Below are 59642 nucleotides of genomic sequence, written 5' to 3' on the forward strand. Positions count from 1 at the left end.
ATGTAATGATGTTACTATTAATGAAAATAATAATAGGTTATTCAGTAACCCACTGAATAAAATAGGAATCCATGAGCCTGTTCTGACATAAGTAAACAGGGAGATGAGAATGCTTCTGGAGGAAGAACAGCAGACAGGTGGATGGCAGCGTGACCATCGGGGGCCCTCACAGTAATAAGTAATCCAGGAAATCCCCGTGTACGTGGGAACCGGCTCAGGGTCTGATGAGGGTAGACTCTTACAGTCTCAGAGTGTCCCCTCATAAAATTCTCACTCATTACAAAAGGGCAAAGAATGACCTGGCAGTGGGGAAGTCTGGCTGATACCACCTCCATCACATGATCACAGCGAGTACAAGCCAAGGGATGGGGCACCTGTTCGGGGAAGGCACAGCGTCATCTCTGTGACGCTTCTTCCAGAAATGCATGTCCTGTGTTTGGACACGAGGGAACCCAGAGAAACCCAAACGCAAAATAGTTCTCGACCTGAACTGAAAACTAAGTCATCTGAGCGTCTCGGTGTGGACACAGGGGAACACCAGAGAAACCCAGACCCAGAACAGTCCACAGTCTACAGTCATCTGAGCATCTGTGTGTGGACAGGAGGTAACACCAGAGAAACCCAGACCCAGGAGCAGTCCACAGTCTACAGTCATCTGAGATCTGTGTGTGGACACAAGTGAACACCAGAGAAACCCAGACCCAGGAACAGTCCTCAATCTACAGTCATCTGAGCATCTGTGTGTGGACAGGAGGTAACACCAGAGAAACCCAGACCCAGAACAGTCCTCAATCTACAGTCATCTGAGCATCTGTGTGTGGACAGGAGGTAACACCAGAGAAAACCAGACCCAGGAACAGTCCTCAATCTACAGTCATCTGAGATCTGTGTGTGGACAGGAGGTAACACCAGAGAAACCCAGACCCAGAACAGTCCACAGTCTACAGTCATCTGAGCATCTGTGTGGACACGAGGAAACACCGGAGAAAACCAAACCCAGGAACAGTCCACAATCTACAGTCATCTGAGATCTGTGTGTGGACAGGAGGTAACACCAGAGAAACCCAGACCCAGGAACAGTCCTCAATCTACAGTCATCTGAGCATCTGTGTGGACAGGAGGGAACACCGGAGAAACCCAAACCCAGAACAGTCCACAGTCTACAGTCATCTGAGCATCTGTGTGTGGACAGGAGGTAACACCAGAGAAACCCAGACCCAGGAACAGTCCTCAATCTACAGTCATCTGAGCATCTGTGTGTGGACAGGAGGTAACACCAGAGAAACCCAGACCCAGGAACAGTCCTCAATCTACAGTCATCTGAGATCTGTGTGTGAACACAAGTGAACACCAGAGAAACCCAGACCCAGGAACAGTCCACAGTCTACAGTCATCTGAGCATCTGTGTGTGGACAGGAGGTAACACCAGAGAAACCCAGACCCAGGAACAGTCCTCAATCTACAGTCATCTGAGCATCTGTGTGTGGACAGGAGGTAACACCAGAGAAACCCAGACCCAGGAACAGTCCTCAATCTACAGTCATCTGAGCATCTGTGTGTGGACAGGAGGTAACACCAGAGAAACCCAGACCCAGGAACAGTCCACAGTCTACAGTCATCTGAGCATCTGTGTGGACACGAGGAAACACCGGAGAAAACCAAACCCAGGAACAGTCCACAATCTACAGTCATCTGAGATCTGTGTGTGGACAGGAGGTAACACCAGAGAAACCCAGACCCAGGAACAGTCCAATATCTACAGTCATCTGAGCATCTGTGTGGACACAAGTGAACACCAGAGAAACCCAAACCCAGGAACAGTCCTGAATCTACAGTCATCTGAGCGTCTGTGTGTGGACAGGAGGGAACATCCGAGAAACCCAGACCCAGGAACAGTCCACAGTCTACAGTCATCTGAGCATCTGTGTGGACACGAGGAAACACCGGGGAAAACCAAACCCAGGAACAGTCCTCAATCTACAGTCATCTGAGCGTCTGTGTGTGGACACAAGTGAACACCAGAGAAACCCAGACCCAGGAACAGCCCACAGTCTGCAGTCATCTGAGATCTGTGTGTGGGCAGGAGGGAACACTGGAGAAACCCAGACCCAGGAGCAGTCCTCAACCTGCAGTCATGAGTGTCAAGGGGAAGACTGAGATGCTAACCGAAGGTGGAGGAGACTGGGGACGTGAGCGCGGCCTGTGACTCTGGAGCTGACCCGTTTTGCTCTGAATGACCTTACAGGCAAGTGGTAACACTCGAGGATTAGAAGGTGGGCGTGGATCTGGGTGAAGTGCACAGGTTCTGACTCTCCCTGCCTTGGCATTCCATCCATCCCCGCCACTGCTTCCTAAGAGCGCAAATTGGCCACAGAAAGTTTCTTCACATTTTCTGCCCACTTAGAGAGGTAAGACATGATGATGATAAGGAAAATGGTAAAATAGTATGTTCATAAAGGAGAGAAACATAAAAGAGGGTTTGGAAGAAATTATTTAACAAGAATAGGAGATGAGAGACATATGTTTGTTGGCTGAATGGTACAGCCAGTGGAATCAATATTTTATTTTTATCATCACTGTCTGTTTAATGTCAGACATTACCTTGATTAACCTTTTATTTATTAAAATTTTAATATTTGACATACACTGGTTCTGAAGCACTAACATACAGAAACAAGGAAAACCACTGAAAACCTTGTTCTTGACAGCTCCTATTGAATGCCCTAATGTGACAGCTGCTTAGAAATTTAATTATAAGAAATAATAAGGTCAAGTGTGGGAGTGGTCAGCTTACTCAGAGTCAAGACCTCAAACCGGCACCTTTTCTTAGGAAGGTGGGAGAGAAAGCAAGCGGATGAAAGATTCAGCCCTTCTTTCTAACAATTGAAACTCTGCTTTTAATTAATAATTCTGGCAATCCCATATGTGATATTAGATGCTGACAGGCAATATTTCTAAATAACTAGATCTCGATATGTATTAACAGAAGTAATTGCCATGAATAAATCTTTGTTAGCGTATTCACACTGAATCTCCAAACTCCTGGCATCTGGCTTCACATACTCACCTTCCCAATTCAAATGTACTTTTTTTTTCTATAATAGTTGATGATTCTTATTAAAATATCACCAATTCTACAATATTGTTCTGTTTTGCTCTAGTAGGGAGAAAGTAGATCTACTTTACTCTTTCAGAATAAATGAATTTGTAATTAACATTGGTTTTTCACAACATGCAAGAAGCCTTCTTTCCAAGTAGCTTTTCTGTTTACTGTGCTAGAATCCCACTGGCATCCTTGAAATTGTGTATTTCAACAAACAAGAAGAAAAACATTTAATTGTAAAGTATGTTTCGAAAGTATTAAAAAAATATTTATTAAGGCAGAAGGATACGTTTATCCCAAAATGAAGTTGTGACAATGTTTATGTATTTCATAAGTTCTGTCTTGGTCTGGGGCTCATTAGGAGCACCCTCTGATTCTAGTGGAGGTGTTCTACAGCCTGGTGGGTAGAAGCAGTGAATGTAAAGTAAGTCATCTGGATACAAGAACGTGGGGAAAATCGTGTCACTTGCTACAGCATCTCTTGGTCTTCTGGCTGAATGAATGTTTTATTGGTGATGAAATGTGATTCGTAAATGGACCAGTCTTGCTGTCTTCTTTCAAGCTGAATGTCTTTTTTGGCTCTTACTAATTTTTTTTTCAGCAATGGCAGATATTGTCAAAAGATAATTTACAAGTTTATGATAGTGAAAGATGACCTTGAGACCTCCTTGGAAGGGATATTCCTACGCTGTACAGTTCTCAGTCCTCTTGGAGGGGGTGGAGTGGGAATCAGAACAAAAGGTCTGTTTTTTCTGAATCAGTGTGTGCTCGTCAGTAAAGGAGCACAGTCATGGGGACCTCTCAGGAGGCTGAGCACTAGAGATGAGGTATACACCATGTGCATACAGCAAGCGCCTAATAGATAACCCAGTTACCATCTTTGCAGGCTCTCCCAGTTCCAACATGCATTGTTCTACCCTGATGAAAAATTTCAAAGTTTGAGTGAATTTTGGTTTTAAAGAGGAGGAGACTTGAACATGCATTGACACAGTCTCCCCGCCAGCGGGTTCATCACTGAACCCACGCCGTTACTTCCGGAAGGATACGAGGAATGCGAATGCAGGAACTTCTGAACGTCACGAGTGTCGGGTGTCATGCAGACAGGTGTGTGTCACAGCACGTCTCTACAGAATTGACGCTTCCTGAGAGGAACGTGTCAGCTTGCAGTCTATCTTAGTAGGACTCCCTGCTTCCTGCTTGGTGGGAGGGTTATCGGTTCTCTGGGGAGAGTTTTTAGGAGGTCTGGCTGAAAGACAGATGTGCCATGGGACCTTCACCTGGAGCTGGAGGAGTCCCACAGGGGCACGGGGAAGCACCGCCCTCTCCCTGGGTCCTGACATGGCTCCGAGGCTGACCGACTCCCTTCCAGTGGGTGGGCCCATGGACCTGCCCGGGATGGAGGCAGCCAGGTGAGCGCCCAGGAGCCAGGCAGAGGGTCTCTGAGGGCCCCCTGAGGACGGCTCTGGAGTTAGGAAGTCACTTCTCATAGCAGATTGAGTTCCTACAGCCCTTCAGAGAGCACCCGGGTCCTCTCCATCGGTGCTTTCATGGCCAAGAGCACTCAGAGCGCAGCCAGCTGCATGGCTTTGAAAAGACACGAAGGAGTCGGAGGGTGGGAGGCGAGTCTTCCGCCGTCAGAAGGGCTGTGCTCTTGGCGATGTTCCTGGGCACCCAGGCATCTGGGTTGAAGTTCCTTACCCCAGGGAGGAAGGCCCCACTCTGTCTTGCCTCTCACACATGGCGTAGTGAAAGTGAAAGTCGCTCTATTGTGTCTGACTCTTTGTGACCCCATGGACTGTATATAGTCCATAGAACTCTCCAGGCCAGAATGCTGGACTGGGTAGCCTCTCCCTTCTCCAGTGCATCTTCCCAACCCAGGGATCAAACCCAGGTCTCCCACATTGCAGGCTGATTCTTTACCACCTGAACGATCAGGGACGCTGTTAGAACACAGAAGCCCTTTGAACCTAAGAGGCACACGAGAAGAGTGTGTCGTGATAGAAAAGATAGTGTGGCTTCTCTTGATGGTTGCCAAAATCAATAATTTATTGCCCTGAGATTTGCAGGGGCAAAGTTAGTTTATAAAGAAAAATACAATTTAAATAGGTTTTAGATGTTAAAAACCACCATCAATTTTTAAAGCATACGAGGGTTTTAATTAACCACGCTGTTAAATTTGCACTTGACATCAAGGAGGGCAATTAACATCCCACCGGAATGTCTCCTGGGTACCAATGTCAGAGACACTGAGCACAGAGACCGACGTCAACTGTGTGGTTCAGCAGACCTATGTCTGAAACTCAGTGCTGACCACTATGCTCCATTTCAAGGCATCTGTCTAGGGCCATCCCGGGACCACGTCAGGCTGGAGTGATCTTGGATGGTTAGAAGGCAATGGGACGCTTCTATTGCATAGCCCACTGGCCCTCTGTCTTACTCAGCTGGCTGACCACAGCTCCGGCTGAGCTCGGCTCTCTGCAGCTCTTGTGCCCACACGATGACTGTGCCTAGAAAAGGACGTGTCGTTACTGGTCTCACTTGAAATTCACAGCTGCTCACATGTGCTGTCTGGCGGTCATGCCATTCTCTACCCCGTCTGTTCTCCCTTGCTCCTGGATGGCTGTTCACTCGTCTTCCTCTCTTGTCAAAGCTCTGATGCCTCTTTTTCCATTTTCAGTCTCAGCTGATGACCTGGTTTCCTTTTGTACTGTGAACAAAGGAACAATCAGAAAAGAACTGGCATGAGTGCCCACGGCCACATCGCCTACGTGTGGTGCTCGTGGGCGCTGCTGAGGAAGTCCCTTGCCAGCCCCCAGCCTCCTCTGTCCACACAAAGTGGAGGGGAGTGCTCCTCCCTTCTCCTCCTTGCAGCAATGACATCTCCCTCCTCAGTGGATCATGCCCACCAGTATGTAAAGACCACTCATCTCTCCCATCTTAACAACAGATGTTTGGATTCCAGCGTCATCTCCAGCTCCTGCCCATTTCTCTCGTTCCCCTTGGGCAAGCTCCCTGAAGCGAGGGTTTGCATTCTCTCCTGTCTCCCACTCTCTTCCAGTTAGGCTCCTCTACAGCTCAGAGACCTTACTTTGCCAACAAGGTCCGTCTAGTCAAGGCTATGGTTTTTCCCATGGTCATGTATGGATGTGAGAGTTGGACTATGAAGAAAGCTGAGCACCAAAGAATTGATGCTTTTGAACTATGGTGTTGGAGAAGACTCTTGAGAGTCCCTTGGACTGCAAGGAGATCCAACCAGTCCATTCTGAAGGAGATCAGCCCTGGGATTTCTTTGGAAGGAATGATGCTAAAGCTGAAACTGCAGTACTTTGACCACCTCAAAGCGAAGAGTTGACTCATTGGAAAAGACTCTGATGCTGGGAAGGATTGGGGGCAGGAGGAGAAGGGGACGACAGAGGATGAGATGGCTGGATGGCATCACGGACTCGATGGACGTGAGTCTGAGTGAACTCCGGGAGTTGGTGATGGACAGGGAGGCCTGGCGTGCTGTGATTCATGGGGTCGCGAAGAGTCGGACACAACTGAGCGACTGAACTGAACTGAACTGAACCGCTCAGCAAACACTGTAACGGTTGCAGCGATCGCTGCTGAATCTGGTGCTCACTCCTCTCCGTTCGGGGCTGCTTGGTCTGCTGGCAGGGTTGACACAGTTGATTCATTTCCCCTTCTTGAAATACATATGTGCTTGGCCTCCAGGTCTCAGGCCCCGGACCTCTTCTCTTATCCATCTATGCCCTCTCCCTTGGTGATCTCATCCACCCAAGAGCTCATGGCTCCTAAATTTACTTCTCCAGCCAGCGCTGTCCTCGGAGCTTTATATTCAGGTAAGCAATTATTTGTTGTATTGATGTTTCCGCTGGAATAGTCTAATAGGCATCTCTTACTTCTCAAGCTCCTAATGAGTTTCCTGATATTCTCCTCCACCCTCAACCTGCTTCTTCTGCAATTTTATATAATCAAATCCATCCACGGATGCTTTTGAACTGTGGCATTGGAGAAGACTCTTGAGCGTTCCTTGGACAGAAAGGGGATCAAACCAGTCAACCCTAAAGGAAATCAACTCTGAATATTCACTGGAAGGACTGATGCTGAAGCAGAAGCGCCAGTACTTTGGCCACCTGATGCAAAGAGCCAACTCATTGGAAAAGACCCTGATGCTGGAGAAGATTGAGGGCAGGAGGAGAAGAGGGTGATAGAGGATGAGATGGTTGGATGGTATCACCCACTCAATGGGTATGAGTTTGAGCAAACTCTGGGAGATGGTGAAGGACAGGGAGGCCTGGTGGGCTGCAGTCCATGAGGTCACAAAGAGTTGGACATGACTGAGCGACTGAACAGCAAGAAATCCATAAAGAAGGTTGAGTGCTGAACAATTGATGCTTTCAAATTGTGGTGCTGGGGAAGACTCTTGAGAGTCCCCTGGATAGTGAGGAATCAAACCAGTCAATCCTAAAGGAAATCAACCTGAATATTCATTGGCAGGACTGATGCTGAAGCGGAAACTCCAATACTCTGGCCACCTGATTCGAAGAACTGACCCATTGGAAAAGACCCTGATGCTGGGAGGGATTGGGGGCAGGAGGAGAAGGGGACGACAGAGGATGAGATGGCTGGATGGCATCACCGACTCGATAGACGTGAGTCTGAGCAAGCTCCGGGAGTTGGTGATGGACAGGGAGGCCTGGCATGCTGCAGTCCGTGGGGCTGGACGTGACCTAGTGATGGAAGGGCAGTAATGCTTGACTGTGCGGTCCGTGGGGCTGGACATGGCCTAGTGATGGAAGGGCGTCCGTGGGGCTGGACATGACCTCGTGACGGAAGGGCAGCAATGCCTGACTGTGCCGTCTGTGGGGCTGGACATGACCTAGTGACGGAAGGGTGTCCGTGAGGCTGGATGTGACCGAGTGACGGAAGGGCAGCAATGCCTGACTGCTCAGGTCAGACGCCTGGAGTCACCTTTAGTGCTTCTGTTCCTTTCAAATCCTACATCCAGTCTGTCAGCAAATCTCACTGCCTGTATCTCTGATGTAGGCACATCATATCTTACTGGGATGTTCTTCCTAACTCCACCTAGGTCCCCTTCATCTACATTTCACATTGCCCCCAGAGTCATCTTCTTAAAATGTAAGTCAGACAGCCGTTAACATGCAGTGTCACTCAAAACCTTCCGGAAGTTTCCCATCTCCCCCGAGGAGAAGGTGAAGTCATGGCAGCAGACTGGAAGGTTCCAGAACCTGGCCCCTCAGCCGCTTGGAGCCTAACAGTCCCCCCGTTTCCCAGGCTCACTCCCGCCACACGACCTCCCAGGTTTCCCCTGAATGTGTCGGGTGGGCGTCTGTCTGCGTCGGGGACACCGTGTCCTTAAATGCCCCTCTCCCAGGGACACCTTTCCTGATGGGTGATCGCTGGCTGACCTGTCTGCCTGATTTTCCCCAAGGCACTTATCACCATCTACCGTATTGTACACCGTTTTGTTTATTTATTTTGTTCATGCCCATGTCTCGCGACTGGAATGTAAACCCCATAAAGTGAAGGATTTTATCTGTTTCAGTCACAGCTACAACACTTTGGCCTAGAAAGCTTCTCAGCACATAATGGAGCTCAGTAAGTATTTGCTGAAAGCATAAATGAATTGTGGTTTAATTTTCAAATCCACTGCTCCTGATTTATAGGCTCTGGAGAAAACTACGAAAACATCCTTGTGTGCTTGTTTCTTTCCCTCAGGAAAATGCTTTGCCAAAATCATTTGTCAGCATTAAGCAAAAGGATAAATATGAAAAGTTGCTTCTACTTTTATTAGACATGTTAATTGACATTAACAATACTACATATAGTCATGTGGAAAAGAAAGCAGACGGCTGGACAAACCAAGGAGGAAGCTTCTCTTTTCTTGCCCATCAGGGTCACCGGTGTTTCTCTCAAGGGCCAGTTTAGGACTTTCCACAGAGGGGTTTGTGGCTCGACTCATTCTATTCTAGGTTTCAGAGAAGGTACCCCAGATTCCCCTCAAATTACAGGACTGTCCCCAGACTGAACAGTTGCTCTGGGGGTACAGATGCTCACAGGTCAGGTTACGACGTCACGGCTGCAAACTATAGACCATGGTGACACTCCTCCTTTACGGCTGGGTTACGCCTTCTTTTGGAGCTGACCACTGACCCACATTATTTGCGATGTGCTGATTCTCTATTTATCATTTTTACTTTTAAAGCATAGTCATGTGGTTTTTTTTTTTTTTACGCTTTTTGTTCTTTACAGTCCAGAATGTGAGTAGTTGTCTATAAAGTTCATTAGGTATTATGTGGAACTTTTCAGAGAACTTTATAATCATTCTGATTAATTTGTAATTTCCAAGAAGAATAAAAAATATTCCACAGACCAATAATTCTGAAACAAGAAAAAAAAATTTTCTCTAAAATTGAAATTATTAAGTGACCTAGTTGCATAAGCTTGCCTTCCTTCCCCCGTCTTATTTTCTGCCTTTCTATGACCTGAGGTATGTACTGGAGGAATAAAGTTTGTGGTGAGGCGCTCACCACACCGCCCAGCACGTGGGCACAGAATGAGCGCCAGGACACCCGAGGAGCAGGCACTAAAAATTCAGCCTCTGGGCCACTTCCGTCAGTACAAAGCCCGGGGGTTTACCCTGGAGAAGAGGAGTCTGAAGATTTAAGAGACCCGAGCTTCACGAGGGACAGCTCTGCGGCCCTTCATTTGTGGAATAAGGAGCTACTCCTCTGCCGGTAAGTTTTTATTTCATCTCGGAATTTAGAAAACGTTGTGTCCCTGTTGTGTCGACTGGTTAGTGTGTTGAAGGTAAAATAGTGTTGAGAAGCTCCATATCGTCCCCTCAGACACTGGTCCTCACTTAGACCTCCTAGTCACGCCCTGGGGAGAGGAGGAGAGACACTGGCTGGTTGAGTCCAGGACGTGCTGGCTGCTGTTCCAGAGATGTCACCATTACTGCTTATGTAATCTCACTCCAGTGTTCTTGCCTGGAGAATCCCAGGGACAGGGGAGCCTAATGGGCTGCCATCTATGGGGTCGCACAGAGTCAGACACGACTGAAGCGACTTAGCAGCAGCAGCAATCTTACGTTGTATTCTAACTGCAGTCCTGGGAGCAGGTGTGATTAAAGAGTTAGAAAAAGCCACTCCATCCATGCTAGCGTGGAGGGAGCAGAGTCCCTTCAAGCCTCCAGGACCTGCTGACGCTGACCAGCCCTTGTGAAAAGGCTGTGGAAACACTGGCAAAGAACCTAATAAGCCACCGCCACCTTTGAATGAGCGATCTCACAGTTGAGCCTTGACTGTGAAGGAGAAACAGACTCTACAGACCCAAACCAGATGCGGTCTCCTTAACTTACTCTTTGCACCTGTGCTGGGCTGCATCATGCACAGAACGGGGTGCTGGTGGGTTAAAATGCAGATGGGGCGCAGGCCTGGTGGAGGGGAGGGTGCTGGCCTGGGTGACCCATGGTAGGAACTGCCCTAGAGCACAGGGTGGTGTCTAGGTGAGGGGACGGGGCAGAGCTGCTCCCATGCAGAGGGGGCGCTTAGGGACGGGGCAGGGAGACGGGCAGAAGGCCAGGCGGCCTGGAGCCAGCTCCACAGGAGAGCAGGGCCCGCGGTGGGTGTGCCCCTATGGGTGGACGTGCTCGTGGGTCTGCTTCAAGGGGCTGGACGGTGCTGCCCTTCATGGGAAGACGTTCTTGTGACACAACCATCTTTCAAGTGAAAGTGACAAATAGGTGGTGATGAGTTTCACTCTGCTGTGGGTTCATGCATTTATGTCATTAAAAAATACTGCCATTCCGTTCATATGACAGCACCGAGGCATTTGCCTTAATCTTTGGCTCGGTCTTCTCTTATTAAACACATCAAACCTCCTGAGCCCTCACTTACCTAGAGGTCTCTTATCGAATAGCATCAACCCTCTAAGACAAACTGAGAAAGAGGAAATTAACAAAAAAGAGCCTCTGCAGCTAAAATAGATGCCACAGAGCCCATCCCCCACAGCTTTTCTCCCAGGGGAGACCCTCAGGGGCTCATCGAGATGCACTGACTCTTATTTTAGGTGCTGTTCTGATAAGTAACACTGTTTGGTTTTCCAGGGCAGAGCTCAGAGAAGCAAAACGTTTCCAAGTGGGAAGGTCGCTGCTGAGTGAGACCCCGGGAGGAACGAGGCAGGGGAGAGGATGAGGTTGGGTGGGAACACCCTAGAACACAGAGAGGACAACTCAGTGTGCTAAACTTTGGGGCCATATAGGGCACAGCAGACGGCCCCAGGCATCTGCGTGGCCCCTGCAGAGGAGAAAATCACATCCACAGGGGTGACCACAAAGGAATTCAGAGGCAGGGCTGGAGGACGGAGATTTTACTAGGAGGAGCGTTTGAGCAAGAACCTTATAAATCAGATCTGAAATTTTAGAACACTTAGTCCTGGAGCTGATCGACCTCAGTTGAAAGAGAATTCAGAATTACCTTCCCCCAAGAGCAAGGTGAGTCAGACACCGTCGTGTTCCTTCATTAGGTCCACTCGGCCTGTGGGGCTCACAGCGGCGGACGAGGTCGCAGGATCCAAAGAGGAGGCCTTACTGGGGAGGACCAAGGTCTAGGATGCACAGTCCTTTGTGCTTTTTACAGAAGCTTTGGGAGTCGAGTGAGGAGCTGGAGGCCTGAGAAAGAGACCAGGTAACAAAGAAAAGATGGGGGTGTTGAGGCGGAGGAGGGAGCGGTCTGGGCGGAAGGTGAGGAGGGACACGGCGGAGCAGTGCTGAGACAGGGAGCAGTGGCCGTGGGCCTGGGGGCGCGGGCACAGGGACCGGGGCGGGTCCTGGGCGGGCAGACGCAGGGCAGGGTCCCCCGCCGCCATCGGGGGTCCCCAGGGTGGGGGTGGGGCCAGGCCTCTACACGACCCTCCTCAGCGTCCTTCTCCTGGATGGAATCGCAGGCACTTCCTCCCCGTGCTCTGTCTCCCCTTCATCACACCAAGCGCCAGAAATCCTCGGGTGAAGGGATGACCGGCTGCAGACTGCGGGCACCCTCTGGTTTCTCCTGCCCAGCCGCGCCGGGGCTGTCAGGGGCTGCGGGACCGTCCGGGGTTTGTTCGGTCAGGGTCTGGAGAGGTCATCCGGATACTCAGCCCACGTGCTTGGAAGCCCCTCTCACCGGCAGAGGAGTCCTGTACCCGAAGGCTGGTCATGGCAGAGGAGGCCACGGCGGCCGCCGGCCGTCTCAGTGACTGCTGCTGTGACAGCCGGGGAGCAGCCGGCTTGCTGTCGCATATCACAACCCGGGCCTTTCTCATTTCTGTAGCAGCTTTATAAGTCAGCCTGGAGGTTCCCGTTAGACAAACTGAGAAAGGAGGCTTGAATCTGGGTCACCGAGGAGCGCAATGAATCAGTGGCGGCCCCAGACTCTTCGCTCGGCCCCCACCGCGCCCCAGCGGGCACCGTCGGGAACTAAGGCTGGAGGTCCTTACTAAGGCTGGAGGGCTCAAGGAAGGAGGCTGTCGATGTTACTTGTGGGTTTATCTGACACCAGAATTATTCGCGTGGAGGTCCCCGCACTAAAGGATGTGTGGTTTTCAGGTTTGCTTCTGGCAGATAAACAGAGGTTTAGGAAACGGAAAGTCATGGTCTTGTGTGTGTAATTAAATGAAATGCCATGAAGTGGCTTGGCCTCCTTCGGCCTTTCTGTCGCTTTCCGGACTCTAACACAGGCTGCACCGTTCACACCCCTCCTCCCCTATTTGGCCGGCGGTGGCCTCTGCTCCCCAGCCGTGAGGTGGGGGGCTCCCTGGCCTCGGATGGGGGTCTGCAGGGGCCAGCACTAAGGCTGGCACAGAGCCTTCCCGCTCTGTTTTTCTTTGAGAATGGTATGCAAGTGTCAGCCATCTATTTTTTTAAAAAATTTTATTTCCTTGGCCATCCTGGGTCTTCACTGCCGCTCAGGCTCTCTCTAGCTGTGCTTGAGCGTCTCCTGGCAGTGCCTTCTCTCGCCGTGGGGCTCGGCCTCAGGGGCACTCGGCTTCATCACACAGCACCCAGCCGCGGGAGCCGTGGCTCTTGGACTGAGTTGCGCTGAGTCACCTGCAGTCTCCCTGGATCAGGGATGGAACGCGTGTCCCCTGCACGCACTCGGCTTCATCACGCAGCACCCAGCCGCGGGAGCCGTGGCTCTTGGACTGAGCTGCGCTGAGTCACGTGCGATCTTCCTGGATCAGGGATGGAACGCGTGTCCCCTGCACTGGATTCTTTACCGCTGCACCACCAGGGAAGCCCCCTGCGCCTTCTTGATGTGAAACGGGGGTCTTTCTGTCTTCCCCACTCTGTGACCTAATTCTATCCGTTCTGGTAAAATTAGTCATGCCCTCGATGAAGAGTTTCAAAGTAAGTCTGAGAAAAGCCAGTCCCACTGGAAGGTAGCTTTAATGCTACTTGGAGCGCTTTCCTTGGTCATAATAATCTTGCACAGGTTTCCCTGTTCTGAACTGGGGGTCATATGCAACAACTCCTTTCACCATTTCCTGGATCTGATTTGAAGGAAAACAGCATGTTGACTGCTCAGGAAACCAACGTGAAAGCTGTGACTACAGGGGCACTCAGAGCGAGGAGATTATCAGGAGCTATCTAGCAGGTGTAATTTTCCAGCGGTTCACCTGAATGATATCTGCAACAGTTACTGCAACTAGCCCTTTTCCTGTTCTCAGAGACCGTTTAGTTGTACAACCACGTATCTCCTTACTAAGCACATGGAAAGGCAAAGACGCAGAAACAAAGTTGCTCAAGTTACTCTTCTCGCGTCTCTACCTCCTGAGCCCCCGCTGTTACCATTTCAGTGTATTTCTGCCCCGCCCTGTGTTCCGGGAGGACTGTAGCTTTACAGTTTTGTCCTGTCCCTATTTTTGCTTAGAAGCTTTGGTAAGAATAAGGCTGATCTAGAATATCGTGCTCAGGGTTAGAACTTTAAAAGTTGGGGCACCATATAAAATTTTTGCAAAGAAGTCTCTCTTCTCATGGGGTCAACCCACAACCTTGAAAACCTTCCTCTCCTCCCCCACTTTAGAGACACCAGGCTTTAGAAAGAGAGTGAATATTGGTTCTAGCCATGTCATTTTTAAAATAGTGGCTGTGACCAGCATCTGGGACCCTCGCAGGGCACCAGTGTGTGTGTCTGGGTGATGGGGTCTCTTCCTTCTTGAGGAGCTCCGAAGTCAGCGGCCAGGAGGAGAGGATTCCAGAGGCTCCGGCGTCCCTGAGGAGCCTGCCTCACCTCCCTGCTCCCCCCAGACCCGCCAGCTTTCCTGGAGCCTCGTACAGCCTGCCCCCGCCACCCTAACCCGAACCCCACGCCCCGTCCCTGTCCCCCTCTGCACACCCCTCTCCCACCCCATCACTCTTTCCTCCCAGCTCCCCTCTCCCTCCATCACCTCCCAGGACTCTGCTTTTTAGACCAGGTAGCCCCCTTTCCCTGGGCACGCGAGGCAGCGGAGGCATCCTGTCTGCAGCACATGCGGGGAGTTCAGAGGGAGGGAAGCCCAGACTCCGTGGCCGGGTGGCCGGGGCGTCTGACCCCCTGCCCCTGCCTGTGGAGACTGCCTCCTCCTGCCCTCAGGTCCTCTGGCCCACGGCCTCCCTTCTGGCACGACTGAGAACAAGGCTGCTCCTTTTCCACGCCAGCATCTTCCCCGTGGTCCCCTCTCCAGCCCTGGGGTAGCCGGCCGCCCCCTCCTTCCCGGTGCGTCCTGGTTCCAGGCCCCTCCTGCTCCCTGACTGTGCTCTGCGCTAAGCAGGCCTGCACGTGAAGGCTCCTGCACCCTGCCTGGAGGCCGTTACTGCCGTGGTCATCCAGACCCAGAGCGTCAGAAGTGAGTGAGCTTACTACGAACAAAGAGCAGAGGTGATGAGGGCGCTGGGAGCGCCCCGGCCGACCTCCTTACAGGCAGGGGAGAGTCGCCAGGACGCCGGGTCAGGCCAGCTCAAGGGTGAGCTGATGCTCCTCGTGAGTTAGCAGTCAACTTGTAGAGCCTCAAGACAAGGAAAATTCCTGCCGGAAGGGTGGCATTCGGTGACTGGTGAGGATGAGCCAGGCTGAGCACCAGAGTGGGTGTTTCTGCCTAATTTGGGATCAGAGAGCTGCCTGGGAAGATCAGGGGAGCCTTTGGCAACCGTTACAAAGGGCCTCAGTCAGTTCCGGAGGGGACCTTGGTTCTGGGCTCTGTGTCCGTGGCCTTGGGACAGGACTGTGTGATTACTTCCAATAGATCCTGGCCCGCTCGGGACTGCCCTGCCATTTCCAGGTTCTGGGAAGCCAGGCTGGTTGGCCACCCTAATCCTGACAGCCCATGAGGAGAGGACGGGATGGCGATGCTGGCAGGAACCCTGGACCCCATCTCTGAGGGCTGAGGGCTGGCTCCCATCCCCGCATTTGTCCACCAGGTCCCTAACCCTCTGCTCTCCTGGGCTGTACCCGAGGGCTGAGCAGAAAAGCCTGGAGTCAGGAAATCAGGGCTCTGGGTGTTGAGATGGGGACCGTCTGGGCGGGCAGTCTCTGGCCCCACAGCTGCAGCTGAAATCAGATGTGGGCCAAGGGTGGGTGGGGGGCCACAGGGGGGTCCGCTGACTCCTGGGGTTCAACCAAGTTTCACTTGCTCCTGTTGCCCTCTGCAGTGCCATCTGTCTCTTTGGGTCTTAGTGCCAATTTTTTAGTTTTATTTTCTATTTATTCATTTTTAAATTGAAGTATAGTTGACTTCTAATGTGTTAATTTCTGCTGCACAGCAGTGACTCGTTTATACATACATATATTCGTTTTTATTTTCTTTCCCACTACGCTTTATCACAGAGAATTGAACGTGGTTCCCTGAGCCATGCAGCAGGACTTTGTTGTTTATCACTGCCAATTAAAAAAAAATTTTTTTCTACATCTGTGGTCTCTGTTTCCTGAGACCACACTCTCTTCTTAGAGTCTTGTAATAATGCTTTCACTGAGACATTCATACTGAAAGCTTATCTTCCAAGAGCACTGTAAGCGCCAGTGATTACAGCGAAGGCCAGTCTTCAGCCCTCAGACTCGGCTCTGCAGGGCTTTCTCCAAGCACGTGGCTCCGGGCCTGCTGCACTGACACCGCGCTGACTTCCGAGTGACCGCTGCTTCTGGCCACTGCTTTCCTCCTCACTTCAATTTGTCCTTCTGCTTCCTGGCTTCCCTGACGGCCCAGAGGGTAAAGAGTCTGCCTGCAATGGGGCAGACCCAGGTTCCATCCCTGGGTTGGGAAGTCCGCTGGAGGAGGAAACGGCAATCCCCACCAATACTCTTGCCTGGAGAGTCCCATGGGCAGAGGAGCCTGGCAGGCTACAGTCCATGGGGTCGCAGAGTCATGCACGCCTGAGTGACCAACACTTTCCTGGGCTTCAGTGCAAGCCCCCAAGCTTTCATCAGCACCTCTGAGTTCAGCTGTGGCCTCCTGCCCAGAACTGCCCCTGCTTTGCGTTCTGGAGCTCCTCTGTGGGACGGCAGGGAAGGAGAAGTGGGGAGCAGAGGAGCAGGAGGAAGGGGTGGGGGGCCGGCTGCTGGAGCCGAACGCACAGGAGGACCCACACGGTGTGTGACTAGTCCGCACCTTCATCCTCCACGAGCCTCCTCTTCCCTTTATCAAGGAGGAGACGGACCTCCAGAGACCGATTTGAGGAATGCCCGTCACGTGGCTGACCCAGATCTGAAGTCAAGACTCCCCCGTGACACGAGACCTCAGTCTCCGCACCTCGGATGAGTCTCATTTCCTTCCTCTTCGAGCACTTTCCGTCCTTCTGTGTAGAAATGCGTTAGAAACCTAGAAGTAAGCGTCCAGGTCTGATCCCCCCACGACTGTTGAGGTGGAAAAGCAGTTATCATTTTCATTCCTTGCTCCTCTGGCTTCTTCCTGGCTTTTCAGAGCATCCTTTCTCTCCACGTTTATCCCAGAGGCACGCAGCCTGGGGGCATGGCTGGAAGCTCTGAGGTGTGTGCCCTTGAGGAAGCTGCCACGTCTCTGAGTTTCAGTCTGACGGCATCGGCACCCTCCGGCTTCCCGTTAGGATGAAGAGAGCAGGATGAGGGGAACACCAGGCCGGCTGGCTGCGCCCTCAAGCCTGCCAGCGGCTCTTGGCTCTGGGCCACCTCCCTCCTGCACGGCTCCCTGCCAGGGTCAGTTCTGGGAACTTAGCCCCTGCCCCTCCACAGAGAGGAAGTGGGGGAGATTTCGGGTTGACTTTAGTGCCTGGCAATGGTGTGTGCTGTATTTCTACCATTATTGCTTCAAGGGTACCTCAGATCAGCAGCCACTGGGGGCCAGAGACTGGGGAGCCCCGCCAGAGAGCACAGGGGGTTTTTCTGAGCTAGTGACTGACAGCGGGCGAAGGAGATGGGCGAGCCCCTCACTGCCCCGGAGGACAATGCTCAGGGCGAAGAGAGACAGGACATCGACTCCGCAGCACGTGCCCTAAACGGGGAGGCTGGGCAACTTGGAATCTCGGTCAATTCCAAGACACACGGTGTCAGCACGGCTGGCAATTAATCCCCTCAATGAGATGCTCAGTGAGATGCCTGAAATGCAGGAGCCCCGGGTTCAATCCCTGGATCAGGAAGATCCCCTGGAGGAGGGCGTGGCAACCCACTCCAGCATTCTTGCTTGGAGAATCCCATGGACGGAGGAGCCTGGAGGGCTACAGTCCATGGGGTTGCAAAAAGTCGGACATGACTGAGCGACTTCACTTCTTCACTTCTTCATGAGATGCTCTTTGTCCCTAGCGGGAAATTTGCTGGCAGGATTCAGTGAGGAGGGTTTCCTTATTTCTCTGCAGAGGAAACGACACACCCAGGGCCCAGCCCCAAGGCGCCCCAGTGAGACCCTCTGCTGTCAACCTTGCCCGCTTCACTGCCCCAACAACATCCCTGTTCAGACATCTTATTTCCCCCACCTCTAGCATCCTGCCAGCAAATTTCCCAGTAGGGACAAAGAGCGTCTCATAGAGGCTGGAACGGACTAAGAGCCCAGGTTGCCCAGCCTTCCTGTTGGCGATCTTGGGAGGATGCTTTTTGAACAAAGTCCGGTTTTGCTGTGATTTCTGTGTTTGTGACCCGCCGCTCTACTTCAGGAGGGGCTGCTCCTCCGGGTGGGACGACAGCCCCAGTCACTCAGGGCTGCTCGGCCGGCCACCTCTGGTTGTGGTGCCCCAAACGGTAACCTGTTGCCCCCTCCCTCAGCTCTGGGGCCGGGGGCTCAGTGGAGTGGTTCTCGGGAGCCTGTCATGCAGCTGCAGTCAGGCTGGCGGGGACCCGGGTCAGGGAGGCGCCGTGGCCTGGCTGTCCCCCGGGGTCTCATCGGGACCCTTGCCACCCCCACGTGGCCTCCCCCCGGGGCCTGGGCTCCTCAGTGCAGCACGGGGACTGGGTTCCAAAGGACGCCTGGCCGGGGGGAGCCGCAGGACTTCTGTGACCCAGCCTCCGAAGCCCCAGGTTGTCACGGCCGGTGGAGCGATTGGCCCAGCAAGTCAGGAGACCGCTCCAGACTCCAGAAGAGGGTCAATGTCCCCTCTGACCGCGTGAGCTGCAGTCTCTCTCTCTTTTTTTTAAATTCTATTTTATTTTAAATTAATTTATTCATTTTAATTGGAGGCTAATTACTTTGCCCACCTAATGCTGACTCATTTGAAAAGACTGTGATGTTGGGAAAGATTGAGGGCAGGAGGAGAAGGGGATGACAGAGGATGAGATGGTTAGATGGCGTCACTGACTCGATGGACATGGGTTTGGGTGAACTCCAGGAGTTGGTGATGGACAGGGAGGCCTGGCGTGCTGCAGTCCATGGGTTCACAGTTGGGCATGACTGAGCGACTGAACTGAACTGAATTACTTTACAATATTGTGGTGGTTTTGCCATACATTGACATGAATCTGCCATGGGTGGACATGTGTTCCCCATCCTGAGCCACCCTCCCACCTCCCATCCCATAGTGCACCAGCCCTGAGCGCCCTGTCTCATGCATCGAACCTGGACTGGCGATCTGTTTCACATATGATAATATACATGTTTCAGTGCTAGTCTCTCAAATCATCCCACCCTCGCCTTCTCCCAGAGTCCAAAAGACTGTTCTATACATCTGTGTCTCTTTTGCTGTCTCACATATAGAGTCATCGTTACCATCTTTCTAAATTCCGTATATATGCGTTAGTATACTGTATTAGTGTTTTTCTTTCTGACTTACTTCACTCTGTATAATAGGCTCCAGTTTCATCCACCTCATTAGAATTGATTCAAATGCATTCTTTTTATTAGCTGAGTAATATGACGCTGCAGACCAACCCCCGCTGGGCCCACACAGCTGCCAGCGAACGTCAGATTCGGAACTGATCATTTATCAGGGAGGCCCGGGGTCCCCTGAGACACCAAAGCCGGATGGGCCACCTGCCCGTCAGCAGACACGGGTCACCCGTGTGTCACACGTCTTTGGAAATCAGCCACAAAGTTGAAAATATATGAAACCCTTGTCATCCCTTAGAGGGACACGCAGTTATCCGTGGTGAGGAAGCCCATGTGACTGAAGAACTTGCTTTAAAAAATTGTTGCCCAAAATTGTTTTAACTTTTATAATGAGAAATGTGTTTGCTCAGAGTCCATGCACATTCCCCCAAGTTCCTATTTTCCTTTTTTAAGAGTTTTATTTTCTACTGGGGAGCAGTTGCGCTGGGGGCGGGGTGGTAAAGCTTCTGTCCCCAACATGGGAGACTTGGGTTCAATCCCTTAGTCGGGAAGATCCCCTGGAAAAGGGAATGGCAGCCCATGCCAGGATTCTTGCCTGGAGAGGCCCATGGACAGAGGAGCCTGGCAGACCACAGTCCATGGGGTCACAAGGAGTCGGACACGACTGAGCGACTAAGCACAGCATACAGTAAGCAGAGTGGCTCAGTTTATATCTGTACCTGTGTCTCTTGTTTTTCAAATTCCCATTTAGGTAGTTACATAATACTGAGCAGAGTTCCCTGTTCCGTACAGTGGGTCCTTGTTGGTTATCTATGTTAAATATAGCCGTGTGCACGTGGGTTTGTTCATAACCTATGCACATTTCCCAAGTTCCTCTTTTCCCTTTTAAATTCTTCTTCCTCCTAGGGGGGAAAGCTTGTCTTCTCTGCGGGGCTGGGACTCCCTTCTTTCTGGTTCCACAGATCCTGCCCTGGAGGAGCTGCCTCTCCACGCCAGTTAGTAGGAGGGTCCCCGGGACTCAACACAGTCTCACCTCAAAGGGTAAAGCACTCCCCACTTGGCTGTGATGTTAATTTACCAAATAGCCCCTGGGCTTTGTCCTGGATGAACTGTTCACATTTCCTGGCAGGCTTTCAGACTGGAAACTGTTTATATAAATCGCACGACCTAGGGTGGACCTCTTGCTCTTTAGGTCCATCAGCACATCATGCAAATGAGCCCCAGCATCTTATTGAAGTAGTGTTGAGAGCTCACAGATTTTTAACGTGGGAAGTTTTTGCTTTTCCAAAGAAAGTATTTATTTCTTTGGCTGCGCCATGGCTTTGTTGCCTCATGTGGGGCCTTGCGTTGCGGCTCACAGACTCTAGCTGTGGGGCGGCGCTTAGCACGTGGAATCTCAGCTCCCAGATCAGGGATGGAGCCAGCGTCCCCTGCACTGCAAGGCAGATTCTTAACCACTGGACCACGAGGACAGTCCCAACATGGGGACGCTTCTAGAGAGAGAAGACAGATGGGTCTGAGCTTCTCAAGGATGGCATGTAGTTTGGAATCACTTTGAAGCAGAAGGAATTTGGGGGCAGAGGACACTGGAGGACGGCTCAGGCCCCCTGAGTCCCACCCAGGAGCAGCCCCGGGGTGGGTGGGAAGGCCACCGTCCGGGGCTGGAGCCCGTCAGAGACCAGGGCCAGACCCGCTGCAGGCTGGCTCCCGCCTGGCACAGAGGAGGTGCGCGAGGGGCAGTGGTCCCTCAGGGGGCGCCCCCTCCAGCCCTGGGCTCCCCCGATGGGCGGCCCAGCACCCGTGTCCGGGAAGGGAAGGCGCTCCAGGCCCCTCGTCTCCGGGTGCTGCCTCCTGGCACTGCTCTTGTCGGCGTGCTGAACCCCACTTGCTGCCCTTCGGGGTCCTCAGCAAAGTCAAGTCTATTTTTCCTGTTTTAGGCAGGCTGGGGCCGGGGTGATACTGAGCCACAAAAGGACATACCTTACCACCCTCTCGCCAAATAAGACTGTCGAAGGGGACGTCAGGGGGAACTGGTGGGTTAGAGGGTGTGTGACACCCATGTCCCTCGATCTGGCTGTGACCTGACTCTTGACCTCAGCCAGGAGCTGGCATGGCGGGCAGCCCTTCCAGCAGCTTCCGCCTGCAGGAGCAGGGTCTCAGAGGAGGCGGTGGCGGCGGTGGGGTGAGGAGCAGGGGTGCGATGGAGGGGCGGGAAGGACACGGTCCCCTCCTCTCCCTTGGGCGTTAGTCGTCCAGGTCAGGGACCGCTCAGGATGTCACGGGGAGGGTTCTTTTCAGAGGAGCGTGCAGGACACCGTGTCAGTGGAGAACCTCAAGACCCACCAGAGCAAGACAAGTCAGAACCCAGAGAGACTGTCCTTCCAAAGGATTGTTGTGAGAGAGGGAAGAGCATTTTGGGATGGCGGGGTCCTGGGGCCGTGAGGTCGTCCAGCCTCTCAGTCAGATGGAGAAAGGCTCTTCTTCTGTAGGTCGGGGGTAGGGGGGGCAGGGATGAGCAGAAACTGGGCAGGGAAGAAGCCCGCGAGGTCCAGGGAGAGGGTCCCGCTCTGTTCCGACAATTCCCAGGAGGAACAGAAAGGGCGCCGGGGCCATGCCACAGGGTGGCCGAGGCCTGGGGCGAGCCGGGCTCTGGGGTCCACAGCACGGAGACCCTGACCGATGCTCGGTCAGCACCCAGCCGAGGGACGGGGGCTGTGCGTGGGCAGCGTGGTCGGCTTAGCACGAGATGGGAGGGCAAGGCTCGGAAGGAGGGAACGCGTGACTCCACCTGGCCTTGCTCTCTGTTGGTCTTTGCTGTAAAACCTTGCAAAGACCAGGGAAGCCAGGCATGCTGCAGTCCCCGGGGTCGCCGAGAGTTGGACATGACTTAGCTATTGAACAACAGTAGCACTTTGCTCTCAGTCTTTTTATGAAACGATTTCCTGAGACTTGGATCATAACGACTCACTACATGATGGTGAACATATCTATGATTCTAGAATATTTTTTCTTTAACTTTTTTGCTGATTTCTTAAAGCCACTTATACTGAAAAACGAGCTCCCCTAGTGGCTCATCGAAATGCTCTTCCTCACATCCATCCCTAGATCCAGCGACACGCACTCGGGAGGCTTCTCACCTGCCACCTCCTAATGGTCACGTGTCCTGCTGTTTAGGGTCTTGTGTGCTTTTAAGTTGAGAGATAATTGACATCTGCCATTGTATTAGTTCCAGGTGCCTGACACGGTGATCTGATATTTACATATATTGTGAAATGAACCATAAGTCTAGCTAGCATCCATCACCACACAAGATGTTTTTGATCCCAGAGGATACAACACCGTGTGTGTGTGTGTGTGTGTGTGTGTGTGTGTGTGTGTTAGTTGCTCAGTCGTGTCCGATTCTTTGCAACCCCATGGACTGTGGCCTACCAGGCTCCTCTGTCCATGGGATTCTCCAGGCAAGAATCCTGGAGTGGGTTGCCATTTCCTTCTCCAGGGGATCATCCCTACCCAGGAACTGAACCCCCATCTCCTGCATTGTAGGCGGCTTCTTTACCACTAATCCACCTGGGTTTTTATCCTCCCAAAACTCGAGTTTATTGAGCACTTTCTCCACTCCTGGGCTCCCCTGGGGGCTCAGAGGGTGAAGCGTCTGCCTGCAATGTGGGAGGCCTGGGTTTGATCCCTGGGTTGGAAAAATCCCCTGGAGGAGGAAATGGCAACCCACTCTAGTACTCTTGCCTGGAGAATCCCATGGACAGAGGAGCCTGGTGGGCTGCAGCCTGTGGGGTCCCAAAGAGTCAGAGACGCCTAAGCGGCCCACTCACTGCTCAGCCCCACTCCAGGCACTGTCCTCCCTGCCAGTCTCGTGAGCCGTGCCTGCTGCCCCGTGGCCATCTGGGGCTGCGCACCGCAGCCTTCACTGCGCAGAGGAGGGCCTGGGGCTGCGGAGGGTCAGAACCTGGCTGTGGCGCTCAGCTTTCAGGCGAACAGGGAGGGGGCTCCAGAGGCTCCATCCACCGTGCTCAATGGTCTTTCTAAACCCTCGTACGTCTTTCCGGGCAGCACATGATACCGCCCTGCTCCCAGAGGTCGCTGGCCCGGAGAAGCCATGTTTGAGCGCGATGTCATTGCCACACCTTGAAAGGCAGCTCAGAGCTGTTCTTGCAGGGATAACCCCACCCAGGCCCCTCCCTTCTCATCAGCTCTACTGCTGCTCCAGGGAGTCATATGATCGTTTTATAACCTACAGGATATAGATGGTTAACCATCTGTATTTGGGCAAATAGGCGTTCCTTTTACATAGGAAGTGGTAATTCAGCAATTTGCTTCTGGTTAATCCTGGCCCCTCACTGCTTTTTTCTTAATGACCATTAGAAAGTGTGTCTGGCGAGAGGTCACAGAGGGGATGCCTGCGCCTGTGTGAGGGCCGTGTAGCGGAACCGTGCGCTCCGGACCACGGCCTCTTGGAGGTGAGCCTAAGCCCCTTTCAAAAACGTCTTTTCTTCTCTGATCCTGCGTCTGAGGAATATTAGACATGGATCTGCTTGCCTCTTGAGGATTCCAGGATGCTGGCGTGCTGTCTGTGTTTACACTTGATAAAGCACGCTCACTTCCACACGTGCAGCGTCCTTGCACTTTGAGGACTAGTGCTGTGGGGGAAGCTTGCTTTCCCCCTAAACGTACAGCAAGTGATTTCATCCTGTCTCGCACTAGAGCTTGGGCAGTTTGGTCATTGCCTCATAATGTGACATCCATGGGGCATCGGTCTGGGGAGAAATGTAGTTCTTTACTTAGATAAGGCCACAAAGAGTTTGGAAAGCCAAACCTGAGCTAAAAATGTGTTGGAGGTGATGAGAAAGGTGATTTAGGACAAAGTTCGAGTGAGGGTCTTGAACAGTTGGAGGTTGATTGGGAAGGAGCTTGTCAGGCAGTCATTTAAGAGAAATTGATGTGGTGGAAATTTTTATGAGACTCAGCACAACGCAGGAAAAGCTCTGATAATGGCTGCAAAGCCCACAGTGACGAGGGAGGTAGCGTCTCATGACTATAAAAGGGTGCATGGGGGTCTTTAAGACAGTCTCCACCGATTCCTCCAAAGCCCAGGTAGTTGCAGAAAACAGATATTGTAGTGATCAGCACTGGAAAGAAACCAGTGCCAAGTCTGAATTAGTCACTAGTTCTTGAAATGATTAGAGGTGTAACATTAATTACTGTAAATGAAAAAGAAAAGGTAAAATGAGCTTTTGAAGAAGCAAAAGGAACCAGAAGGGAAAAAAAAATACAAACCTATATTCAACTCACTGGAAAAAACCTTCTGGCTTCTTTCTTAACCACGTTTATGCAAAAGCAGAAGGAAGCCAGCCTAGAGTTTCAGCTCCACTGACATTCATCTAAAAAAGGATAAAACGCTGTGTGCCTGTGAGTCAAGTGAGTTAAGACAGCAGTGGCATGGCATTGAATGCCTACCTCTGTGGTATGTAAGGCTCTGATGTCTATAATGTTTTAAAGTAAGGACATTATTTAAGATCTTGTGGGAACTGTATAGTCCTTCAGTAAGACCGGCTGGAGACAAGGTGAATTAGAATGAGCTGCAGTCTTCTCATTTGTAAAGTGGGTATGCTGTCGTTTAGTCACTAAGTCACATCTGACTCTTTGCGACCCCACGAACTATAGCCTCCCAGGCTCCTCTGTCCATGGAATTCTCCAGGCAAGCATACTGGAGTGTGTTACCATTCCCTTCTCCAGGGCAGAGAGTGAACCTGTGGCTCCCACATTGGCAGGCGGATTCTTCCCCATTGAGCCACGAGGAAAGCCTGTAAAGTGGGTGTAAGTCATCTGAAAGGGATGTTGAGAGACTTAGCACGGTCATAGACATACAGCAGGGATCCCAACGCCCACTGTGTGATTGGAGCATAAAGCGTGCACACCCGCCCTCCAGCCTCAGCAAACATGCACATGCATGTACACAGGCCTACACACACACACACGCCTCCACGCGTGCACACTGCACACACGCACATACACATGCCACACACACACGTAACACACAGCGCACACATGTAACACATAACACACGCCTCCATGTGTGCACACACCACACACACATTATACACACACACATGTAACACATAACACACACGCCTCCATGTGTGCACACACCACACACGCACATACACACGCCACACACACATGTAACACACAGCACACACATGTAACACATAACACACACATGCCTCCATGTGCGCACACATCACACACACAATATACACACGCCACACACACATGTAACACACAACACACACATGCCTCCATGTGTGCACACACATATACACATGCCACACACATGTAACACATAACACACACATGCCTCCATGTGCGCACACAGCACACACACATTATACACACGCCACACACATGTAACACATAACACACATGCCTCCACGTGTGCACACAGCGCACACACATTATACACACATGTAACATATAACACACACATGCCTCCATGTGTGCACACAGCACACACACATTATACACACGCCACACACACATGTAACACATAACACACATACACATGCCCATACACGCAATGTAACATCCACACACGCGCGCAGAGTTATGTACCCACATGTATGCTCGAGCATGTGCGTACTTACCATGTACACACGTGTACACACACATACACCTTTTGTTCCTGTTCCTTGTCTTGGGGGCATCACTATTATGAGAATAAGCACAGATTGAAAACCGTCTGCTTTAATTTTAGCAAACGGTTAAGCTTGTTTAATTTGTTTAAATGAAAACTTTAAGGTTTCCTTGCTGATAATACTTTGATAAATGTTAATGCTTCTGCATATTTAATTTTCATGGGTAGAGTCTGCCCTTGGTCAAAGGGACCAAAGGCTGAGGGTGGCCTATTGCCCACCTCTCCTGCTTTTCCAGCTGCCTCCCCTCCTCCCCTCCCCTCCACTCTTCCCCTCTTCTACCCTCTACTCCCCTCCACCCCCTCGACACCTCCCCTCCCCTCTACTCCCTCCCCTCCCCTCCTTCCCCTCTCCCCTCCTCCCCTCTCCCCTCCTCTGCTCTACTACACTCTACTCCTCTCCTCCTCTCCTCCCCTCCTCCCCTCCTCCCCCTCCATCCCCTCCCCTCCTCCCCTTCCCCTCCCCTCCCCTCCTCCTCCCCCTCCCCTCCCCTCCCCTCCTCCTCCTCTCCTCCCCTCCCCTCCTCCCCTCCCTGTCGGACTACAGTTCACAGGGTCACAAAGAGTCAGACACGACTGAAGCCTCTTAGCACGCATGCAGTATAAAGACTGCACGTGATCAGGAAGGCAGAGGAGAGCATAGACATGAGGAGAATGCCAAGAAAGATACAAAAAGACTGAAGAAAGGTCCTGATGAAACACACAACGTGTAAAGTGAGATCACACACAGGTGACTTCCCTGCTGGTCCAGGGGTTACGGCTCTGATTCTACATTTAGAAATTGAAATTGAAAACAAATTATAATAGCATCAGAAAACATGAAATCAAATATTTATGGACACATCCCCCCTCCTCCCTCCTCCCCTCCCCTCCTCCCCTCCTCCCCTCCCCTCCTCCTCCTCCTCTCCTCCCCTCCTCCCCTCCTCCCCTCCTCCCCTCTCCTCTCCAGTATCCTGCTCCCCTTTGCCCCACACGCTTCTGGCCCCAGCAAAGAGCCGACCAGTAATCCGTCTCCCTGCGAGCCCGTCCTCGGTTACCTGGCCCCAGCGAAGACACTGCCTGCTGAGGGCCTGAGCCATTCTGTGTCCTTGTCCTCTACCTGTGAGCAGGCTTCCGAAGCCCTCAGAGTCCCGAGAAGAGGCCTCTGTGCAATGGAGGCCCCGGGGGGCGGCGGGGGCAGCCTCTGGTGGGCTTGAGAGCAGCTGGGCCGGGGGAAGGGCCACGGCCCTCTGCACTGCTGTTCTGATCTGAGGACACGTGCCGTGAGGTGTTCTTTGCATTCCTGAGCGAGGCAGTCAGTTAGCTGCTCGTTTCAGAGGTGCCTTCTTTAGTACACGGTACCTAATGACAGCGGTCCAAGGCAGCCATGTTGCTTAATCGTGATGAAATGTAAATTAGCATTGTGAACACCATGTTAAAGATGTTGGTCTAATTAAGTAGCGCTAAGGTTTCCCCGAGTCTTCGCGGTGTGACAACTGAAGGCAGAGGCTCGCTCCCCAAGGCTCCATTCAGCCTTGGGTTCTGGCACGTCTACTTGTCATTTATGGCCTCAAACCTTCAGTGCAAAAGTCGTGCAAAGGTTCAGCTTGTTGCTGTGTGCCTCTGCCAAAGGAAGAGAAGCCATTCGATGGCCTGAGTTTTAGAAACATGAGTTCTGTGTGTCCGCGATGAGAAGTGACTCCGCCGAGGCTGGTGCAGGGCCTGTTCGCCGTCCCCTTCCTGCAGTCTCTGAGGGTGCATCTACTCCTGGCCACAGCCTGGCATGGAGACCAGCTGATACCGAAGGGGAGGCCTCCCTTGCCTTGGGGATGTCCTCCCAGCACTGGTCCGAGCTCCGACCAGTGCTGGCAGCTCGTGGCTAGGCGGCTCGTGGGCCTGACGTTTATGCTTGTCTCGGAAGGAAGGGAGGGAGGGCGGAAGCAGGGAAGGAAGGACTCCTCTCCGTCAGCTTTTTCCAAAGGGTGACACAGGTTCTGAGGAGCCCCTGGGGATAAACGATGATGCGGATGTTCCAGAAGGAGGAGGCAGGAGGCGGCAGCTCCCAAAACTAACCCCAGAGCTTCTCTTCCCAGCCCATCCTCACCCCTGCTTTCTGTGAAGCCAGAGCATCTCCCAGGGACTCACTGATCTAAGCTCACTGACTTACATGCTGATCTAAACTCCAGTGCTATAGCTGTTAGAGGCTGGACTCCCCGACGAAGCCACGGCGCTCACACAAACGTGCATTAGAGTCACTGGAGGCGCTGTGAAGGGGGGTGAGTGGTCGCCACTGCCCTGCGCGGGCTCTCGAGCTCATCTGATGCCCACCTGCCCTGATGGCTCAAAAGACAGGTGAGCACGGGCTCCTGTTGTGAGCAGGACATGTGAAAGCACCATCCCCAGGCGCCCGCGTCTTTACCCGCTCACTGCCCGGTTGGAAGCTGTCTTTCCCCCGCCCCACACCCTCGGTGGACGGGGCTCCAGCAGCCCCAGCTCCAGGCTTACTGGTGGCGAAGCGTCCGGGGCACACGGGGCTGTTTGCCTCAGAGCTCCTCAGCCAGACCCTCCCCTCACAAAGGTGCCTTGCAAGGTTCCAGCCCGTCCTGCCCCCACGGCCCCCAGCTGGAGAGGAGAGGGGCACCCGCTCTAACCCTTTCCTCTCCAAACAGCACTCCACCAGAGACTCTGATTGGGCAGGTCTGACCTGGCTCACACGCGCCTGAGCAGTGACCACTGCGCCTGACCTGGGCTTCGCTGGCCCCCAAGGCAGCTCATGCCCAGCTTGCCAAACCGTTCAAATAATCTTCCTGACGTTCGGTCAGTTCTTTGGATGCCATCTCTACTCATTGGCCGCCTTCTCACCCTTTGCAGGAGCGGGTAAGCCTAGACCCTCTCAAATGGCCTCCCTGCAGGGGGCCAGTGATCTCGCCCCTCCCTGGCCCCCGTCTTTGCAGAGGAGCCCCTGGTCTGCTGCACGGGGTCTCTCTGCACCATCACGGCCGCTTGGCTTCCCTTGCTTCTGGCCAGCAGTGTTTCCCACAGCACAACTCTAAATTCCTCTGTAAGTCTGACCGCTGTAGACTCGACGACGCTATCCCGCACCCCGTCTTAAACCTTACAGCAATCTGGCCCAAGAATGGAGCGTCAGTTACTTTTAACATTTATTGAGCATTATTTCAGTTTTCTATTTTGGTTGTGACAGATTTCCACATGTCTGTTTTATTCTCTGTTCATTAAAGCAGGTACAGAAATGTCTCCTTTTAAACATCTTAGTGTTTTTACCAATTTTCATAAGAACAACAGAGAGTCCGTCTGTTACCAAGGACAGAATCCTTCTCCAAAAAGCTGACTGTTGCTCCTCAAGATCTGAGGTCATTACCTGAGGGGAAAGAAAGGCGCTTTGCCCGATGTGGTGACGCTGATGCCCATCTGTCACCAGCACGATTCCGTCACAGAGCTGACGTGATTTTGTAATGAGGGCAGTGGTCTGGGCAGGCTGAACCATTTCCAGGTACTGCTCGTGCCTGGCGCACACGAGGACTCGAAAGCCGTGTTTCCAAGAACACGGAGCTTCACCACAAGAGCGATGCATCCGTCATCGTCCACGTTTGAATAATGCTTATTCCCAACAGCTGTATAACACTATCCCTGAAAGATAGGGGATTTACAGATGCGGGTTACTGTGGTGCATTCTGCCGTTTTAATCAGAAAAAAAGAGTCAATCAAAGGAAATTAAAATAATGTCTCAAGGTTTCCCGGGTGGTTACGAAGCCCCTGCCAATGCAGGAGATGTGGGTGCCATCCCGGGGTCAGGAAGATCCCCTGGAGGAGGACATGCAGCCCCCTCCAGTACTCTTGCCTGGAGAATCCCTTGGGCGGAGGAGCCTGGCGGGCTACAGTCCATGGGGTCGCAAAGAGTCGGACACAACTGAGCGACTGAGCATGCCCTTCACTGACTCACTCAGGAACAGACGTGATTCCGGCCTGGCTTCTGAAGTCTCTTCTGAGAGTGTCCCCCGTGTGGCCTGAAGGTCTGGAGCTTATTTTCGGTGCATCCTTGCATGCTCAGCGTCAGCAGCCGTTGCACAATCATTGATTGAGCTATTATCATCGTTAATAACAGATTGATAGCATTATTATCTATCACAGTGCAGTTGAAAAGTAGTTTCCCGGAGTGGGGGTCCAGCTGGGCCCAGTGCCCTGGGTCCTCCCCGGCTGCGTTTCAGCGGGGCTGCCCCTCTTGTCTCCACACGGGACGAGGAGCTGACCCCGCCCCACCCAGGCGCCCACCCAGGGCCCATGTCGACGCTCCAGGTCTGGCCTCCCCCGGGCCCCCAGGCCCCACGGCCCCCCGCAGCACGGGGTCTCCGCTCCTGCTCTGCCCCAGCCCCTCCCCGTGCACCTGTACCCCTCCCCCTCAACCTGTCCCTCTTCCTCCTTCTGGGGTCATCTCTACCCCTTCCCCCGCACAGACCCTCCACAACCCGCTCGGTCCTCATGGGGACCTGTCGCCAGCATCAGTGCGTTGATACGGGACCCCGTGCACTTGTTTTTATGCCGCTTGAGGCACGGATGGCAGCAGTAAATGCCCCCAGACTGAAAGCAGCCTTCAGTGGGCTTTGCCAGCGGCCATCATCCTGATGGGGCGCATCTCGGGCACCTCAGAAAGGCCCCCCGGGCCATTCCGGCAGCCCCTTCACCCCACTCCCCACCCACGGCTGTCACCGACTCAGCTTCCACCACTGTTGTCCGGCCTCTTCTAGAATTCCGTATAATCGGAACAACGCAGAACCTGGGCATACAGGTTTAAGTTCTTCACCCAGAAAAATGCCCTGGCGCTGCGGGCGCTCAGCAGCCCCTGGCTGCCCGTGGACTGGGGCCCAGTGTGTGTCTGGGGTGCCAGCCGATGGGCACCGGGGTTCTTTCCAGCCCGGGCCCTGAGAACAAGCCTGTGACTGCGTGTCTTTCACTTTCATTGTCCTGGGTGAACGCAGGGCTCAGCTGCGGTTCAAGTGGTGAGTGTGTGCGTGTGTGACCCGAGAGGCCCGGCCCTGTGTTCTCAGAGCCGGTCTCTGCGTCACGGCCCCACTGCTTGGGGGGACGCCCTTGGCCGGCTCTTCCACATTGTCGCTTGCCCTTTTGATTTCAGCCAGTCTGGTGAGCGTGACATGACCGCTCACTGCGGTTTTAACTTGCATCTCCCTGAGAACTAAGGGCTCGGTGTGCCTTTGGGTATGCTTTTTGCCGTCCGTGTGTTTTCTTTGGTGACTCGACTTAACATCTTTCGCCTGATTCTTTCTGAGTCCTCACTGAGTTGTAAGTGTTTGAAGATGTTGGCTGCAGTGAAGAGATACAAATTTACATTTTTTTTCCCCATTCAAGGTCTTTTCATTTTCTGAAGTCTTTCAAAGCCGCAGAAGTCTTAAATTCTGATGAGTTACAATTTATCAGTTCTGAGCCATCTATATGAGATCTCCTCCATCCCCAAGGGCATGACGACTTTCTGAGATGCTTTCTTCTGGGTGTTCTGTGCGTCTAGCTCTCACATAGAGAGCTGTAACCTGTGCTGATTTTTTTTTTTTTTTTGCCTGTGGTGTGAGATAAGGGGTACAGATCAACTTTCATACAAGAATATCCAGCTGTGCTGGCTCTATTTACTGAACGGACTGTTGTTCCTCCTGAATTACCTTTGATCCTTTAGTAAAAACTGAGTCTCTTTTCTGCTCTGCTGCTTCATGGATCTGTTCTCTTATAGCACCCGACTGTCATAACTACTGCAACTTCGTAGCAAGTCTGGAGTCCGGGTACTGTAAGTCCTACATGTTTGTTCTCTCTTTCAAAGTTGCTTAGGCTGTTTTAAATCCCTTGAGTTTCTTTATCATTTTAAATTTACCTTGTCGATTTCTACAAACACCCCTGCCACCGTTTTCACTTGGGTTTGTTTGTCTCTGTAGATCAATTTGGAGTGAACTGACCTTTGAACAATATTGAATTGTTTGATCATAAATATATATCTCCATTAATTTAGATTATTTAATTTCTCTCTGTGTTGTTTTATATTTTTAAGGGTATGGAGAAGGGGGGAATGTGTCCATAAACATCTGATTTCATGTTTTCTGATGCTATTATAATTTGTTTTTCAATTTCAATTTCTAAATGTTGCTGGAATATAGAATCACAATTGTTTTGTGCATGTCAACAGAGTTCAGTCTGATGTTAATCCCCATCAGTGTGTTTTTTTTTTTTTTTTTTTTGCACCTGAGGGGTATTATGGATCTTAGTTCCCTGACCAGGGATCGAACCTGAGCCCCCTGCAGTGGGAGCACAGAGTCGTAACCCCTGGCCCAGCAGGGAACTCACCAGTCTGTGTGATCTCATTTTACACACTGCGTATTTCATCAGGATTTTTCTTTAGTCTCTCTTTACCTTTCCTGGCATCCTCATCGTGTCTGCGCTCTCCTCTGCCTTCCTGATCACGTGCAGGGGTTATCGTGCATGCGTGCCAAGAGGCTTCAGTCGTGTCCGACTCTTTGTGACCCTGTGAACTGTAGCCCGCCAGGCTCCTCTGTCCACGGGATTCTCCAGGCAAGAACACGGGAGCAGGTTGTCCTGCCCTCCTCCAGGGGATCTCCTGACCCAGGGATCGAGCTTGTGTCTCTGATGTCTCCTCCTTTGGCAGGCGGGTTCTTTACAATTAGTGCCGCTTCAGGAACCTCACTATATTTATACTAGCATCAGACCACGGGGCTGCAGAGAGTCAGACACAACTGAGTGGCTAGCAGACTCATGTATGGTGTATTTATAGCAGCTGCTGGGGCTTCTGTTTCGCTACTTCCATCATCTCTGCCATTTTTCTGTCTGCTTGTGTAGCTCACGGGTCACTTTCCCGTCATTCTGAATGTCTGTGCCTTAGATCAATTTGAGCTGCAATAACAAATTACTACAGGCCGACTGGCTTCCACAACAAACGTTTTACTTCTCTCAGTTCTGGGGGTTGGGAAGCCCAAGGTCAGGGCCCCAGCGGATCCAGGGCTGATGAAAGCCTGCTTCCTGGTTTGCATCTTCTCACGGAGTCCGCACAGGACGGCGAGCAGAGAGGAAGTGGGCTGTCATACGCGGCGCTTCTTATGAGGGCGCTGATCCCCCCGGGGGCGCGGGCGGGGGCCTTGCACGTCCACGCGCCGTCGCCCTGGGGATTTGGCTTCAGCGTGTGAACCTTGGGGAGCTGCAAGCATTCAGTCTACAGCGCTCTAGACATCTTGTTGGGTACCTGACATTATGAATTTTACATGTTGAAGGCTGAACTTGGTCGTATATCTTTAATTTGGGGATTCCTTCATTCTGAAGGTAGCTGTATGATTGGAATCAGATGGCTCATCTGAGACTTTCTCTCAGGCTCTGTCCTGGCAGGTCTGGAGAGGCATTTATCTTAACCCGGCTTATCTTAACCCCGTTACTCCTGAGACGGTTCCCTGCTGAGGGTGCTCCCAGGGTCCTGGGACTTGGAAGGTCGTGGTCGCTGCTAATGCCGAAACCCAGCCTCTGTTCACTGCAGCCGAATAAAAGAGAATAAAACTCTGCGGAGACAGAGTTTTGGGTGAAGCAGAAAAGAGCAGCTTTGATTGTTTTGCCGGGCAAAGGGGGCCACAGGGGCTTGAGCCCTCAAGCCGGTGCCCTCCCTTGAGAGAGGAGAAAAGGGTCTCACAGTCCAGGGAAATCGGGCTGCAGATGAGGGTGCTGGTGTGTAATCTTCACCTCAGCAAAGTTTCAGAATCGTCCCACCTGGCATCCAGCTGTCAGCCGTCAGAGGCTCTGCTGGTCCTAGAGGCTGTTGCTCTCTGACCTTTCTGGAACGAAGGATGCTCCGAAGGAAAGGGCCGTGAGGGAGTGTTTTCTTGAAGAAGTAAACAGCAGGGGCAGAGTATAGTTCTAACCAGAAAATAATCACTTTCGAAGGGCAGTTCAGCAAAGAGAGGGAAAAAAAATCTGTGAGACAGAGTGTTGGGCTGGGCTAAACGCTGAGGTTTAATGTGGTGGGGGCCGTCAGCCGGTGTCTGTCACAGCCCCGCCCTGCCCTCAGGAGGCCTGTCTCCAGCCTGTGAGGTGTCCGCGGGTGGCCCTGTGCGCTTTCTGAGGGCTCTTCCTTGGCTGTGCTCCCCTTCCTCTCAGGACAGCTCTGCGGCCCCTGTCTCTCTGTGTGTGGGGCCGTCTCTCCTCTGCCCGTCTCCCTGGATTCTGACCCCTGTGTCCTCAGCGCCGTGAGGAGGCTGTTCTCTGGGCCCTGCTCTGCACACGGAAACTGCTCCCACTGAGAACCAGGGGACCTCACAGAGCTCAGACCACAGTCCCCGTCCATCACCCAGTGTCTGAAAACTGTGATTTGATACATTTTGTGGGCGTTTTTGGTTGCTTGATGCAGTACAGTGCACTTGGTCTCTGCTAATCCCTCGTGGCCGGAAGCACAAATCTTGAGGTCATATTTCGACTGATACATTTAATCTGGCGATCTGATGGGTGCTTATCTCCTCATATGCTTCTGCAACACAGAAGCTCTGATTGCGCGTCTTCCGCAGGCGGCTACAAAAGTGCAGAGGTGAGCCAAGCGTCCCTGCGATCTTCCGTCCAGAGCGGGGACCAGGCAGAGTGGAGTCTCGGCCCCGGGCAGCAGCAAGGGAGTGGGTTTAGGCCATCTGGTGTGTGGTCAGGAAGCCGCAGTGGGAGAGTCATGTGACATAAGAAGCATGTGCAGGAAGTCCTCTAGGGTGACCTCTGCGTACCCGGGATCCCTCCCCCGGTATCGGTGTGGCCTCCACAGCTGAGGACGGGCCTGGCACAGCCAATGGGCTCGGGACAGGGGCCTCCTTCTCCGTCTCAGCATCCAAGCCTGGCATTTCTGTTCTTCCTGGCCTCCTGGGCCGACGGCGCGGGGGAGCTGCAGGAGAAGAGGGAACGCTCGTTTCACAGGAGTCTCAGACTTCCAGGCCAGGGTTTTGTCCGTGGCGGGCTGATAAAGCAGAGCGCTGCACCACACCAGGTAAAGAGGGATGAGGGAGTGTGGGAAGAGCGCCGAGTCCTCCTTTCCCCTCTGCCTGTTTGTTTCAAAGTGAGGGATTTCACAGGCCTTCCTGCAAGGCCCAGCTCCAGCCTGCACCTGCCTCCCGGTGAGCTCCTTGAGCTTGGAGCCCTGCGGCTCCCTATTGGCATTCCCAGCACATCCTCAGCGCCATCGGGGTTGTTTAGTGGTGGTCAAGCCGACCCGGCCAGGCTGGGGCTTCACAAACACCCAGGGCTCAGCATTCCTCTTCAGCCAGAGTGGTCACCTGCCAGAGATTGGTGCTCCAGGGCCCCAGAGTGTGCTGCCCACGGAGCCTTCCCTAACCACACCAGCCTGAGCCTTCCTCCCTGAGGCCTGGTTTCTGAAGATGAGGGTGTGTTTGCCCCAGCAGATCAGTGGTTGCTAGCGAGAGTGTATTTTGGACACATCTGTGGCTCCTAAATCCCTTCAGTCGTGTCTGACTCTTTGTGACCCTAGGGACTGTAGCCTGCCAGTCTCCTATGTCCATGGGACTCTCCAGGCAAGAATACTGGAGTGGCTTGCCATGCCCTCCTCCAGGGGATCTTCCTGACCCAGGGATCAAACCCAGGTCTCTTGTGTCTCCTGCATTGGCAGGCGGGCTCTTTACCACCAGCGCCACCTGGGAAGCCATGCAGTCTTTAATAGTATATATAACATTTTCAAGCAAGGACTATAAACTATAAGTATCCTAGCAACATCTGCACTTCCACAGGTTTTGTTCAGTGGCATCTTGTTGACTGCGATTAAACTGAATTCTTCAAGAATATTCTTCTGCGGAGTGAACCTGTGGTTTCGCTGGTATTACCCGTTTTTACACTCCAGATGGGGGATCGGCCAGCACAGCCCACGGCCTGCGGCTGGCCTGCCCTCTCGTCCACGCAGCACAGCCCACGGCCTGCGGCTGGCCTGCCCTCTCGTCCACGCAGCACAGCCCACGGCCTGCGGCTGGCCTGCCCTTTCGTCCACGCAGCTGTCGGAAGCTGCTTTCAGGCTCTGCCAGCAGACCTGAGCAGTGGTGTCAGAGACTACACGGCCTACGGATTCTGGAATATTTACCGTCTGGCCTTCCATGGAAAGAGGTTACTGACACCAGTTCTAAATGAGTATTTCTGTATAAAATAGCATGCTGTGCACTCTTGTGTTGAAATGGGAAGAATTCTATTTCCTAAACTCTCTGGCTCTCCAAGAATACTCAACTGTGGTGCGTTCTGCTTTCGTTCTTCCTTAGGTTCACGTCCCTCCTGTTCTCTCCACTGTGAGCCCAAGGAGGTGAAAAGTCCACTCCCTTCTAGCCCAGGCCCAGCCTTTCTGCCCAGATCCAGCTCCAGGATGAGAGTGGTGAGTATCCTTTTTACTTTGCCTGGGAGGGTAATACTGTCAATTTGCTCCTAGAAGATTACACTGCAGCTGACTCTATCTTTGTTCACTTTCCAGGAACCAATGAATTCCACCAACATCTACGATTCAAATGAGGACTACTTTGGATTAGCTAATAGTTCAGATTACTTACTGGATGACGACAGCTTTCTGTGTTCCTTGCAGGAGGTCAGAAGTTTCTCTGGGCTCTTTGTGCCGGTCGCTTACTCCTTGATATGCGTCTGCGGCCTCCTGGGCAATATTCTGGTGGTGGTCACCTTCGCCTTTTATAAGAAAGCCAAGTCCATGACGGACGTTTATCTCTTGAACATGGCCGTGGCGGACATCCTGTTTGTCCTCACCCTCCCATTCTGGGCGGTCAACCACGCCACCGGCGAGTGGATTTTCAGCAACGCCATGTGCAAACTGACCCGGGGCATCTACGCCATCAACTTCAACTGCGGCATGCTGCTGCTGACCTGCATCAGCCTGGACCGCTACATCGCCATCGTGCAGGCCACCAAGTCCTTCCGGCTCCGCTCCAGAACCCTGGCTCACCACAAGCTGATCTGCCTGGCCGTGTGGGCAGTGTCCATCCTGATCTCCAGCTCGACCTTCACGTTCAACCAGAAGTACAAGCTGCAGGGCGGCGACGTCTGCGAGCCCCGGTACCACGCCGTGTCCGAGCCCATCCGCTGGAAGCTGCTGATGCTGGGGCTGCAGCTGCTCTTCGGCTTCTTCATCCCGCTGGTGTTCATGATCTTCTGCTACGCGTTCATCGTCAAGACCTTAGTCCAGGCGCAGAACTCGAAGCGGCACAGGGCCATCCGCGTCATCATCGCGGTGGTCCTCGTGTTCCTGGCCTGCCAGATCCCACACAACATGGTGCTCCTCGTGACCGCCGTCAACCTGGGCCGGACGGGCCGCTCGTGCGGCAGCGAGAAGCTGCTGGGCTACGCCAAGAACGTCACCGAGGTGCTGGCCTTCCTGCACTGCTGCCTCAACCCCGCGCTTTACGCTTTCATCGGCCAGAAGTTTCGGAGCTACTTTCTGAAGATCATGAAGGACCTGTGGTGCGTGAGGAAGAAGCAGAAGGCTCCGGGCTTCTCCTGCTCCCGGCTGCACTCGGACACCTTCACCTCCCGGCAGAACAGCGAGACCGCGGACAACGACAACCCGTCTTCCTTCACCATGTGACCCCGCCCCCGGCCCTTCACCATGTGACCCCGCCCCCCCCCTCCGGCCCTTCAAAAGCCAGTGGGGTTGCTCCTGCAGGATCAGGGCCGCGGGTGCTCCGGGTGCCGGGGGGTTCCCACGGGCAGCACCCCCAACTCATCCGACTGGGGATGCCGTCTGCCCCTGTCCCTGATGGCTAGCATTCCACAAAGCAGGCTTTGGGAAGCGCTGGATGACAATGAACTGCTTATAAGCGCAAACACTTTCAGGAATATTCACAAAGAAGCCTTTAACCACAGTTTGTTCTGGTCATTGCAAAACATCCCATGGCTTAAAAGCAAAACAAAACAGGAACAATCGAAAGCCCTCACATAACTCATTTAGGCAAAAGATTAAACGTTTTTCCGTTGCCATGGTTACTGTTGGTCATCACAGCAGCAAAATGGGCTGGCTTGAGCTTTATCTCATTTCCTTGTGACACACTCAGCTTGCATGAGATTGTGAAAGGGCAGAAGAAAAAACAAGCTCAGAGACCTAAGAGGTGGCCGCGTAAGTGCTGGTGACGCTGGTCCCCAGGGGTCAGGCGGCTGCGGTCGTCACAGGACGTCAGGAAGCACAGCGTGCTGCGTTTCTCTCCACGACGGCAATCCTCTAAAAATCAGTTAGATGAAGGTGCTTAATAAATACTTGTTTAACAAAACATAATAAAATTGGGGCTTCTAGTACAGTTAAGAATGAAAGTTACTCAGTCGTGTCCGACTCTTTGTGACCCCCATGGACTGCACAGTCCATGGAATTCTCCAGGCCAGAATACTGGCGTGGGTAGCCTTTCCCTTCCCCAGGGCATCTTCCCAACCCAGGAATCGAACTGGGGTTTCCTGCATTGCAGGCGGATTCTTTACCAACTGAGCTACCAGGGAAATGCCAGTTTGAGTTGGTTGTTTAAATTTTTTAAAAAATTAGTTTTTAAAATTTTAATTGTTTAGAATACTTTTAAAGAAAGAACCGGGAAATTGCCGAGACAATGATGAAAGGGCTTTTGTTCCTCCCATCGTGGTGTTAAAGACAGGTGTGTGGAGTCTGGTCGTGACGAGCTTCAAATTAGCTGGCAGAGAGCAAGGGTCATGTTGATATCTGCTGCTGTAAAGTGGTTTTACCTGAAGCCTGAGGTTAACTACAGATTAACAACTCTCTTTGACTTCATAGAAAGTTCATAGAACTCAAGTTTTTGAAAGTGTTTTAATGTTTTGGCCACCCGATACAAAAAGCTGACTCATTGGAAAAGACCCTGATGCTGGGAAAGACTGAAGGCAGGAGGAGAAGGGGATGACAGAGAATGAAATGGTTGGATGGCAGCACCGACTTGATGGGCATAAGTCTGAGCAAGCTCTGGGAGTTGGTGATGGACAGGGAGGCCTGGCGTGCTGCAGTCCGTGGGGTCACAAAGAGTCGGACACGACAGTGACTGAACACCACCACCAACAACAAAGGGGAGAAGTATCAGCACATCCCCTGGAAGCACAGATGCGGGGATTCTGTGGCGACACAGTGCTTAGGGCTCTGTTTTCACTGCTGAGGACCTTGGTGTGACCCCTGATAGGGGAACCAAGACTCCCCAAGCTGCATGGCCACACCATAAACAACCCCCCTGCCCTCCTCCCCCGAAAAGCGTGTATTAGAAAGATCCCGACATGAACTGCAAAGATACTGACATGGTTAATGCTGACCAGCATGTTATTTGAAAGTTTCTCCTCTTCTTGCAAGCCTCAGCTGTGTCTCTGTATGCATTTCAATGGGATTTCTTAAGATCCAAAGTTTGTGTTTTCAAAACACGGTTTTGGTTTTGCAAAATAAAACTGCTCTGTGGGTGAAGTAGGGATCGCCTTCCGGTCTCAGGGCTCTGACTGGAGACCCAGGTGTTTAGTGGTCCCATGTCTTTCAAACCTGTTAGCATGTGACTCTAGAAATCAAAGCAGAGGAGGCATCACTCAGATGCTTCTTTCGGTTTGACCAGAGCCCTGATGCGATCTGGGGAAGTGTGCTTCTAACCCACACAGAAGCTTGCACAGCTCCTCTGCACCTGGCCCCAGAGGGGTGAAGCTTGCCTCTCTATGCAGTAACCCTTCTCAGATTTCAGCCATAATGAATAAAGATGTTTTGCAAACATGCTATGTACTTTGTTTCATTGAATGGGATCCTTTTTCTTGCTGCCTTGGGCGTCAGAACAGGTGTGTCAACAGCCACTGGGTGCTCAGAGGTGGACACCCCTGGTCGACCCCGGACTATCACACCTCTGCTCTACATTAGATGACCCCAGACTGGTCTTCAATGGCGCCCGGGTCTTCTTCTCTCCTGTTTCTCGTGTCTTCTCTCACGGTCAGGTCTGCTTGGACCTTGAGTGTGTGGTTTCTGCCCCTCCTCTGAGTCTTTAGAAACACTGTTCCACTGTGTTTGGGGATCAGCTGCCTGTACTTGGAGGGACAGCGGGTTCGTGCCTGCCAAGCTGTTAGTGATAAATTAATCACATGGACATGCATGATTTCTTGCAAATGCATATGTATGTGTTTTTAATATATACTGACCAGAAGATAATTTTTCTTGGTTTCTGTTACGAAGTAAATGAGATGGTCTTGATCAATTGCTTCTGGATAACCGAGATTTTCACATATATATGTATGTATATGTATATATGATATATTAGCAAAGGTGAAAATTCAGGGCTGAAGTGTTATCCTCCAAACTGTACACTGATTTTCTTCTGATGACGAGAGGCTAGCTCTTAAATGAGGCCAGGAAAGTACAATATTTTAAAATCTTGGTCAGATTTCCGCCAGCGTGCCAGTCCTAGGCATTCCGGGGCATCAGGACAGAGTCAGGTCTAAATGAACACGGTGTGTGCGCGTGTACAGTCTACTGGTGTGTCTCGTGGGGAGGCCTGCCGAAACAAAGGGTCACAGGCCAAGCCGCTCGACCAGCAGAAGCTCGCTTCTCAGTGTCTGAGGCCCTGGTGGGGCAGAGCTGGTTCTTCCCGAGGCCTCTTGCTGGCTTGCAGATGGCCGTCTCACTCCTATGTGCTCATGGCTGTGCTCCTAGGGGGTGGAGTGTGCGTTCTAATCTCTTATAGGGACACCAGTCACATAAGGCCGCATAAGTCACATTAGGCCACCCTAACAGTATTGTGTTTAACTTAATCAGCTTGTAAAGATCCTCTCTCCAAATCTGGGCTTCCTAGGCGGCGTTAGTGGTAAAGGACCTGCTTGCCAATGAAGGAGACATAAGAGACGCAGGTTCGATCCCTGGGTTGGGAAGATCCCCTGGAGGAGGGTATGGCAACCCACTCCAGTATTCTTCCCTGGGAAATCCCATGGACAGAGGAGCCTGGCGGGCTACAGTTCGTGGGGTCACAAAGAGTCAGACACGACTGAAGCGACTTAGCACGAAGGCGCTCCAGACGTGGTCGTGTTCTGAGGAAGAAGGGTCAGGACCCCAGTGTGTTAATCTGGGGGTCACAAGTCCAGCTGGCCCATAACGACTAGGTTTCTGGAGGCAGAGCGGCTCTTTGTATCCGAGTTGATCTCAAGCCTGAGGACTCATTTACGGGTGGTGCCCTCCTCCCTGGTAAGGGCGTCCCGGGCAGTCGTTCCCGCTGTGGGCTTCAGTCCTCAGCTGTGCTCCCCACTGGATGCGGACAATGACGATGCTGTGGTCCTGGGCGGACACCCCTGCCCATTGAACTGCACTGACGCTCCCGCTGCAGACGGGCCTCCCCTGGGAGCCTCCGCTGGTCACCTGCCCCCTCCATCCCGCCCCAGGGGAGGGGGTGGTCCTGCTTCCCCAGCCCCGTAAGGGGCATTCCCCCAAACCCGGGCCACTTCTGTGCTTGACACAAGAGGGCACCCTCTTCTCTTGGGGACCTCCGGGTGGTGGGCAGCGGCTGTGGCCGCAGAAGCAGCTCTGATGGTGCCGGTGGAGGGGGGCCCCTGTGCGCCCACCTGTTTGCACAGACAGGGGATCCCTGGCTCGAGGCTGCAGAGGCCCCTGCTGTCTAATCAGCAGCCCGTAGCCTCCCTCACAACCGTGGGGAGAGTCAGGGCTTCACGTGCGGTCGACTGGTGGGATCGCAGCACCTCCTCCCACGCGGCGCCTGCTGCCCCGAGGGAGCCAGAGGGACACGCTCACTGTCCTCGAGCTCAGGGACTCTACATGCAGGGAGGCTGCAGAACCAGCGCTCAGAGTGAACAGCTGGGGCTTATATTCTCCTGTTATGATTCTGCAACTCACTGAAAATTGCCAGATTGCTTTCTCACATTCTTCCTAGAGCCAGTCAGTCAGTCAGTTCAGTCGCTCAGTCGTGTCCAACTCTTTGTGACCCCATGAACCACAGCACGCCAGGACTCCCTGTCCATCACCAACTCCCGGAGTCCACCCAAACCCATGTCCATCGACTTGGTGATGCCATCTAGCCATCTCATCCTCTGTTGTCCCCTTCTCCTCCTGCCCTCAATCTTTCCCAGCATCAGGGTCTTTTCAAATGAGTCAGCTCTTTGCATCAGGTGGCTAAAGTACAGAGTTTAAGCTGAGTTATTTTGTTGTGTAATCATCAGCTCCGGGCATAAAGAAAAAAGTTTTATGTGATGAAGACTAAGAAATGTAGGGAAAAAAATTTGTCCATTCCTTCTCCTTGAGAATTCCAGACCCCTCCCTGTCTCCTTGAGAGCCCCAGACCCCTGTCACCTCCCTGGGGACCTCGGGCTGCTTATCAAGCTGCCTAGAAACTGACTCTCTCAGTTGGACACTAAGTGACCGAGCGCACACACTCCTGACTTGTCAGGAGATGTTGCGGGGCAGACCTCCCGGACGGGACGCTGCCGCCACCTGCTGGGCACAGTCTGCGCTTATGGGACATCCAGGTGACAGAGGCCCCAGCATCTCAGAGGGCAAACCTCGCCAGGGTGTCTTCCTGCATCTCAGTGCGTTCGTCTTCACTTGAGGTCAGTCGGGGATGGGCAGCTGCCCTGGAGATGCCGTCAGAGGCGGCCAACAGTCTGGCCTTCCCAAGGAGCTGTCCTTAGCCATCTTTCCAAGTCTGCATCCCCGACCCAGAAAGCCTGGTGTGTGGTCAGCACTTGGGTCTCATACTTCTCTCCATGAACACTTGGTTCCACCTAAAATGCCAGCTTTGCCAACAAAGGTCCATCTAGTCAAAGCTATGGTTTTTCCAGTGGTCATGTATGGATGTGAGAGTTGGACCATAGAGAAAGCTGAGCACCGAAGAACTGATGCTTTTGGACTGTGGTGTTGGAGAAGACTCTTGAGAGTCCCTTGGACTGCAAGAAGTCCAACCAGTCCATCCTAAAGGAGATCAGTCCTGAATATTCATTGGAAGGACTGATGCTGAAGCTGAAGCTCCAGTACTGTGGCCACCTGATGCGAAGAGCTGACTCATTGGAAAAGACCCTGATGCTGTGCAAGATTAAAGGCGGGAGGAGAAGGGGACGACAGAGGATGAGATGGTTGGATGGCATCACCGACTTGGTGGACATGGTTTGGGTGGACTCTGGGAGTCGGTGATGGACAGGGAGGCCTGCCATGCTGCGGTTCATGGGGTCGCAAAGAGTCGGACACGGCTGAGCGACTGAACTGAGCTGAAAGTGCCAGTGTTGCTGTTCCCATTTGTCTCGGTGGGGAGGAGCGACTCAGGCCCCGCAGGACCCAAGCTGAGCGTGGCAGGGGTCTCAGGGGCCCGGGGGAGCAGAGGCAGAGCCCTCTGTGTGGGAATTGTGATGAGTCTCCTGTTAAGTCAGAGCTGGCTTCCTGCGCTCTCCCCTGGTGGCATTCATACCCTGTCCCCCCAACCTGGGGGGGAAGGAATCTGTTGACGGTTTACAGCTGAAGGAGGGACGCTGCCAGATGCTTGCCAGGAACTCGGGTACCAAGGTTTCCACAGGCCAGTGGCGGTTACCATGGTTACTAGACAGGTGGGCAGGAGCAGGAGGGGAGTGGCCCCTGTTGCCAATGCCCAGGAAAGCCCTTCCCTCCTGTGGTCTGGTGTGAGTGGACAAGGAGGCTGGGAGACCCCACCCCCCATCAGAATCTGCTGGACGCCCCCTCCAGTCTCTTGCCCACGGAGGACAGCAGGGTCCCTTCGTCTGCCTCTCTGTTGATGAACCGGCTCTCTTTATCAGCTCTCCACACACATACCTTAAATGTCAGGTTGGGAATTTAATTTTCAAGTAATGCAATTGCTGAGTTACCATAGTTTCCAGGGAATTTTGCTACCTCCTTTTTGCTGTTTTCTTCCTTTATCTTAACAGTGCTTGCTTTTGTGTTGGCAAAAGTCATAGCCAATGTATTTTTCTAGGCAGACAGCTCTTCAGATTTTATGATGCTGGTGTTTGGAATCACACTGAATATTTTAGAGTAAATTAAAGCTCTAACTGCTTACAGGCTTATTAGGATGCAGCAGGATTGGGGGGGGCGGTTCTCAGTAAATAAAAGTATGATAGCATCAGAGTTCTAGTAAAAATGAGAAAACCGAGTCATGAGAGAGTTCTAGAGTTTCTCCCACTCGACACTGAAATTCAAGTTAGAAATCAAAAGGGTGTGCCCACAACTCCCCCTGAGCTGAGCTCACAGCAGCTTGGAGGAATTATCCGTAAAATACATTTATTTTCTCTAGTATGGTGAGTGTGTTCACATCCAAGATTCCTGATCAGGCTTAAAAAGTTTCTTTTGCCTGTATTTTAAATTTGGAAATAATTTCTATAATTAAATATATTTCTTGAGTTTTAATAACTTGGACGGAAAGGAGATCAACTCACTCAATCCTAAAGGAAATCAACCCTGAATATTCATTGGGAGGACTGATGCTGAAGCTGAAGCTCTAATACATTGGCCCATTTGAAAGAGCTGGCTCATTGGAAAAGACCCTGATACTGGGAAAGACTGAAGGCAAAAGGAGAAGGGGGCAGCAAAGGATGAGGTGGTTAGATGGCATCATTGACTCAATAGACAAGAATCTGAGCAAACTCTGGCGGGTAGCGGAGGACAGAGGAGCCTGGCGTGCTGCAGTCCATGGGGTCAGAAAGAGTCTAACTCAACTTAGTGACTCAACAACAACAACAACGAAACTAACCAAGACCTGTAGCTTAGACCTGGGGATTGTATTTCATGCAGGCGTTGAACCGGGTAGGGTTGTGGTGAGAACTGGCTACTTTTTTCTCACCAAGTGAAAAACTGTGTCACATGATTATACAGCTACCAGAGTGGCTTGGGCTTTTGTCCAGAGGTGGGACAAAAGTCCCTTGGGTTTGAGTCCCTTGGACAGCAAGGAGATCCAACCAGTCCATCCTGAAGGCACTCAGTCCTGAATATTCATTGGAAAGACTGATGTTGAAGCTGAAGCGCCAATACTTTGGCCACCTGATGCGAAGAACTGACTCATTTGAAAAGACTCTCAAGCTGGGAAAGATTGAAGGTGGGAGAAGAAGGGGACGACAGAGGATGAGATGGTTGGATGGCATCACCTACTCGATGGACATGAGTTTGAGTAAGCTCCGGGAGTTGGTGATGGACAGGGAGGCCTGGCGTGCTGCGGTCCGTGGGGTCACAAAGAGTCGGACACGACTGAGCGACTGAACTGAACTGAGCTGAGAAACAAGCCTGTCCTCTGCACTGAACGCCCGTGTGTCTAACGGGGCTGTGCGAACACACAGCCCGATCCGATAGGAGCTGAATCTAACCAAGAACTGTTCAGTTTCACGTCAAACGGAAACCAAATGCACGCGCTCTGGGGACTCCGGACTGTCCCTGTCGCGGGCACAGGAAGATGGCAGAGCAGAGCAGGGGTGGGGGTAACATGTGTCGGGGAGAAGCGAGGACCTCCGAGGACAGGAGGGCACTGCGGACGGGAGGGAACGGAGGCCCAGGGGAAGCTGACGCTGGGGGCGTGGAGGAGAGGCGAGCAAAGGGGCAGCGGAAACGGAAATAAAGCGCCAAAAGCAGACCTCTGGACGACCTGCCCTGACAGCTGAGCTGAAATCACCACTGCAGCACCCGGAGGGGGAGCGAGAGTGGCGGAGGGCGCTCCTCCCTGAGCAGCAGGCAGGTGTGCGCACAGGTGCAGGGTTCATTTAAAGCCTTCTACACCCGTGAGCTACAGGCTGCGGCGGGTTTCTGCCTTCGGGTCTGAGCGCAGAATGCCTCAATCTCCAGGAAACCCAGGGTTCTGCCTCCAAGGCCCCCTCCTGATCAGACGAGGCCCACCCCATCAGGAAGGGTGAGCTCCTCTCCTCACAGGCAGGTGCTGACCCATCCACAGAGGCCTCCACACAGCGCCTGGATTGGGGTCTGATGAGTCACTGGGCACCCAGGTCTGGCCGTGTGGACACAGACAAGTAACCATCACACTGACCGAAGAAGGGAAACTAAAAAATGCATTTGAAACTCAGTGAGGCGTAGGTCGGGCTGCCCAGGTGGTCAGTGCTTTAGGGTAAGGGTCCGTCAGTGAGCCTGCTGCTCAGAGCTCAGTTGCCAAAGAATCTGCCCGAAATGCGGCAGACCTGGGTTCGATCCCTGGGTCAGGAAGATCCCCTGGAGAAAGAAGTGGCAACGTACTCCAGTATTCTTGCCTGGAGAATCCCATGGACAGAGGAGACTGGCAGGCAACAGTCCATGGGGTCGCAAGAGTTAGACACGACTTAGCGACCAAATCACCACCACCACAGGTCAATGAAGCCATTTCCGTGTTCGTTTACTACGATGAAGGGGACTATCCTGGCAGCGATGTGCCTGGATCATATGGGCTTCCCAGCTGGCTCAGTGGTGAAAATATCTGCCTGCCAATGAAGGTGACGTGGAGAGGCAGGTTCAGCCCCTGAATCAGGAAGATCCCCTGGAGGAGGGCATGGCAACCCACTCAAGTATTCTTGCCTGGAGAATCCCAGGGACAGAGGAGCCTGGCGGGCTGCAGTCCATGGTGTCGGACATGACTGAGCACACAGGCAGCGGCAGAGAGGTGCAGACCGGAGTCCACGAAGGCATAGCTGCTCGCAGGGACCAGGAGGGCCACCCAGTGGCCAGGACAGACCGGCAGGGAAGTCCACTCCAGGGCGGGGCTCCACCCCCACCAAGGCCTGGGGCGGGGCCTGGGGCGGGCCCTGGGGCGGGGCCGTCTGTGCCCAGGGCTGGCACGTCTGCCAGTTTTCAAAGAAGAGGTGAAAATCTAGACTTTTAAAAATGTAGAGTCTTGGGTCTTCTTAACTACCTATAGTATAAGGCAAGTTAAAATTACTTGTGAGTCAACCAGAAGCCTTCTGTGGGTGGAATGCAGTCTTTGGGCAGCTGTTAGAATTCTGAGATGGACAAGGATTTAACAAACCAGACACAGCGGCAGCCTGGGGAGGCCCCTCCTGCCCCCCTGGGTGGCCAGGTGGGTGCTGTGATGGTGCAGTGCACAGCCAGGCGGCGGGGTGCACAGCCAGGCAGCGGGGTGCACAGCCAGGCAGCGGGGTGCACAGCCAGGTGGCGGGGTGCACGCCAGCTGGCCGATACATGCCAGGTGGCCATGCAGGGATGTGCAGGGCCTCACAGGTTGAACCAGGACCCTCTCTCCCCCTCCGTCTTTCACGCCCTGTGCAGCACACTCACATCTCTGTCTTCTGCCCTCTGAGCCTCATGCAGGACCAGGAACGCCCTGGGGCATGGTGTCCACTCTGCTCTCCCCTACAGGGAGGTACAGTGTAGTCACAGGACAAAGACTGGCACGTTAAGCAAACTATCCCATTGAATGTGAACGTGGAAACCATCTGTGCCGCCTGTCCAGGGGCTGGACTGACGGAGAGAAGCTCCCATCAAGTCCCCAACGGCCCAGCCTGGGGCAGGGAGTGCCCAGGGAGGCGGCGGGGCTGGTGAACTTGGGGTGTCAGCCTGGGTACCGGGGGGCGGCGGGGGATGGTGTGAAAAGGGCCTGCGCCTCAGCTCCCGGTCTCCCGTTGTCTGACTGCAGTCGGCAGACGGCTGCTCTGCAGGGCACCGTGCAGTGAAGACCCCAGGCGTCCGGTGTGCTCGGGTCAGGACGGGGTTCCGGGGGGCTGGCTGCCCTCCCAGCCGTCCTTCCAGTGAACGGTCATCTCTCTTTCTGGATGGAGACGTGGGCCCCACCTGGTGATGGGTTCGAGTTTCCCCGGCCGAAGGCCAGTGGGGCTGAACCTCCAGCTGAGGCCGGAGCACTCCTGGGGACAGCAGCCCGTCCCGCCCTGACTCCAGGCTCCCGGGGGTCTCATGACTGAGGCTGGGCACGGGGGGGCCCTCAGCTCGCATCCAGGGAGTGGCTTCTCTGACCACCTTCAGGACATGTGTCTTCCGGCCTACGGTTCCAGTGAGAAAGAGACTGAGACGTGGAAGCTGTCTGAGATCTCCGTGGATTACAGAGCAGGGTGGCCTCAGAACGAACCCGCTTAGACGTGGAAGCTGTCTGAGATCTCTGTGGATTACAGAGCAGGGTGGCCTCAGAACAAACCCGCTTAGATGTGGAAGCTGTCTGAGATCTCTGTGGATTACAGAGCAGGGTGGCCTCAGAACAAACCCGCTGAGGGCCTGGTTCTCACCTTCTTCTCCGTCTCTGAAGTCATCAAGTGTTTCCTGATTTTCAAAGAAACGTTTCTCCCCTGCACATCCCTTGGGAGGGCTACTATAAAAGCAAACAAGCAACCAGAAAATGATGAGGGCTGGCAAGGAGGTGGAGGAACTGGAACCCTCGTGCACTGCTGGCAGGAATGTAAAACGGTGCAGGCACTGTGGATACACTGTGGGGAATCCTCAGACAGCTCGACCTGGAGTCACGGGGTCCAGCGTTCCTCTGCGGGGACGGCCTCTACCCATTGTAAAAAGATCCCTGTTAAACGATGAATAAAGTGAATTTTTAAACTTTAAAATCAGGTTGATTTGTGTAGGTATTTATTCTGCAGATTTATTACGCATCTACTGTGCGCAAGGCCTGGTGCAAGGAGCCTCCAGGGTGGGGAGCGCAGACGGGAGGCCCATGGAGGCCTGCGGGCCAGGGCGAGGCAGGCCGTGGGCAGGGGCAGCGGGGAGGGGCTCCTGGGACAGAGTCGGGAGCGTCCCAGGCCGGAGCCTGCACCTGCAGCCCGTGTGACCCAGGCGGGCACAGCGGCTGCTACAGTCTGGAAAGAGGAAGGAGAAGGTGGCTGGGAGTTTCAAAGCGCGACGGCATGATCTGAGCAGAGAAAGAAATTCATCTCTCATAGGGAAATCTGGGTCAGAGCTGAGGCAGGGCTGAGATTTGCAAGACGCACAGCAAGGCTGGGGACCCGCCGCGTTACAAGAAGCGAGTCACGGGAGAAGAGAAACCAAAACCTGCCCCTGGCAGCAGAAAAGCTGTGGTTCCGACTCCGTCGCACACCGTCTACTCACACTTTCATTCTGAGTCATTTCCTTACTCAGGGAAGATACTCTGGGGAAGACAGCCTCCGTGCGCTGTCTTTAAAGAAAGGGCCCGTCCGAGTGCAGAGCTGGCGTCCGACGGAAGAGGCAGGACCAGGCGGCCAAAACATCCTCAGAGATGCCTGGAAGATCCTGAACCTTCCACACACAAAAGTTTGTCCCATTTCACAGGATCCTTAGAAAATACCCAGAAAGGAATTACTGGAAGGAGAGAATAGCAATAAAGCTCTGATTTAGCAGAGCTGCTGGACACCTGGCTCAGGAGGCTGTGTTGAGGGTATGTAGGTGAATGGCTGAGTCCCCAAAGGGACCCCAGGCTTGTGGGGACATGAGCAGAGCTTGCCGACTGAACAGGTCACGTGGAGACGGCCAGGCAGCCCCTGCTGTGGGCCGAGTCCTGGGCCAGGCTCTGTGCCCACAGTTTCATGTCTTGTTTCAGCCACGTGACGGCCCCGTGTGGTCTGTCTCTACTGTCCCCGTTTGACAGGAGGGGAAAGTTCAGAGCAGTTGGATGAGCTGTCCCAGGTCACAAGGCAAGGAAGTCATGGAGAAGCATGCTGTCAAGGGGCCCCAGGCATGACCGCTGACCCCGGGACTCTCAGCCTGACTGCACGGCGACAGGACTGACGCTGTTGCTCAGTCGCGTCCAACTCTACGACCCCGTGGGCTGCAGCCCTCCAGGCTCCTCTGTCCATGGGCTTCTCCAGAAAGAATACTGGAGTGGGTCGCCATTGCCTTCTCCAGGGATCTTCCTGACCCAGGGATCAAACCAGGGTCTCTTGCATCTTCTGCATTGGCAGGCGGGTTCTTTACCCTGGAGCCACCTGGGAAACCCGAGGAAATTCAAGAGGGGGCTTCAAACCTACCCATGCCTCCCAGACCAAGTGAGTCAGAACCCCCGGGGTGAGCTGAGGCATCCAGATTTCAAAAGTTCCCGAACTGATACCACAGCGAGTCTAGGAGATGGTCATCAGGACCCTGAGGAGCAGAAGTTCTGTGATGAGACCTCCCTGTTTGGCCCCCCGGGTTTGGGCAGAGCCACTGGCCCCAGCGTTGTGGAGGGAGCCTGGCAGGATGGTGTGTGGGAAGCAGGCAGTGCCCAGTGTGGGCCAGCAAGCCTGTCCGGACGGTCACGTGGGTTGGCTTTGCCCACCCCCACCCGAGGGTACCTGATGTCTCGATGGCTACATGTTTGAAGGGTGTGGATTTACCTGCGTAGGGACATAAATGTCATCAGCACAAGGACGGTTAGTTTCTTAACCATAACCCTAACTGGGTTATCAATAAGGCTTATGGGGAACTTATCATAACATGGGAAATGCTTACATCGAACGTTAGTTTCTTTAAGTTCAGTTCTGTTGCTCATCTGTGTCTGACTCTGCGACCCCATGGCCTGCAGCACGCCAGGCTTCCCTGTTTCTTTAAAGCAGCGTTTAAAATTGTATATGCAGTAACATCAAAGGAAGAAAAATGGAGATAATTCTTTGCTCTGAGACAGAAGAAACACAGTTTAGAATCCACATCAGAGAGTTTACTCAGCAGCATCACACCTCATCTGGTCCTGTTTCCCTCCTAAGTCCTTTGAAATTCTGTTCACTCGGGAGGAACTGAATTCCGAAAAGAAAGCGGTGTTGCTGGGGGACCCACGTTCCCTGGGACCCCCTGGGCACACTGGGTGCCTCGTACTGTGGCCTGCGTCCTTCAGGGGCGCAGTAGAAAGGCCACGCCCACATTTCAAGTCTGGTTCTGGCAAGGAGCCTACGTGGGAGGCATACAGATGGGAGAGGAGGTAGCTTTGCCATTTTCTGTTGTCTAATTCCAGCAGTTCTAACCTTAAATCCTGCAGCAATCATAGAGCCACCTTCTGGGAAAAGCAGAAGCCTCTCTCTGGGGGCGGTACAGGTAAAGGTCTTGTGAGGCCCCAGTGAGGGCTGCATGGGGCCCAGGGCTACAGGCAGACCCTGGGACTGAGCGCTCCAGGTGGATTCCGGGACCCAGTGCTACAGGCAGATCCCGGGACCCAGTGCTCCAGGTGGATCCCGGGACCCAGTGCTCCAAGTGGATCCTGGGACCGAGTGCTCCAGGCAGATCCCGGGACCCAGTGCTCCAGGTGGACCCCGGGACCCAGCCCTACAGGTGGACCCCAGGACCAGGGCCACAGGCCTCGTCTAAGCATCTTAGAGTCTCTCTGGGGCGGCACCACCGTCTTGAACAGAGAACGGGAGATGAGGCAGATATGAAGGTGACATTCTAAGTCCTCTGTCAGCAGCGTGGGCTGCAAATCTGGGACATCATTTAAGAGAAAGAGGAGACGAGGCCGTCGTTGCCGGTGTCCAGGGGCTCTGCCCACCTCCTCTGCGGTGGCCTTGCTCCTGGCGGGGCCCCAGCCGCCTTGCTCAAGACTTCCACGTTGTGGGCATTGGGTGGAAAGCACGCTCTCACACGCAAAGCGCTGGCTCACTCCTAGTTCTTCTCCCAGGAGGCTCAAACAGAGCAGGAGAAGCAGACGGATCTCAGAAGCACATAGCCGTTCAAACCTTAGAGAGTTCTACAAGCACTTTTGAGAGGTTTAGTAAGAAAGCACTCATAATAATAAAGGTAGGCACTGACCGTGCTGTCTTGGGTGTGACCTATAATTTATGCAAGTGAAGCTTGAGTTTATCAAACCGTGGTGAGCTAAGCAGAGCTGAGCATGGGACGCTTACACCCGGCGGAACCTGGTTTCAGCTCTGAAGCCCCACTTCCCCATGTCGGTTACCACAGTCTGCACAGTAGGTGCAAAAGGGCAGTTTTCATTTACAAACCAGCATAGGAATTAAAGTGATTTGCCAGCGCCAAAGAGTCAGAACCACACCAGCCATGCCGCCTTCCTCCTCCTCCCCCTCCTTCACTGGACACCAGAGCATCTTTCCTCAGCTGTGAGTGTGGGGCCATAACTGAGCCATTCAGCCTGTCTCAGAATTGTGTCACGGAGATGCTACTGGCTCAGTTTTGAGTAGCGGCTCCCTGAGGCTCCATCCCTGGAGGAAATCCCGGTGAACACGGTGGGGAGTGTGTAGTGCCTAATCCTGACTTCCCATCCTGCTTGCTCGCCCCTGGGGGAGTCGTCCTGGAGACGGGGAAGGGCGGGTAGTCCTCAGGAGTCCGAGTCTCTGAGGTCCCAGCCCGGGGCCTCTGTGTGCTGCCGGCGGGTCCGCAGGGTGAGGGTATAGAAGAGCTTGCGGTAGGAGTGCCGGAAGGCGGGGCTAGAGAAGCAGTAGACCACGGGATTCAGCACGCCCTGCAGGTAGGTGAGGCTGCCGGTCACGTCGGCCGCGTGGACCGCGGCGCTCCGGAGCCCGCAGGCCCGCGCGGCGGCCAGCAGGACGCGGGCCACGAAGCAGGGCAGAAAGCACAGTGCGAACAGCACGACCACCGCGCCCACCAGCGCCTGCGCCCTCCGCAGCTTGGGCTGCTTGTCCGGCTCCCGCAGCCGCTTCCGCAGGGTCCTGAGGATGCCCACGCTGCAGAACAGGATGAGGCCGAAGGGCAGGATGAACTGGACGAAGAAGAACGCCTCCCGCCAGCGGTGGCGGAAGGACTCTTCCCGGGGCTCGGGGCCGGGGCAGTCCGCCTCCGAGGGGAGCGCGCTCTGGTGGTTGAGCGCGGCCATGAGCAGCCAGACGAGGGCCGAGATGCCCCAGGCCGCCCGCAGGGACAGCGCGTTGACCCTGAGCCTGGAGTGGACCACCCGCAGGTAGCGGTCCAGGGTGACGGCGGTGAGGAAGGCCACGCCCGCCCCGCGGCACAGGGCGCGCAGGAAGAGCAGCGCCTGGCAGGACGCGCGCCCCAGGTCCCAGCTCTTGCGCCGCAGGTAGAAGGCGGCGTGGAAGGGCAGGCAGCCGGCCAGCAGGAGGTCCGCGAGCACCAGGTTGAGCAGGTAGACGGCGTAGGGCTTCCACACCTTCAGACGGAAGAAGAAGGTCCAGAGCGCCACGGCGTTGCCCAGCGTGCCCAGCCCGCACTCCAGCAGCAGCAGCGAGGCCGTGGCCACCTCTGCCGCACGGCTGTGCTCCGAGCAGTTGGGCGGCAGCATGTCGGGAGTCCCGCCGTCCGTCCGTCTAGGGGGCTGAGGCTCCGGGAGCAGAAGGCAGGGACGGAGCCCAAGGCTGTGCTGGTTCCCGCCGGGACAGACAGCACACTGACAGCATCCGGATGAAGCCAAAGACAAAGTGAAGTTTGTTTGGGGAAAGAGGATCAGGAGCAGAGGGAAAAAACCCTTGCAGTTTTGTTTTGCCCTGAAAAAGGGGAAATTGTGTTTCACTTCCTGTCGTCCTGTGTTAAATCCAGCACTTTATCCTGAGGGTCTGTGTGTGGCCCCTGAGGGGCTTGGGAAGTTCAGGAAGATGTTATAAAGTTAAGATAATGGTGGGAACAGACTGTTCTAGAGTTTGCACTGTCTTCTGACAGCCAGACCCGGGGCTGCGATCCCCGAGAAGAGGACGTGGACGACCCGGCCAGTCGACGGTTCCCCGCTTTCACTTGTCCTTTCATTTCATCAGAGCTGATCTTCTGTTGAGGAGAAGACCCTCCCCCCCCTCCCCTCCCACGCTCCCCACCTGGGGACCCACACCCCCGGGTCTCCACGGGCTTGGAAAGCAGAGTAAGCTCAGGGATGGGTCTGGGTGCACAGACTCCGCCAGCATGTCCGGTCCACGAGCCCAGGGACGCGCGCTGGTGACGCTCTGTGTGCCTCACACACAAGCAGAATCAAAAACTAAACATTGGTGAACCCGTCGTTCCGACCCATCCTGATCCTAGTTCACCTGGGTCTTGGCCTGCAGTTCACCCTGATTCTCCCTGTTTCTGTTCAGCCTGAATTTTTTTTCTTTCTGTTTTGACTTCATGACATGCAGGATCTTAGTTCTCTGATCAGGGATTGAACCTGTGCGCCCTGCAATGGCAGTGTGAAGTTCTTACCGCTCTATCACTAGGGAAGTCCCTGTTCAGCCTGGTTTGAGCTTTGGAGTCAAATAGAGTTTAGTTCCATCTGGCTTCCCCACTTAGCAGCTCTGCGGGGTGCATGTGAGGACACCTGCGTGCCGGGTCCCTGTGTCTGAGACTCTTACACGCGCGGCGCTGTGCACCGTTATCTGGGACATCACGGGCGCCGGACACGGGTGCTGCAGTCGTCATTAACCTCCATCCAGGGCTTAAACTGCTAACAAAACTCTTTTCTCCCAACGCAGTGATACAATTCCACACCTGACTTCAGTTCCATGTGCTATGACACCTTCGTTGCTGAGGCCTAAGCTGGAAGCTTCAGGGGGTTTTCCAACAGTGAGGATTCCTAGCTGCGGTGTGTTCTCCGTGTTTCAGGCGCTGTCGTGCGCGCACCTGTTACTGCTTTGAGCTGCAGAAGGTACAGGCCTAAGCCCTGCATTGTGGATGGAGGCGCGGTGGCTCAGAGAGGCGAGGCCACTCATTCCAGGTCACCGGGCGGTGAGCGGCAGGGGCCGGGTGCTCCCCGCCCCGCTTGCCCCAGAGCCCGCGTCTCAGCCACACTGCCCACGGCGTGCACGCCTGCAGCAGCCTCACTCCTGTGTGTGTGGAAAGTCCAGGTCTCAGCAAGCCGCCGCGTGACTGCGCGACTTTTCAGGCAATTTGACTTGTATTCCTTCTTGCTTTAATTTTATCCGGTTTTCCTTTCCAGCTGGACCACCAGCCCACACATTCTTCCTTCTCTGCATCATGCAGGTTTGCCTGCCTCTTATTTCCTAAGAAGGTGCATTTGGAGAGTCGTCTAAGCTTTTGCAATTGCAGAAACGTACCCCCTGGTACCTCCAGCGACGCCTCCAGGGACACGAGAGGATGTGTTCGTTCCAGCTGAGGGCTGGCTGGAGACCACCAGCTCATCTCCAGAGATGCTGTGGTTCATGGTGACGCCCAGGAAAGCTGGCCCTTACTCAACTGCTGAGGGACAGAAGTTACACAAACGCAGGAAAGAAATGGATTAAATCATTTCAATGCATTGAAAACTTGGAGAGACCTTAAAAGCTACTACCCCTTAAGTGCATATTCACAGTATACCAAAACTTTCTAAATTGTAAATATTCTAGCTCAATAGGTAACATAAACATTAATAATTATGTATTTTCTTTTTAAATATAAAAGGAAAATAATTATGTATTTTAAAATATAATTATTTATATAATATATAAGTAATTACATGTTTCCTTTTAAATATAAAAAATCAAAGTTATAGAGTAAAAAAAAAATTCTGCTTCTTTTTCTCAGCATACTGGTGTGTTCTCCTTACTTCTGGAAGATGGTATTGTCCTTTAAGAAGTTTGTTGTGATCTGCACAGTCAAAGGCTTTGGTATAGGCAATAAAGCAGAAACAGATGTTTTTCTGGAACTCTCTTATTTATCTATGATCCAATGGATGTTGGCAATTTGATCCCTGGTTCCTCTACCTTTTCTAAATCCAGCTTGAATGTCTGGAAGTTTACATACTGTTGAAGCCTGGCTTGGAGAATTTTGAGCATTACTTTGCTAGCATGTGAAATAAGTGCAATTGTGTGGTAGTTTGAGCATTCTTTGGCATTGCCTTTCTTTGGGATTGGAATGAAAACCGACCTTTTCCAGTCCTGTGGCCACTGCTGAGTTTTCCAAATTTGCTGGCATATTGAGTGCACTTTCACAGCATCATCTTCCAGGATTTGAAATAGCTCAACTGGAGTTCCATCACCTCCACTAGCTTTGTTCGTAGTGATGCTTTCTAAGGCCCACTTGACTTCACATTCCGGGATGTCTGGCTCTAGGTGAGTGTGAGTGATCACACCTTCGTGATTATCTGGGTCGTGAAGATATTTTTTGTATAGTTCTTCTGTGTATTCTTGCTACCTCTTGAGCCCATCTTTGCATGAAATGTTCCCATGGTATCTCTAATTTTCCTGAAGCGATCTCTAGTCTTTCCCATTCTGTTGTTTTCCTCTATTGCTTTGCATTGATTGCTGAGGAAGGCTTTCTTATCTCTCCTTGCTATTATTGAGAACTCTGCATTCAGATGGGTGTATCTTTCCTTTTCTCCTTTGCGTTTGGTAAAGAAAGAGTCAAATATACAGAACGTGATAAATTTGCTTTACAGGACTCTGTGCTTTTCTTGCGACATTTCCTTCTGTCCCAGCATGTGAACCCCAGAAACCCTTCTGTGGTGCCCGTGCCAGTGAGCAGATTTGGTCCACGGGGGACAGGCTCCCAGAGGGCGGCTCTGGCCAGGGTCCCTGCAGGACTCAGGTTTTGGCAGGGACCCCATGCCGCTGTCGAAATTTCCATGTATGAGTGAACGAAGGTCTCTGGAAGCCGTGCCACATGGAGGAAAGGCAGGGAGAAGGGGCGTCACCTCTGGGGTTCTGCGCTTGTTGGAGGAGCCCTCACACCTGGGGAAACTCACCAGAAGGGGCTTCACCGAGGGGTTGGGTGAATGGTACCCCACTCCAGTACTCTTGCCTGGAAAATCCCATGGGTGGAGGAGCCTGGTAGGCTGCAGTCCACGGGGTTGCGAAGAGTCGGACACGACTGAGTGACTTCACTTTCACTTTTCACTTTCATGCATTGGAGAAGGAAATGGCAACCCACTCCAGTGTTCTTGCCTGGAGGATCCCAGGGGCGGGGGAGCCTGGTGGGCTGCCGTCTATGGGGTCGCACAGAGTCAGACACGACTGAAGCGACTTAGCAGCAGCAGCAGCATTCAGCCAGGGCCCCCTTTCTCCTTCTAGACTGAGGATCCACACGGGAGCTTGGAGTCTGGACGATGTGTGAGCAGGGTGGCAGCTACCAACGTTTTGTAAAAGTCTTCTCCTGCCTTAACCACATTTGGGCCGCAGCGTAATCTTCAGTTCAGTCACTCAGCCGTGTCCGACTCTTTGTGACCCCATGGACTGCAGCACGCTGTTTATGCAGCTGCACAGACGGACCCAGAGATGACCACACTAAGTGAAACAAGTCAGAGACAAGCACCACATGCTGTCACCCACGTGTGGGATCTAGAGGACGACACAGACGAAGCAGACAGAGAGAGCAGGCCTTCGGTTGCCCAGGGGTTGGGGAGGCCGGGGGACGGATGGCCTGGGAGCTTGGGGTTAGCAGACGCCAGCTGTTACAGACAGGACGGATAAACAAGCAGGTCCTACCGTAGAGCTCAGGGAGCTGTCTCCAGCATTCCATAATAAACCATACGGAAAGAGTGTGGAAAAGAACACATGTCTGTATACCTGGGTCACTTTGCTGTATGGCAGGTTTTTGCACAGCAGTGTAAACCAACTGTATTTCAATAAAAGATTTTTTTAAAAAGCCCTCATGTGATGATGAGCTAGTAGATATGGAAAGTGTGTGCACACGTGTGTCTGTGTGGGCATCACATGTCTCTACACTGAGCTGAGAGGAGCTCAGCTAGTTTTCGGGGAAAATGACAGTTACATCGGATCTTTCAGATTTGCTTCGAAGGCAACTTGGATAGCTGCTGTTAGGACGCGTGGCCCCTGGCTTGCGCTCCTCCCCACGCCTGGACCAGGGGCAGTGATGCCGTGGTCCTGAGTTTGTGTCCCTCTCCTCACCCTCCCGGCAGAGCCTGGGGGCGGGGGGGCGGTCAGTGCAGCCGCCTCATCCCCGCCACCCTCGCCTTCTGCTGCCACAACCCCCCCACCCCCGACACTTGTGCCATCACTCTGATAACACACAGCTCAAAGGATTAGGAGAAATCGATGCTCATTTTCCCAGGCACGGGTTTGTTTTCTTACAGAGGAGTCTCAGATTTTGTCTCATTGCCAGTCTGATATCATCTCAGTGCATAACAAACGGGAAACACAGGAAGGCGCAGTGAAACGGGAAGTCGCTGTTACATAACCACCCGTCGCATGCGGACGGGCTCACCCAGTACCTGCTGTCTGTAGCTTGTCTTCCCGGGGCCACTCTCTTGGATCAGCAGACGTGCTCTGCGTGTGGGGTGGGCTTCCTGGCGGGTGGTGTGACTGCCCCCCTCCGTGCCCTCCGGCCAGTGCCGTCTGCGTTCTCTCGCCTCCTCTCTGCTCTTCCCCCAGACGTGAAAATGGCCAACGTAATTACTATGCTTATGAGATCAATTGGAAAGTGGTCTAGTGGGCTTTAAATTCTCGTCCTCGAGAGATCAATCATGACTTTCTAATCACACGTGTTCTCGCCCTTCCCGACGTCTTTGCCTCTGTGTGTCTCTCAGGAGGGTGTGATGCCTGCGTCCACATGACTAACCGCACTGCAAGGCTGCTCGTCCCACGAGTGAACACTGCGGTCCTCAGTCTCGGACTGATTCTTCCAAAGAAAATGTGTCCCTCTCAACTGTAAACTCACAGGTTAAAAACTTTAGAATTTACTGCCACTTCCTTATTATTAAAGTGATCTATTCTGTCATAGAACATATAGGAAGCTGTAAAGTAAAATAAAAAAACATTTTTCGTTTTTTTTTCAAATCCCACCACTTAGAGACACTGTTTGCTAAACTGTTGGTAAATTTCCTTCCAGTGCTTTCTATCAGGTGCTGCTTCACACAGTTTGTTGCTGTTGTTCAGTTGCTCGGTTGTGTCAGACTCTGCGACCCCATGGACCACAGCACACCAGGCCTCCCTATCCTTCATCATCTCCCGGAGCTTGCTCAAACTCATATCCATTGAGTCAGTGATGCCATCCAGCCATCTCATCCTCTGTCATCCCCTTCTTCTCCTGCCTTCAATCTTTCCCAGCATCAGGGTCTTTTCCAATGAGTTCACTCTTCACATTAGGTGGCCAGAAATTGGAGTTTCAACTTCATCATCAGTCCTTCCAATGAATATTCAGGAATGATTTCCTTTATAATTGACTGGTTTGATCTCCTTGCAGCCCAAGGGACTCTCAAGAGTCTTCTCCAACACCACAGTTCAAAAGCATCATTTCTTCAGCGCTGAGCCTTCTTTGTGGTCCAACTCTCATATCCATACATGACCACTGGAAAAACCATAGCCTTGACTAGATGGACCGTTGTTGGCAAAGTAATGTCTCTGGTTTTTAATATGCTAAGTTTGTCATAGCTTTTCTTCCAAGGAGCAAGCATCTTTAATTTCATATCTGCAGTGATTTTGGAGCCCCCCAAAATAGTCTGTCACTGTTTCTATTGTTTCCCCATCTATTTCCAATGACGTGATGGGACCGGATGCCATGATCTTAGTTTTCTGAATGTTGAGTTTTAGTTCAGCTTTTTCACTCTCCTCTTTCACCTTTATCAAGAGGCTTTTTATTTTCCTCTTTGCTGTCTGTCATAAGGGTGGTGTTATCTGCATATCTGAGGTTGCTGCTATGTCTCCCTGCAATCTTGCCAGCTTGACCTTCATGCAGCCGAGCATTTTGCATGATGTACTGTACATATAAGTTAAATACGGGGTGACAGCATACAGCCTGATGTACTCCTTTCCCTACTTGGAACCAGTCTGTTGTTCCACATCTGGTTCTAACTGTTGCTTCTTGACCTGCATACA

General features: G+C 53.0%; 2 protein-coding genes across 4 annotated transcripts; one reads left to right on the forward strand and one right to left on the reverse strand.

The window, feature by feature from the left end:
- The first annotated feature begins 9412 nt into the window (after window positions 1-9412).
- Window positions 9413-39827, forward strand: CCR6 (C-C motif chemokine receptor 6). 3 transcript variants are annotated; one of them, XM_061428546.1, is made up of 4 exons: window positions 9413-9864; window positions 11654-11814; window positions 36353-36462; window positions 36559-39827. In XM_061428546.1, exons 3-4 carry the CDS (start codon window positions 36454-36456, stop codon window positions 37675-37677), a joined length of 1128 nt encoding a protein of 375 aa, XP_061284530.1. In that variant the 5' UTR covers window positions 9413-9864; window positions 11654-11814; window positions 36353-36453; the 3' UTR covers window positions 37678-39827. The 3 variants fall into 3 exon arrangements, with proteins under 3 accessions (XP_061284530.1, XP_061284528.1, XP_061284529.1); XM_061428544.1 differs by lacking the exons at window positions 9413-9864; window positions 11654-11814 and adding an exon at window positions 23202-23838; XM_061428545.1 differs by lacking the exons at window positions 9413-9864; window positions 11654-11814 and adding an exon at window positions 30899-35082.
- An 8763-nt stretch (window positions 39828-48590) lies between these two features.
- GPR31 (G protein-coupled receptor 31) lies at window positions 48591-54520 on the reverse strand. Its single transcript, XM_061428547.1, has one exon. It carries the CDS (start codon window positions 53192-53194, stop codon window positions 52256-52258), a length of 939 nt encoding a protein of 312 aa, XP_061284531.1. The 5' UTR covers window positions 53195-54520; the 3' UTR covers window positions 48591-52255.
- Between the last annotated feature and the right edge of the window lie 5122 nt (window positions 54521-59642).

This window comes from Bos javanicus, chromosome 9 (assembly GCF_032452875.1).
Source record: "Bos javanicus breed banteng chromosome 9, ARS-OSU_banteng_1.0, whole genome shotgun sequence".
In the NCBI taxonomy this organism is placed as follows: domain Eukaryota; kingdom Metazoa; phylum Chordata; class Mammalia; order Artiodactyla; family Bovidae; genus Bos; species Bos javanicus.

Coding starts and splice junctions, on each gene's coding strand:
- GPR31 (XM_061428547.1), bottom strand. CDS start 53,194: ATGCTGCCGCCCAACTGCTCGGAGCACAGCCGTGCGGCAGAGGTGGCC.